This window comes from Dysidea avara, chromosome 8, assembly GCF_963678975.1.
Source record: "Dysidea avara chromosome 8, odDysAvar1.4, whole genome shotgun sequence".
In the NCBI taxonomy this organism is placed as follows: domain Eukaryota; kingdom Metazoa; phylum Porifera; class Demospongiae; order Dictyoceratida; family Dysideidae; genus Dysidea; species Dysidea avara.
The window spans coordinates 538562-597951 of record NC_089279.1 but is presented as its reverse complement, the minus strand read 5'-3'; the positions used below and the strand labels follow the sequence as shown (position 1 = coordinate 597951).

Sequence of the window (59390 nt, the reverse complement as noted above, 5' to 3'; positions counted from 1 at the left end):
ACAGTTAATGAGGTTATTAATACCACTTAGAGACCTGAGGTGAGGGCTCTAAGTTTCATTTAGAGACCTGTTGTCACGTGATACTGTTGTGGTAAATACAACAACACTTCAAAGAGTTTTCTACATCACTGATTTATTATTAAGTGAGATTTGGGTTTTGTGTACCTTCGTCAGCCATACCAGCACTTGACCAAGCTAACCGTCAAACTGAACGAGCCAGCTGCTCGATGCATATTACAGTTACTCCAACAATGTTCCACATTCACAACCAGTGAAACTACTGGTGTTGTCGAGTTTACAGCAAGCATCAAGGGGTAGCCAGCGCCCACGCAAAACCCAACATGGTGTACGAGAGTCCCAATATTTAAGTATTTCAATATATTTGGTAATACAATATAACTCTATTTTCGATTTTTACGGTGACGTTTTTACCTTGAGGTTTTGCAAAGGACACCTGAGAGCAGGGCCGCCCAGAGAAATTAAGGGGCCCTTGACCCAAGTTGTAAGGTGAAGACCAAAAAAAAAAAAAAAAAAAAAAAGTCTTGCTACACTGCTCCTCTGAAGAATACTGTGACTGCTCTATTAGAGTATATCGATCTTTTAAACAGGTATTCAGGGGGGCCTCCTGGGGCCCCTTTCAGGCTGGGGCCCGGGGCAAAATGCCCCAGTTGCCCCCCCCCCCCCCCCCCCTGTGGGCGGCCCTGCCTGAGAGAGTAGCTGGGAACTTCAGATGAGACACAAGTGTACTTTTGCACTGTCAATTTGAAACGTTGTATAGAGCGGCGACCGTAATTGAACTCATGAACGGACGAAAACGAGAATAACCTATTTTGTACGTGAAACGGGATTTCTAAATATTTAATGGATTTCTAATTGGATTTCTCAGATAGTGTACGAGAGTCCCAAGACGTTGGCTACCCCCTGGCAAGCATATTTGCGTTCGTCTGTTTGTCAGCACCGTCGCCATTAGACCATCAACACACTTCAGCTGTGCTACTGCACCTGTTTCAGTGCAACTTTTGTCGCTTCATGGCCAGTTGTAATACAGCTTGTCGCGTTGTAATAAAGCTTGTCGCTTCATGGCCAGTTGTTACAAAGCTTGACATAAAGCTCCAAGCGCAGCTAGATTGCTTCCAAAAAAAATTTTTTTTTTCAAATCCGCAATAACTCATTACAATTACAAACAACTATTACAACTACATAAACTACAGCTAGCTACAGGGGGAAAACTATTACTAGGGGAAAACGGGATTGTCATCACCATCCGAGCCCTGAAGGGCCCAGTACCTCAAGATCATCTCAGCATTGTTCGATCACAGTTGCACAGACAGTTGTTGTAGCAAGTTCTTTCTAGCAACTTTCCGAGGGACACCGCTGCGAGGAGTGGTACGGTCAGCTATATTCTGTAAAGTTTTTAGAGCAAAAGGTGTCCAAACTCCAAATGTTTCCACAACTAATGGAATGAAATTTGACCCCACCTTCTCCACAGCTGCCAAATGCTTCTCATCCTTGGCAACCTCTCCAGCAGCAGCAGCCACCCCAGCACATGAAGCACAGGAGGAGATAAAAGCAGGCTGAGTGGTGCAGCATATGGACAGAGTTAATTATGCTTTAAAAGCAAGAGCACTTCAATTTTTGTGTCATATATGCTACAGACACATTAAGTAGACAGATTCTGTGTACTGTTCTCTATGATTCAGCTTGAGTAACAGATGTAGCAATATTTAGAATTGACCTGAAATAGCCACAGAATTATTATTTTAAGTGTACTTATGTAATGCATGTATGTGATGCATATCTGAGCAAAATTCATGTTACAAAAGCTAAAAACAAGTCATAATTTGTACTATGAAAGTAACTAGTAACTAGAGTACTTAGTTACCTTTTGAAAAGTAACTGTAACTGTAACTAAGTTACATGGAATAACAGTAATGTGTAACTAGTAACTAGTTACTTTTCTGAAGTAACTACCCCAACTCTGCGTATGGAGACATCGAAGTAAGCTGGACGACTATGCTGGAAGTCAGGATGAAAAACATCGCCAGGGCGCAACCCATCATCATAAGAAGCTCTCTGTTCCCTAAGAACCCCAGGGTGATCCTGTGAAAGGGCATTATAAATGATGTTTACCAGAGCATCATGTCGACGTATTCTCATTGGGCCTTGAGAGCAACCTAACAGATGGTCACCATAGTTATCGATGGTAGAAAGACAGGTACACAAAGGAGAGAGCGGAAACAAAGAAACACCCAACCATATACGTAATCCAATAACAAATTCAGGCCCAGGGATAGCCAAACCCAGACTGACTCGAGGAATAGCTTTGAGCCAGCCACTACTTGTGCCATAAGGGTGTGACAAAGATTATCCAAGCGCAGCTTGTAATAAAGCTTGTCGCTTCGTGGCCAGCTTGTATTAGCTAGTAAACAAGCCTTGGAACTAAATAACAGCTGCTAAAACAACACTAACCCGAGGGGTCCTTTACTTCCAGAAATGTCGTTCATGACTGAATTTTAAATACACAAAATCCTAAAATTTTAAAAATGTTTGGCATTGAATATTGATTTCATTAGTGTAAGTTCTACTGCATGCATTTATGTCATACGTGTATATACACGAAGCGAGATGCAAGGAAGAGGGGTCACTGTCAATAGAAGACATTTAGCGCCATTTAGATTATAAGCGCACCAACATGTGTCCGTAATCTGCTCGTAAATTTGTTGTATCCTTTCGATTCTCACAGTGCAAAGGACACAGTGTAAGTCATTTTGGTGTGTCCATGGATTACTGACGAGAGTTTTATTCAAATTCTTGAGAGGCCACATGCACTGGCACCCTCGCCCCAACAGCGATGGAGTCACGATGGCTTACCGGACCGCTAGTGAACCGGGTAGTGAACCGCTCGGCTTGGATTGAACCGATGCTGAAACCACAGCTTATCTAATCAGTAGCCTAAGGCACAAAATATAGTACAACTCAAGCTACAACTTCGTAGCACTCAAAAATTTCTAGGACAGAAATTTGTACATCATTGGTAGAAATTTGGAAATTTGGGTTGGCAAATTTCCATATTTCGAAATATCGTCGATGGATTTTGTGTGAAGGACCTCCCGCACTAACCTGGCCACTAAGCCGGCGGCATACGCAAACACGCTGTACTGAGAATTTTCTGTCCGTTTGAACATTGCGTACTGCGTATCGCGTACAGCCGTATTGCGTACTGCATTATTATCCATGTGAAGTAAGTCAAGCACGCAGTACGCAATGTTCGAACGGAGAGAAAATCCTCAGTAAAGGACCTTACCTAGCGTGACTCCATGCTTCTTTTGTCAGTGCTGGTAACGAGCTGCTTTCTAAATAGGCTAGATATCCACTGTCGTTTTTTAGTAGGTTGAAACCATCGTGCTTGGTTTGGCACCTCAGCGGGCATTAATTAGTGACCTCGGCTGCGCCTCGGTCACTAATTAATGCCACGCCTCGATGACCAAACCGCGCCCTCGGGTTGTCAACCCTACTATAAAACCTCCAGTGGGTATCAATCTAACATACACTTAATCATAATCACCATAATTCGAGCCATAATTATGCACCTATTAATGTCATTCCCCGCCTCCCTGGTAGGGTGGGGGTAGTCTCGCGTGGCCAGACCGTTTTTTCCCCCCGTGTACTAAGTTGGGTGGGTCTGGTGCAACTCCCGTTTACTTCTGAGCCGTCCCCAGACTCTGGGGGCGCTAATTGAATAACATTGGCAGCAAAGGAGGCGTCGATGACGTCAGTAAGTAAACTCGAGATGGCTTCGATCTGTTTATCCTTTAAACGAATCTTAATTTGCTCCGATATCTGTTTTATAGCGTCTTGAAAGTTCATCCTCATAGTGTAACAAGACTCACAACCGGAGCAGGAGTGTACTAATACTTCATTGTTTTACTGACGTCATGGCGCGGCCAATGTTATTCAATTAGCGTCCCCAGAGTCTGGGGACGGCTCAGAAGTAAACAGCTATTGGTAGGCATTCCAGTATCCGAGATTTTTTAATAAAAAAAATTCTCCGTATATTCCCCAATAGAACCCTGGTACAAAATGACAACTCGTGTTTAACTTGGGATTGCTCCGTCGTCCGAGCTCCAATGAGGGTGAAAATTGCTGTGGGGTTTGTCCACACGCTGATCATCATGACAATCTTAGTTTTATCGTGCGCGTTACATATAAGTAAGTTTTGTGTTGTTTTGTAATCTTTTCAAGCCTTGTAATGTAGCTATGTAGAATACTTTAAAACTTTAAAAAACGTACGGTCGGGTGGAAGGTAGTCGCTGGTGCTTACTTTAAAGTGCGTAGCTACTTCGCTCGGGTTAGCGATTTTCAGCTCCAGAGCAATTTTCTGATGGTTGTGTCATCAGCTCAAAAGTATAAACCACTTCAAAGTCGGCATAACAATGCCATAATTGAAACCACAACTCCACCTTAGGTATTGTTGCATCATTGTGGCACCTCCACTTTAGTTGTTTACCTTTATAAGTTGTTAACTTGATGTTTTTACCAACTTGAGATAGCCACTTGCCTATGGGCATACACCATTGTATTGAGAAGTGTGCAGTAGGTGAAACATATTTGCTCACCACAAAGCATACAAAGATCGCTGAGATCCAATAAGACCTGAAGTTAGTCTCATTACATGTACAAACTTGCAGCTAGAAGCAACTGCAGTTTCAAGATAGTCCAGATTGCTAGATGGCTTCCTGATTCAATTATGCCATTTTCCCCTGTAAAATGTATGGGAAGCCCTGGAGAAAAAATGTACCTTTTTTCAGTTTTTAAGCACTGTCATGACAAAGTAGCTAATTCCAACCCAACAAACTATATATATTTCTGAGATTGGCAATCAATACTCTATCTATTGAGCATATAAAAAGCCCGTTTTTCCGAAATTTTAAGATCAGTCTGGAATGCCTACTATTGGAATTCAGGGGCGTAGCTAGAAATTTTTAATAGGTGCGGCAGACCTTGCAATGCTTTATGAATGATGCATACACTCTAGTCGTAACATGTTCCAGCTAGAGGGTCTTGGGGCATTGCGCCCAAGGAAATTTTTGAAGATTAATAAGAGTTACAAGATTGAATCTGGAGGTAATTTTAGTTTGTAATTGCACATTATGGTGTATTTTATGCATGTTGCTCAGACCTTGACTTGAGTATATGTATAAATTATAAGCACTGATAACATGTCAGTCCAAGGGGTCAGGGTTATGTTCCCCTGGAAAAGTTAGACCATCTGAGATTGATTATGAGGGAGATTTAAGTTATTAAATTTATCAAAAGTGTTGTATTAAAATTTACTTGTATGTTGTATTAGGGTGAGTGTTTTATTAGGGTGACTGCTCTATTAGAGTATTACGATCTTGCTTGACCAGTTTCTGAAAAGTTAACCTCAGTAGCTAACCCACCGGGATAGACTCTTACTATATGCAATAAATTGAACTAAACAGCACGTAAACTTTGTGTTAACTTCAATGCATCTAAAAGGTCCAATGTGGCTCTCTTCTGTCACCAATATTTGGTGAGGCAACTGCCTCACCTGCCTGCATTATAGCTACGCCTCTGGAGTTGCACCAGAACCTTTATTTCTCCATCCAATACATGGATAAAAGCGGTCTGGCCATGCAAAACTAGGGTGGGGGAATATAGGGGATTTGACAAAGTGTAGTGTCAAATTCTCCAGTACTGGGACTGAGAAGCTTGTCAAAACCCATATGTGGCTATATTATATTATTATATATTATTATATTGTTTAATTAGCAGAGCCTGCCTGGGGCATAAGTGCTAATGTACATTAAAATTAAAGTGATTGTATATTAATTGTTTGAAGCTGTCAATAGTTTGTTGGTTGATGATGTCTTGTGGTAGTCCATTCCATTCTGGTATTGTTCTTGGAAAAAATGAGTACTTATAGTTGTCTACTGATGTATGATAGTGTAGGAATTTTTGTTCATGATTAGATCTTGTAATGGTGACAGGTGATAATGTTGGTAAGTAGCTGTTAGGTATTTCGGTTAGGTAGTGGATAATCTTGTATAATAGAGTTAATCTTGCACATTTTCTCCTTAATTGGAGTGGTGGCCATTCTAATGATGTTAGTATTTCAGTTATACTATCTCGCATATTCCTTCTCCATGGTTGATTCAGGACAAATCTAGCTGCTCTATGTTGTATCATGTCTATTTTATTTATGTCCTTTAGGTGGTATGGGTCTCAAATTTCAGCAGCATATTCCAGCACAGGTAAGATAAATTGTTTATAGCTTAGTTCTTTAAGTGCACATGAACAGTTTCTTAAGTTACGCTGTAAAAAGCCGATTAGTCTGGTTGCCTTGTTGCATACATGGTTAACTTGTGGTCCCCAAGAAAGATGGTGATCTATTCTTATTCCAAGGTAAGAATGCTGTTCAACAACTTTGAGGGGTTTGTTTGACATGTGATAAAGAAATGTTGTTTTATGGTGGTGTTTGGATAACTGAAGAATGCAACACTTGTCAACATTAAATTTCATTTGCCATGTTTTAGCCCAAGTATTTAGTGTATTTAAGTCTTGTTGTAATAACTGATGATCGTTAGGAGAATTTATTGGTCGATAGATAAGACAGTCATCAGCAAATAAACGAACAGTGCTCTGAATATTTGATATTAGATCATTGATATATAGTAGAAATAGCTATGTACATATTCAAAACCCCACTTGGCCACCTTGATAGAGGAGTTTCTAGGGGATTGATTTACCTATGAGAATAAATTTTGGTCCAGCAAACTGCCACTGAGTTACTGACTGTTCTATTAGAGTATAATTATCGATCTTTCTGTGATAGCTACTTTGATAAGCAAGAATTCATACTATTATACAAATATTCTACCTATTATGCTAGCATTATGCTCAATGCTTTTAGGCACTTATTATGTTCATAATTATGCCAGCATAATCGGCGGGTCCCTAAACATGAATAAACCCCCCCCCCCCCCCCCCCCACACACAAAATTGGAAATTGAACCCATGAACTTCGATTTGTTAACCCAGAGTCTTAGCCATTGTGCTATATACGTGGCTCCCAGCTACCCAACTCCCTTAGTTCAGTTGTATGTCTCCGAGTGGACTAACTTCTATAATTTATTATATTGAAGACAAAGGTGAAGAAGAAACCAAAGCTGAACCCGACCCTAACTGTAATACTAGTACTACCCCTAAAGTTGAATGCTCGCAGAAACCTACTAGATGCATGTCTATTGAAACTTGGGGCATAGCATACAACTAGTGTGCTTCATGGTGAGAGAAATCTAGTGGACTGCCGGAACAATAGCCCTGACAAAATATTTCTTGCTGCCGGAACAATAGCAACTTTGTTTTATTAGCTATTTTATTCTTTTATAGCTATACGTCCAAAGGGTTCAGCCATATTAGATGATGGACCCTATCCATCATAGTAGCTACCGCAATCAGCACGCAATCGACAGAAACAATCAGTGCCGCCCAGAGAAATTAAGGGGCCCAGGGCAAAAGAGTTAAAGTGGGGCCCCAGATAGGCTCCGGCCTATTATGCCCAAAATTTTACCTATTATGCTTTTGAGCATTGCTCAAAAATTAAGCCTATTATGCTCAAAATTATGCTTTCAAAATCAAGATTATGCTCTAGAACTGACTGTTTTATTAGAGTATATCAGCCTTTCCTGACTGCTCTATTAGAGTAAGTGACTGCTCTATTAGAGTATCTCGATCTTATTTCTGCAAAGTGTGAATAACCAACAAAGAAACGATTTAATAAGTTATATTACATGTTTTTAAATATGAAATGCACTAATTATACTATTAGCAGTGAATATTTGCCTTCTTTCAGGCGCACGTATTGCGCATTTAATTAATTTTTCAAACATCGTCCCTATTATGCTGGCGTTATGCTTGATGCCTTTGGTCACCTATTATGCTTTAAGTTATGCTGGCATAATCGGCCGGTGCCTAGCCCCAGAGGCAAGGAGGTTTCCATTTTGAATCACAACTTTACCCAAGCTGTAAGTTGAAGACCAAAAAAAAGAAAAAGGTCATGACCTGCTAACAATGACAATAGCTACCCTTCACCAACCATATCTCCTTATCTATAAGCTTACTACACTGCTTCTCTGAAGAATACTGTGACTGCTCTATTAGAGTATTTAGGTCTGACTGCTCTATTAGAGTATATCAATCTTTTAAACAGGTATTCAAGGGGCCCTTCATGGGACCTCCTGGGGCCCATTTCAGGCTGGGGCCCAGGGCAAAATGCCCCAGTTCCCCCCCTGTGGGCGACCCTGGAAACAATCGAAGATTTTTTTAAAGTTTTCAGTAGGGGACCTGTCATGCTACAACCCACCCCCCCGAAATCAGTCCCCCGGACTACTTACAGTTGCTGTAAATGGTCCCCCTGGACCACTTGCAGTGCCACAACAAGTCCGCCCAGACTACCCATGGTTGTAAGCACTTCATACAGGCTTTGTCTCCAGTGTTCGCCCTCCAGTTCCTAACTGGTAAAGTAGATAAAAACATTAAAAAACAACAAGAAGTTTAGTCAATTAAAACTTCAATGTTCTGCCAATAATTGGATTGCATTCAAGTCACCATGCACTCCATGGGTCAGGGATTTTTCCTGCATTCTTCAACATTTTAGTTACATGTTTCTGACTCCCTGTATTAACAGGCTTCAAGGTCCCTAGTGGGATAGCATTCACAGATTGGCATTGTTAGTTTTAGATGTTTTTAACATAAACTTTAGGCTGTTTTCAATTTTCTAACTCTGCTCAACAAGTCATCTGTCAGACGTGCTTTATAATAGAGTTAATGATGTAATGTAATGATGTGACATGATGTAATTTGTGACCCAGTCTGGGAAAACCGGTCTTATTGCCTATTTAAAAGTATTGAGAAATGCCGGTTTTAAGTATTTAGTGTGTTGTAGCTCACCAATAGGCATGAGGCTATTATGCTCCAAAAATTGAGCATTATGCTTTTGAGCAGTGCTAAAAAAATCACCTATTATGCTTTTGAGAATTGCCCATTATTCCCAAAATTATGCCACCATGATTGGCTAATAATGTCAGTTTTTATTATATTTTTTTATTATTAGCACTTTACAGTGACCAGCACTGAAGGTCTGACAGCAACATGTGCTGCAGCCTTAGGATTACCTAACCTACAAGGACTTAGACCTAGTGACTTGACTTTACTGACTGAATAAGGTGTAACAGAAAAGGGGCCAAAGTATAAAGGAAAAAAATCCCTCCAACCCCAGGATTCGAACTGCAGGTCACCCAATGTCTAGTCGGGACCACACTCAGTCTACCTCCAGGAGGGATGGATTTTCTTCCTTAAACCTAAAGTATTTATTGGGACCATTTTCATTGATGTTGATGTTTAAGCTTCAAGTCAGTAATGTTGATGATGATGTAATGAGGTTGATGTTTATTGCTGTATCACACCATTTTCATTGATGTTTAAGCTTCAAGTAGTCTTGAATTCTTCAGTTGGTTGCTGTATTAGAGTATTTCATTTCAATGTGACTGCTTTATTAGAATAAATAATATTCGATGACTGCTCTATTAAAGTTTCTGACTGCTCTATTAGAGTATCTCGATCTTTTTTAACGGAATTGTGCAATCTGCAGATTTTCCTACTGTTAAAGCTTTATAATCACCTCAAAATGCTAGCATAATTCCTGATTCCCACGCATACCTATTGTGCCCGAAATTATGCCGGCATAATCGCCGCATCCCTACTCACCAATGGTTGAAACTATGTGTACCAAATTTTCACACGTTTTACACCAATTTCTTACCTTCCAGAGCATCCACTGTGCAAGTAGCCAACAACTAAGTTTCCTGCCATTTTGGATAGTTTATAAACCAAGCTTAAGGTTTACTGTGTCAGGTGAGCTCCAAAAGGGGTGGGAGAGCGGCTTGGAAGGTGGGCAAGATGGTGTTCAAAATTTGAAAAGGAAGGTGAAGGTATGAATTAGGCCAAGTTTTAATCCATTCAGGTCTCAAAATTGGCTAAAATGAAAGGAAATTCACTGCAGAGGTACTTATTCAACACTACAGAGCTGTACAGCCACATACAGCCATCCCCAAGGTGACCAGAGTTCCATTAAGGCGCCACACCGCACGTAAAGATCGCCACTGGGCTTGGGAAAAGCAACCAGCAAAACCAGACCACTCAAGTCTAGCTGATTTTGATTGTGGAATTAGATAGTTTATTCATGTAGCTTTGTGTCCTGGGTGAAAAATCGAATCTGCTGACATGGACAATAAGACCGGTTTTCCCAGACTGGGTCAAATTTATGCATACCTGTAATATAAATATTGTGTACTGTAGTTGTAAGAGTTGATTGTTATTATGTGCTTTCAGTATTATTATTATATACAGTGTTCTGTGCTGCCTATACACGGTTTGCCCAAGATCCTACAGTGTTAAAAATAGGGAGCATTCCAAACACCTTTAGGGGTGTTCTAACTGCTGTGTAAATTAAACTCCTTTGAAGGGAGTTGCAGTGCTCCCCAGGGGTGCTCTAGGAACAACTAAAAGGTGTAACAAAGGTGTTTATACAATACTCCCTAATGGTGTTCTAGGACTACCTAAAAGATGTCACAGTACACTTAAAAGTGTTCTAGTGCTCTCCATGGTGGCATTTCATTGAAAAGAAATGTGGGCTTGCTGTAACATTCCAGTAACTGTCATGTCGATTTCAATTTATGCTCAGTGATTACCAACAACAAAGCACATTAGCAGTACACAATAATCAGCACTTTATATTTACCACATAGCTGTTCCCAATTCATTCTTATAGAAGTTAACAACATGTACTTATAACCTAATTTTCATTAGAAGTATCTGATTGTGGGTTTCAATATACCATGGTGTAGACAAACACCCTTACAGTAGCTCATCTATTAATGGAGAGTAAAATAACATTTCTGGTGTTCAATGACACTACAGTACTCCCTTAGGGTGTTGTAAATACCATGGATGTACATGAACACCTTTACGATGGGTGTACCTGTAACACCTCATTTTTACAGTGTATGCCTCCCTACAATTAGAACATACTTAGATGCATGATGCCCACCAGACTGAGAGTATATATATATATATATCCAAGCCTCAGAGAGGATATTACTTGTAAGAATATCTAAGGAGTGGCTGGATCTAGTTACTTAATCTGTAATTAATTTATTTTTATTGTGTAACCACACCCACACAGGCCTTTTAAAGTCATGCGGGTGTCTGAGGACTCCCCAGTTTTGTTATTTATATTTTGTACTTTTTATTATGCTGGCATGTTTGATGCAGGCCTGACCATTGATAGAGTAACCTAATTTTTTGCTGAAGTTGAAGGAAGCTGTCAATCACCACAATATTTCTGTACATTTTTACATCATCACAATGGGACTGTTAATGATTAGGACATGTCACTTACATAAATATTGGACAGAATAGAGCCTAAAACTGAGCCCTGTGGTACTCCACTGACATAATCTGACCATTCTGATTTGGAAATTCTCAACCCCAGTTATACCACAACCTTGGAGTTTAGAAATCAAACGATTGTGTGGGACAGAATCAAAAGCTTTAGCAAAGTCAATAATACAAGATGTCAACAAAGTGGCCAGTGTCTAATGCTTTTGCCCAATTGTTCATGACCAATAGTAGTTAGGTTGAGCAGGATCTTCCTGGAGTGAAACCATGTTGTTGTGGTGGTTATAATCAAAAAAAAACTTTTGGATGTAAATGTCTTGGTGTACTATACTGCTGCTATTCACTTCTTCCTGCTGTAGACATGTACAATAAATGAAAGATGCTTATAATTATTGCTGGCGCAGTGGTGCTATTGTTACAATTGGCTGCTTCTTACTACACAATGGTGGGTCCAGGATGGGGTGTTTGGGGCAAATTCCCTCCAGTGAATATTTAGTATACATACCAAGATTGAGATATATACATAAATAGAGCAGTCACTCTAAAAAAGCAGTCACAGTATTAGGGCAGTGTGTAGCAAGCTATTTAAGGATTTGTATGTACTTCATTGGTGTGATAAATGCATGTTGTTACCACTATAATACAGGCAGTTTAACACTTGCTACTAAAAGCAAAACTCACGTATTATTTGTACCATAAATTGCACCTCAGTATACCCTATATAGTTAACTACTTAACAATTTTCATTTGTGCACAAAACTGTTATTCTAAAAGCTGCAGAATTCATTATTGCTTATCTTTCATACTGTTATATTAGTCAGGCATGAATTAATGGATTGCCATGCATCAATTCAATCATATGCAGTCTGCAGAATGTGAAACTTGTGTCATGCAGAGAAGGACAGAGTACATGCCACTAACTTGAGTTTATATTTTTGAAAATAACATAGATGGTATCGTATGCCCAATAAATACAAAAGGGCTAATTGTATGTACACTGTAGCTGTCCATTTGATTTGAGATAAGTGTGGAGGTTTCCATGGTTCTATGGTAGTATTCTTGAAGGAGTATATGCCTACCATTGCCACATCACGCATATAATAATTGCATAATTTTACCATGTACACAACATTGTTGAACATCCATTGATTACAACCAACAAAACATACACAGTTCAGTATAAGGTGAAGTTGTCATTGTATGTCACTTCTCCTTCTTCATTGGTAAATGTTGTCACATCCAAATATGTTGGATTTTGAAACACTTGTTTGCTGAAGACAACAAATGCAATGCAACTAATCAAATTTATGCATTTACAAATAAATATACAGACCATATTTAAGACACATCAAAGTGCAGCAGACAGCAACAGCAACCTGGGACATAATTTTTGTGCTGCATGTTGTTACTTAATTTATTGGTTTTAAACAGAGATCATTTTTCAATAGGGAACCAAATCAGATTTGACCTTTGGAGGCAATTTAATTTTCAAAAACTGTCAGTTAATCCACCAACTTGGTGTCAAATTGAAGCTCTTGCCCTAAAGAATAAGTTGGTTTTACAGAGTTTATAGCTTAAACTGTTCTAAAGTTACAGCAGTTTTGATGGTAAAATATGCCACTATTTTCTCCTGCCTATGCACAAGCTTGAAATATAAAATTTACTTTTTGAATACTTATATCGTATGACAATTTATCACATTAAATAGGTTTATAGGGAACTACCATAGGGTGCATACTCAGGCCATTATTTTGCATGGTTGGATCCAATTTGTGTGTACTTTGCAACTTGAAACTTAACTCACAAATTTTTACTGTTTTTGCATAGACACATTTCGATCAACTCTTCTGAATTCTTTTTTAAATTGAATCATCATAGTCAAGACCATTGCTTGTGTTTTGCAGTTTGCAATTAGGCTTGTGGGAATTAAGCTCAAAATTTTCATCATCCTACAGTACGATAGTAACTGTATAGTAGGGACCACAAAGGAGTAGGCGTGGCCCACGAAATAATATCACCCAAAAACCACCCTCGATTTTCCATTACGACGATGAGGCAGTATTGGTGAGGTAAAACTAAGCCCAAACAAGCTTTCATATCGACCCGAAACGCTTTCAACAAGTTGCTATGGAATTTAAAATTTTTTTTATTCAACGGAATTTTTTACTGACTGACTGAGTAACTGACTGACTGATTCCTTCAGACAAGCGTACCGCGATAACGGCTAAGGCTACGGGCTTGATTTTTTCACCGTTCGACGTCGCTTCGGCCCGACAGGTGCCTTTTGGCATACCGAAGTACGTGTAATGCATTATTCATGGTCTTACCAGTGTCCTCCTTTGTGTCCCATTCATCTTTGCTGACAGGGAAAGGTGTCGATTTGGCGCGAGCACGTGATGGCTTCCCTTTGAAACGGAAATCGTCCGTATTTTCATCGTGGCTATTTCGATTGCAGAGATGCTTTTCAAACAGTTCTTGATTCGTACTGTTGTGTAACGGGGTTGAACATAGCCTACAGCGAAGCGTAACGGATACTTCATTTTTCAGACGATAATTAATATGATTGGGGCGCGCGGCACGATTTCTTTTGGTATGCGTGGATTGTAGAGGTGCTTTTCGAACAGTTCGTGATTCGAAATGCCGTGTAACGGGTTGAACATAGTTGACAACGAGGCGTAATGGATACTTAACTTTTGAGACGATAATTGATATAGCCGGGGCGCGCGGTGCCTTTTCAGATGCGGTATGCGTGGGTTCACCAATTATAATAAAATTATTTACAAAAAAGTTAACAAACAAGTACACGAAAAAATTATGAATTTTCAACTAGAGTAGGGACCATAGCACATCGATAAAAAGTACTGAAACAAGTTGGAGTAGTCCATGATATTAAATCACTGTAAAACAATAAGAAGTGTTATATCCCTACTGTGCTCAAGATACCATAACGGAAATGCACAGTAGGGATATAACACTTCTTATTGTTTTACAGTGATTTAATATCATGGACTACTCCAACTTGTTTCAGTACTTTTTATCGATGTGCTATGGCCCCTACTCTAGTTGAAAATTCATAATTTTTTCGTGTACTTGTTATTCTATTCCAAATTTCTTCAAAAACATTATTCCCAAAATGTAATCAATATTATTCCCAAGTTTTACAACTTTTTCTTCACATTTGTAATCAAGACACACTACTGTGGCCCAAGAAGCCGGCGCGCCACACCGTGAGCATATTTACAGGAAGAAAGAAAACGTCATTTTCACACCTTTGTATCTCGGTGAACCCTTATCCGATTGGAACCAAAGTTGCTACAGAGTTGCCCGCCAGCCAGGGGAGTCTACATTCCAAATTTGATGGAAATCGCTCCAGCTATTTCCGAGATACGAGCTGCCAACGTTTAGATTTTTTTCTTCATTTTTTTTTCTTCTTTCTTCTTTGTGTTTTCGCACACTTGCAAAAATTGCTATAAAACGCAAACGTGTGCTCTGATCGCCTTGAAATTTGGCACACAGAAAGGGAGTCCAAAGGCGAATTCTAGTATCAAATTTGGTGCAAATCCGATGAATGGTGCAGGAGTTATGACTCAAACCAGTGTGCAATCCCTTTTGTTATCTCAAACCAACACTTTCTCAAGTGATATTCGTGGTGAACAACTTTTAATAAAAAACGAAATATATCGCATGAAATTTTCCATGACATCTTCTAACAAAGCATCTTTACTAGAAGGGGCTACAACTAGTCTAAAGAGATCAATTGAACTAGCTTCTGAAAAGGGAGCTTCAAATTGGTTATCTGTTCTGCCTTTGCAGGAGTACAAATTTTCTCTTCACAAAACTGCCTTCCACGACGCTGTTACGCTTAGATATGGATGGGACCCTGCCAGGCTTCCTCAACATTGCACCTGTGGAACTAAGTTCACTGTTGAACTTCCTTTACTTGTCCCAAGGGTGGTTTCCCTTCTATCCGTCACAACGAGATCCGTGACTTAACAGCAAGCTTACATGTACTTACTGAGGTCTGCCATGAGGTGGATGTTGAACCACATTTACAACCTATTACTGGTGAGCAGTTCACCTTAGCCTCTTCAAACATCGAAGATGGTGCTCGACTAGATATTTCAGCCAATGGTTTTTGGGGTGGCCGTTGTGAGAAAACTAACATTGATGTTAAAGTCTTTAACCCACACGCTCCTAGTAATCGTACCACCAGTGCCAGTGCCATTTACAGAAAACATGAATTGTGTAAGAAGCGTTCATATGAAGCTCGCATACGTGAAGTTGAACAGAGTTCCTTTACTCCTTTAATCTTTTCAGCCACAGGAGGAATGGCTAACAAAGCAACCATGTTTTACAAATGCCTTGCTTCCTTGCTATCAGATAAATGGGATTCAAATTATGCTGCTGTAATGGGGTGGATCCGGTGCTGCTTGTCCTTTTCACTTCTGAGGTCAGCAATTAGATGTCTGAGGGGTTCTAGATCCTCAAAGGGCTCCTTTGGCCACTCTTTAGGATCAGCACCAATTGACCTCATTCAAGTAGAGTCAAGACTCCCATTAATTAAGCAGTAACTCTTATTGTATTTTTTTCCCTCCTTTCTTTATGTTTAATTTGTTGTTTCTATTGGGTTACGTTTAAAAAAGAAAAAAAAAAGGAGTTATGACCGATTATTCGCGTAAAACAAGATCGATTTGTTGTCACGCCTACAGGGTAAACCGCTTCATAGAATGAGTTGAAAATTTCTATATAGATGGAGTAACCATCGTAGGAGTGCCTTTTGGTGGTTTGAAAGGAATCGAGATAAAGACCACGGAGATATGACACAAAACCCAACCTGTGCTGACTCAAAACCTAAGCTGACTCATGTTTGCATCAGCTTAAGTGGCCTACCCTCCACTCTAGGAGATCCTTCAGTTCTATTAGCCTAGCTCATGATATTTTACACAATCGAATTTCAATCCCATTTAACAAGTATTTCCAATTTTCTTTTACAAACACAAGATCTCACCCTCAATCACTTTCCATTCCCTCATCGACCATCAACCCTTATCGTCACTCTTTCTTTGTCAACACTCCTTTTCTGTGGAATTCAATACCTCACAGTATTCTTCAACTGTCGAATCGTGTTGCTTTTCACTCTGCTCTTCGTCGATTTCTTTTTGTGTAGCATCAACTATATGTCTTCAGTTTTGTATAAGCTTTTAATACATCTGTTTAGTGTTTTTTTGTTTGTTTGTTTGTTTGTTTGTTTTTTATTCAGTGTACTTGTGTGTGTGTTGTTTTGTATGTGCTTTTTGCGAAGGGGAGCACGTTTACAGGCTTAGCCTTTTGTGTACCCTTGTCTTTTGACAAAAATGGATAATCTAATCTAATCTGTGTCACAATTACGCGATCGATTTTTATGAATAATAAAGTATTAGTTTTTACGCCTACTAGGCAAACCGCTTAGAGCAATGAGCTGAAAATCGGTGTATAGCTGGAATAATCTTCATAGAAAGTCCTTGCAGTAGTATAGAAGAATTGGATTACAAACCACTGAGTTATGATTCGAAAGCCAACTCCGTGTGGCAAATGCGAGATCGAGATACTCTAATAGAACAGTCACTCTAATAGAGCATTCAGCTAATTTATTTATTATTATTTTTATTTATTTACTTCATTATAGAATTCTATTACATTGCAAGTTATTCTGTAGGGAGTTCAGCTGCAAACAGTTAATCTTATAGACAGTTCAGCAAGAAGCAAGTCACCCTGTGGAGAGTTAAGCTACAAATATATCACTGTAGAGATTCAGAACATTACAAGTCACACTGAAGAGAGTTCAAGTCATGCACCCTGTAGAGAGTTCACCTACAATTAAGTCACTCTCTAGAGAATTCAGCTACACACAAGTCACTGTGGAGAGAGTTCAGCTACAAACAAATTACCCTGTAGAGAGATCAGCTACAAACATAACACTTTGCAGAGTTCAGCTACAAACAAATCAACCTTTAGAGCAATCAGCAACAAACAAATCATCTTGTAGAGAGATCAGCTACAAACAAATCAACCTGCAGAGAGATCAGTTACAAACAAATCAGCTTGTAGAGAGATCAGTTACACACAAATCAACATGTAGAGAGATAAGCTAGAAACAAATCATCCTGTAGAGAGTTCAGCTACAAAAAATCACCCTGTAGAGACATCAGCTAGAAACTAGACACAATGTAAGGAGTTCAGCTAAAACAAATCAACCTGCAGAGAGATCAGCTATAAACAAATCACCTTATAGAGAGTTCAGCTGCAAACAAATCACCCTGTAGAGAGATCAGCTAGAAACTAGACACAATGTAAGGAGTTCAGCTACAAGTAAATCACCCTGTAGAGAGTTCAGCTAAAACAAATCAACCTGCAGAGAGATCAGCTACAAACAAATCACCTTATAGAGAGTTCAGCTGCAAACAAATCACCCAGTAGAGAGATCAGCTAGAAACTAGACACAATGTAAGGAGTTCAGCTACAAGTAAATCACCCTGTAGAGAGTTCAGCTAAAACAAATCTACCTGCAGAGAGATCAGCTACAAACAAATCACCTTATAGACAGTTCAGCTACAAACAAATTACCTTGTAGAGAGATCGGCTACAAACAAATCAACCTGCAGAGAGATCAGCTACACACAAATCAACTTGTAGAGAGATCAGCTACAAACAAATCACCCTGTAGAGAGATCAGCTAGAAACAAATCAACCTGCAGAGAGATCAGCTACAAACAAATCAGCTTGTAGAGAGATCAGTTACACACAAATCAACCTGTAGAGAGATAAGCTAGAAACAAATCACCTTGTAGAGAGATAAGCTACAAACAAATCACCCTGTAGAGAGATCAACTAGAAACTAGACACAATGTAAGGAGTTCAGCTACAAGCAAATCACCCTGTAGAGAGTTCAGCTAAAACAAATCAACCTGCAGAGAGATCAGCTACAAACAAATCACCTTATAGACAGTTCAGCTACAAACAAATTACCCTGTAGAGAGATCGGCTACAAACAAATCACCCTGTAGAGAGTTCAGCTACAACATATCAACCTGTAGAGAGATCAGCTACAAACAGATCACCTTATAGAGAGTTCAGCTACAAAAAATCACCCTGTTGAGACATCAGCTAGAAACTAGACACAATGTAAGGAGTTCAGCTAAAACAAATCAACCTGCAGAGAGATCAGCTACAAACAAATCACCTTATAGAGAGTTCAGCTACAAACAAATTACCCTGTAGAGAGATCGGCTACAAACACATCAACCTGCAGAGAGATCATCTACACACAAATCAACTTGTAGAGAGATCAGCTACAAACAAATCATCCTGTAGAGAGATCAGCTAGAAACTAGACACAATGTAAGGAGTTCAGCTACAAGCAAATCACCCTGTAGAGAGTTCAGCTAAAACAAATCAACCTGCAGAGAGATCAGCTACAAACAAATCACCTTATAGACAGTTCAGCTACAAACAAATTACCCTGTAGAGAGATCGGCTACAAACACATCAACCTGCAGAGAGATCAGCTACATACAAATCAACTTGTAGAGAGATCAGCTACAAACAAATCACCCTGTAGAGAGATCAGCTACAAACAAATCACCTTGTAGAGAGATCAGCTACAAACAAATCGCCCTGTAGAAAGATCAGCTACAAACAAATCACCTTGTAGAGAGTTTAGCTACAAACAAATCGCCCTGTAGAAAGATCAGCTAGAAGAAGTTACCTTGTAGAGAGTTCAGCTACAAAGAAATCATTCTGTAAAGAGCTCAGCTGCAAACAAATCACCTGTACAGAATTCAACTACAAACAAATCACCCTGTAGAGAGATCAGCTAGAAGAAGAGTTACCTTGCAGATAATTCTGCTGCAAACAATTCACCCTGTAGAGAGATCAGCTAGAAGAAGTCACCTTGTAGAGTGTTACGTTACAAAGAAACCACCATGCAGAGAGTTCTGTAATAAATATATGTATTATATATATATATATATATATATATATATATAATTTGTACATTTACTGATAAAGTCAGAAATATTTAAAGTATTTAACATCTGCTTCATCTTTTCTTCTTCCTGTGGTAAAGAAAAAGGATAGGTTAAAAAAGCCCCAAAGCTGGCCATAGGCCAGTTTTGAGGTATACAAATACAAAAAGAAGTGAAATCTAATCCAAAACAGCCAAGCTGTAAAAAAAGTGTGCGGCCCTCAAAAAGGCTATGGTGAAAAAAGATGTGAAATCCAAGGTGGCAGCCAAGAAATGGCTGTGATGGTAGGTTAATGGTAAAAATTTCAATAACAACAATTCAGGTGAATTTTGTGCCAAGACCAAGCGGCACCAAATTCACCTGAATTGTCGTTATTAAAATTTTTACCATTAACCTACCATCACAGCCATTTCTTGGCCGCCACCTTGGATTTCACATCTTTTTTCACTATAGCCTTTTTGAGGGCCGCACACTTTTTTACAGCTTGGCTGTTTTGGATTAGATTGAATTATACAGAAAAACTTTGAAACAGCTAAATCTAACTATATCAGTTTGTCAGAAAAGCTGCTTTTACTAGCAAAGTGCTTAGTGACTAGCACAATCTGTTCCATGCTGATCATTCTGTTGGAGTAAGTGACTGCTTTATTAGAGTATCTCAATCATTATGCTCTAACATTACATAGGAAAATGCTCAACTCTTTTACCCCATCATTATTCCTGAAATTATCTAGACATAATTTCTGCTTCCCTGTTTGCAACTGCAGTCTGTTTTGTTTGATGAACATTACACATAAAACCTGCAGGAAGGCAGCTTGAGTGGACCCACCTGAGAAATGTATTTACACTGCAAGGCATGACCAAATTTGCAAGCAATATTTATTTATGAATCTACCTTTGCTACACAGGGGCGTAGCCAGCCAATATTTGATGGTTGGGCATGACATCAACTTAACTACACACACAAGAAACACGCTCACTTAAATTATCAAAGAAAAATATGAAAAGTGTAATCACACAAGGCCTACAGCTACCTGTGCTATAGTGTAAACAAATGCTGCTTGCATGCATGCAAACACTTACTAGCTATATGTTATTCTATTAAACTTCTGGGTAGGAATCCACCAACGATCGTTGAAGCCGAACATCACGTGACATCAAACTGCTGAACCTATACAAGAACCAACAATATAAAGAGTTCATCACATGCATACTTAGCATAATCAACTGGCAGTATAGCTTACAGACCAACCATCATAGCGATTTGCAATGCTTTTTCAAGCAAACATCACATGGCCCTAAATGAAGGCCAGGGTGCTAATTTATGAACTATAACGGGTCTTATCACAAACATCAGCATGTAAGAAAGTTTCGTCCCAGAGTTATAGCAGTCAAAGTACATCTTGCATGAATCTGGTAAACTCTTGGGTAAACCACAACTCGGTTAATCTGTACAAATTGAGCATGTAACACTTCATATTTACTTGACCTTTTCTCCATTCCGAGCTCCAGCAACCTTCATTTGCATATGCCATTATTGTTATCTAGAAGAGCACATTTTCCTGTTTCTTTTTATCAGCAGTAGACTATATGGCACTTTCCTTATCAAAAAATGCACTTGATAAGTCCACTGAAATGAAATCTTTTGCTGCCAACACCATCCACGCTGAGTCCTATCACTAGCACTGTGACTTATAGATACAGTACTACTTTTTGACTCCATTTTAAATTTCGAATTTAAACCGTGCCGAGCAGAGTGGCACGTACGACTACATGAAGTGTAATATAGGGCTTTCCAAGGGATTTTCTGCCTAATGGATCACGTGATACACCCTCTACCAATCCCTGCTTGAAGTGATGGTTCAACAAATGAGGTACACATTTGCACTTGACACTATGCATACTAAATTATTCGAAAGAAATATAATCAATTAGGCTTGCGTGGCACTGAGTCTCAATGGTGGCTCATTCTCGCGAATCCCATACAAAAGTATGGGCAGCGAATGCGGTTCAGACAATAACTCACTACTAGAGCTATGGGTGCAGCTTCTCAATTGCAACATATTACTTTCAAGTTAGAGAAATTTGTTGTTGTCAAAGAATTATCCATAGCTGGTCCACTGTAGACGCAATGAAGCAATTTGCACTTTTCCCAATAGACCACAATACATTCAGTCACCATTGTGACATGTTAAAGAATCATATATTTATTAGAATATTTTACGGTATGCATATTGTTTTTGTGTGCTGCTGTTGTGAATCCTTGCAGGAATCTTAAGCTACTTGTGATGGTCAGACAAAAGTTTGTGATGGTTGAGCAAATGCCCGCCCATGCCCACCCTTGGCTATGCCTATGTTGCTACAGGCAACATGCTGAGAGTAAGAATGCAGACTATTTGGTTGACTTATGTGTACTTGCAAATATGGATTCAGACAATATTGCAGATGTATTAATGTTTAGTGTTTGTGAAAAATCATATTAAGCATTGTCCTTATAATTACTATACCAGTAAAAGTTCTCTAAATCCAATGTTTCTAGCTCTAATACAGAATACCCCTGTAATCTGACACTGTTTGCTGCACCAATAAGACTTGATACTGCAATCTAGCATCAGATTGTACTCTGCATAAGCAAGTCACCTGTGCATGTCTACAATTTTTTATGGATCACAGTATTGATTTCTTTACTCAAAGTCATTAAAGTAAACTGCATATTTACAGTTATTGTAATATAATCTCTTAATATATGGGAGTGTCATATGTAATAGTTGTACCTTGGGCACAAGTGATTTGTCTGAAATATATGCATGGCCGCCAGGCCCGAGTGTACGTGTCAAGAATCACAAGTGTCAGACCAGTAATATATTCCACTTAGGTGACTCACCTGCAAGTGAGGGAAACTGCAGGCATGCTTTCCAAGTGTTTTTATAAGGGCCATGTGAATTTCATAAGAACAATGTGAATTTCATAAGAATAATTACAAGGTGTTGCTGAGACCAAACATAAGCATATCAACATGAGGCATGAGCATGGAAATGTTTCGATTGTGAGTATGCAATTGGGCACAGAAAGCATTTACTAGCTATGAGCAAACTAAAATAACGGATAAACGCTGCTGGTTAAATTGTTTAAGTGCTATTCCCAGTGCTATATATGGCATCAAGCCAGGTGTCTATTATCAATAAAATCAGTAATATCAAGAGTTCACAATTAGGGTTTCACTGACACAGAAAATAGTACTGATCCGATACTGATACCTAACAGTAAATTTTCACTGATACAGATACCTATATCGATAATTGCCATACAATTTACACACTTCTCAAGTTAGCTATGTGTGACTGTTCTATTAGAATATTCATGTAAACATAGTAAGTAGCAGTTGCTCAATGTTTAACAAAGCAATTCCTGCACCTTTCTAGCTAGAATAATGCTCAAAACTATTTACAGCCTGTTATATCTTAAGTTTTGCTAGCATAGCATTTATAATGATAGTTATGATGATGATTGGCGCCAGTGGCTATTAATCGCTATCGGAATACCTTAATAACCGATAGTGATCAATACCAAAATGCTTAGTATCAGTTCTGATTCGCTACCGATCCGATTATTGTATTCACAATATAAAAATGAACTCTTTGTAATATACAGAGGAAACACCACAAGTTCATAAAGTGCACTAAAGTACTTGCTTTACTAGCCATACATAAGTATACAACACTAATAGTGTGAGGTGTCAAGTGTCAACCAAAACAGCAATATAAACTAACATGTGGCCTTCCATATCACAAAGTTTTGGGACATTATTAGCAATACATTACTAGTGAAAGTACACACACCCTAAATTGCATAAAATGGTGCTGATTTTCATGTACTTTTGAAACAATAGCAACATTACATAATGGTACCCACAAAATATGGTCTTTTAATAACTCATATACCTCTAAGGATACTCCACCTTGTTTTCATGGCTCTAGCTGTAGAGCATATAACCATCATTTCACGATTACTGAAACTGGTTCATTTTTTTCTCACAATGAGTATTGTATTGTGGGATTCAGCTGTTACCAAGACTATTAGAATTCACCCTAAACTAATCAGTTTAATTAGAATTCACCCCAAAAACACCTTCACTGTAAAAAAGGCATGTCCAAGAAACTACAAGTACTTGAAACCCGATGTAAAAAAATAAAGAAAACAGTTCAGTTGAAGAGAAAAGTAACTAGTAACTTGAAGAGCTGATATCTGGAGAGGCCAAGAATATAACTAACTACAACTACAATTACTAAAGTTTTAATTCATGCAAGAACATCTTGACTGTAAAACAGGTGTATACATGAAAGTAAAAGTAACTGGTAACTGAAACAGCTGATATCCAAGAATGAATGCTCATATACAACTAATTCAAAAATTTAACATTGAACTTTTATAATTGAATAATAGTTCAGCTGTGTCTATATTCACTCTTGCTCGCATCCTAAAGTAATTTCTTTTAACTCTAATTGGCTGATAATTTGGCCACCTTTTTTTCGCTCTCTATATACTGACTATTAAATGGGCGGCCAAATTACCAGCCAATCAGAGTTAAAAGAAACTACTTTACAATGCAGCAAGAGTGAATATAGAACATATCTGAATCATAGACGTTCAATGTTAAATTAGTTGTATATGAATATTCATTCTTGGCCGCTTCAGATATCAGCTGTTTCAGTCACCAGTTACTTTCATGTATACACCTGTTTTACTACCAGGGTGTTCTTGCATGGATTATAACTTTAGTAATTGTAGTTGTAGTTAGTTGTATTCTTGGCCGCTCCAGATATCAGCTCTTTAAGTTACCAGTTACCTTTCTCTTCAGCTAAACTGTTTTTTTTTTTTGTTTTTTTTTACATTGAGTTCCAGGTACTTGTAGTTTCTTGGATGCACCTTTTTTACAAAGAAGGAATATCACTCATTTTTGTCAGTGATAGATTCTACGAATTGGTTAAAAAGGTAATTTTTAGATGATATTTGGAAATGAGCAATTTAGATTAATGCAGAATATTTTTTTGGAGAGTCAAAGATGCACTTGTCATCTTGTCTGACAGTGTAATAAAAATCCATACATACTAATAACTATTTCATAATACCGTAAATTTGTAAGTATAAATTACAGTGTAGTATGACTGTTCTATAGAGTAAATCTATCTTTACTGCATGTGATGAATATATCTCATATCTGTGCATGTTAAATGCTTTAGGCACCTTATGTTTAAAATTAAACTTGCAAGTGCCTAATTAGTTCACATATGCTACACAGCTGTAAATACATTATGTTGTCACTATAATTAAGAGTCCGCATACATTATTGACTCTTAATTGTTATCATAATATCAACCAATTTTTAATATTGTGGTCACAGCTTCAGAATTGGAGCAGCAGAGAAAGGAATAGAGGACTCAATCATCAAGACTCGGGGAGATGGAACAGTATTGCCATGGACAATGCTGGTACTAACACCTCAAGGGTGTCACAGTGCAGTATAGATGCAACCAGTGTATAAGACCAGAGCCTCGATCATCACTTTTTGACTGAAAGTAAGCAAATTTAAGTTGCAGTACTCATACTTTCCTGAGGGAGCATGCCCCCAAACTATTTTTCCTGTTTAGCAGAATAATAGGATCGAGCCTTACTAACACATTCACCTCTTTTTATTTTTTTGGAACCATCAAAGTAGATGAAGTGTTAAATAATATGTACAATTCCTTGGTCACATGTGACCACAAAGACCAAAGTCAAAGTAGGCATGGCAAGGATGGATACAAAACAAAAACTAACAAACAAAACCAATTAAAATAAATTAATTAGTCCAAGTCGGGTTGCTGCTGGCAAAGAATATTCGCTGGGATGCTGTAATAGCAATTGCTGCTGCTCTATCAAGTGCTGTTTTGGATGGGAGAAACTTTGTTCATTTACTCTGGTGCCCCTGATGTATCAGCAACATCTACACTAGCAGTAGATAATGCTAGTTAATGCTCCTAGGAAGAGCTTTAGGGGTGGGCATTTTCCCCTACCATCACAGTAGTTCTTCTTGCAGTTCTTTGTCTGGTCATCATCAACTGCTGTTAAACATCACACAAAAATAGTTTAGCAGTGCACAAACAATTCTTGACAGTTTATACTATATTAAAGTACACGTACCACATTGTTGAACCATGTGTACCACCAGAGTCCAGATTGATAATTATCATGTAATCTATTTAGGGGAATCTCTTGGAAAGTCCTAATCACTTCAAGCGGATACACGTGATGTGTGGTTTTAATTGAATTTTTAAATAAATGGCAACCGGTCCAAGTTCTTGACAAAGAAGTAAAGCCATGGTACGGATAAAAAGCATTATTCGTATTCAGTGTACGAGGTATTATAACTGGATGGTGAGGCATACTTCAATGAGGAACTACACCACTTAAGCATCACTTGAAGAAGTAAGAGATATATCCCAGCTAATGAAATGAGGAGTGAAGTGTGTAAAGTGCCACATTGCCACACACGTGTTTATGTGATAGGGTTTTTTTTTACTTGTGCAGAGCTTCTAATGCTACTAGTAGCAGCAAATGCCGGTATTACCTCATGGCGGGATTGTTGACAAGGTGTACAGACCAACTATCACTTGCCACTTACATCATCAGAAATCCAGGAACTTTGGCTGCAGGTTGAAGAAGTAACTAGCAAATGTAACGTGTGTAATGCTTGTATGTACCTCATTCACACTGCATACTGGTCTAAACAACTGAATTGATGTACAGTGAAACCTGTCTGATCAGGTCTCTGTGTGTACTGTAATGTAGTGATGTGCAATATCAGGATTTTTATTTCGATACGATAATAGAGTAAATATTGAAATTTTGATTCGATTTTCGATAATTTTTAATTGTGTGGGTGGAGTAATTGCAAGGGCGGCTGATATTTATAAATATGCTTCGAATACAATTTACACTCAAACTATTGCATAAAACTAATAATAAGCCCAGAAAACTGGTAGACAAGCTTTTAAAGTGGCTAGATTGTACACAACCAACCTTCGTTTCTAGCATGATTGCACAATCACACATTAAATGCCGATTTATCGAAATATTCTTCGATATTTCGATAAATATCGAAATCTGCTAAAGCAGTATAGAAATTGATATGATAACGACAAATTATCACGATATCAATATTTTTCGATATATCGCACACCACTACCTAAATGTGTCGTTCATGTAAAAAGTGACAGATTTTAGGTGTAATAATTATCTAATCCAAAACAGCCAAGCTGTAAAAAAAGTGTGCGGCCCTCAGAAAGGCTATGGTGAAAAAAGATGCGAAATCCAAGGTGGCGGCCAAGAAATGGCTGTGATGGTAGGTTAATGGTAAAAATTTTAACAACGACAATTCAGGTGAATTTTGTGCCAAGACCAAGCGGCACCAAATTCACCTGAATTGTTGTTATTAAAATTTTTACCATTAACCTACCATCACAGCCATTTCTTGGCCACCACCTTGGACTTCACATCTTTTTTCATTATAGCCTTTTCAAGGGCCGCACTCCTTTTTTTACAGCTTGGCTGTTTTTGATTAGATTTCATTTCTTTTTGTATTTGTATACCCCAAAGCTGGCCTATGGCCAGCTTTGGGACTTTTTTAACCTATGTTTTTTTTCTTTACTACAGGAAGAAGAAAAGATGAAGTAGATGTACTTTAAATATTTTATCAGTAAATGTACAAATTATATATATAATAAATATGTGACCGGATTTGCGAAAAGGGGTCTTCCACACACATCCAATTTGCCAACTTTGACAATTGATAACTTCAGATTGGAAAGAGCTATTGCCTTGAAATTTGGGCAGTGGTGATTTCTTTGCAGCTGAACTCTCTACATGATGGTTTCTTTGTAGCTGAACTCTCTACAAGGTAATTTCTTCTAGCTGATCTCTCTACAGGGAGATTTGTTTGTAGCTGAATTCTTTACAGGTGATTTGTTTGCAGCTGAGCTCTTTACAGAATGGTTTCTTTGTAGCTGAACTCTCTACAAGGTAATTTCTTCTAGTCGATCTCTCTACAGAGAGATTTGTTTGTAGCTGAACTATCTACAAGGTAACTTCTTCTAGCTGATCTCTCTACAGGATGATTTGTTCGTAGCTGAATTCTGTACAGGTGATTTGTTTGCAGCTGAGCTCTTTACAGAATGGTTTCTTTGTAGCTGAACTCTCTACAAGGTAACTTTTCTAGCTGATGTCTCTACAAGGTGGCTAGTTTGTAGCTGAACTCTCTACATGGTGGTTTCTTTGTAACTGAACTTTCTACAAGGTGACTTCTTCTAGCTGATCTTTCAATAGGGTGATTTGTTTGTAGCTTCACTCTCTACAAGGTAACTTCTTCTAGCTGATCTCTCTACAGGGAGATTTGTTTGTAGCTGAACTTTCTAAATGATGGTTTCTTTGTAGCTGAACTCTCTACAAGTTAACTTCTTCTAGCTGATCTCTCTGCAGGGTGATTTGTTTGTAGCTGAATTCTGTACAGGTGATTTGTTTGCAGCTGAGCTCTATACAGAATGGTTTCTTTGTAGCTGAACTCTCTACAAGGTAACTTCTTCTAACTGATCTTTCTACGGGGCAATTTGTTTCTGGCAGAATTTCCTACAGGGTGATTTCTTTGCAGCTGAACTCTCTACATGGTGGTTTCTTTGTAGCTGAACTCTCTACAAGGTAATTTCTTCTAGCTGATCTCTCTACAGGGTGATTTGTTTGTAGCTGAACTATCTACAAGGTAACTTCTTCTAGCTGATCTCTCTACAGGGTGATTTGTTTGTAGCTGAACTATCTATGAGGTAACTTCTTCTAGCTGATCTCTCTACAGGGAGATTTGTTTGTAGCTGAACTATCTACAAGGTAACTTCTTCTAGCTGATCTCTCTACAGGATGATTTGTTCGTAGCTGAATTCTGTACAGGTGATTTGTTTGCAGCTGAGCTCTATACAGAATGGTTTCTTTGTAGCTGAACTCTCTACAAGGTAACTTCTTCTAACTGATCTTTCTACGGGGCAATTTGTTTCTGGCAGAATTTCCTACAGGGTGATTTCTTTGCAGCTGAACTCTCTACATGGTGGTTTCTTTGTAGCTGAACTCTCTACAAGGTAATTTCTTCTAGCTGATCTCTCTACAGGGTGATTTGTTTGTAGCTGAACTATCTACAAGGTAACTTCTTCTAGCTGATCTCTCTACAGGGTGATTTGTTTGTAGCTGAACTATCTATGAGGTAACTTCTTCTAGCTGATCTCTCTACAGGGAGATTTGTTTGTAGCTGAACTATCTACAAGGTAACTTCTTCTAGCTGATCTCTCTACAGGATGATTTGTTCGTAGCTGAATTCTGTACAGGTGATTTGTTTGCAGCCGAGCTCTTTACAGAATGGTTTCTTTGTAGCTGAACTCTCTACAAGGTAACTTTTCTAGCTGATGTCTCTACAAGGTGGCTAGTTTGTAGTTGAACTCTCTACATGGTGGTTTCTTTGTAACTGAACTTTCTACAAGGTGACTTCTTCTAGCTGATCTTTCAATAGGGTGATTTGTTTGTAGCTTCACTCTCTACAAGGTAACTTCTTCTAGCTGATCTCTCTACAGGGAGATTTGTTTGTAGCTGAACTTTCTAAATGATGGTTTCTTTGTAGCTGAACTCTCTACAAGTTAACTTCTTCTAGCTGATCTCTCTGCAGGGTGATTTGTTTGTAGCTGAATTCTGTACAGGTGATTTGTTTGCAGCTGAGCTCTTTACAAAATGGTTTCTTTGTAGCTGAACTCTCTACAAGGTAACTTCTTCTAACTGATCTTTCTACAGGGCAATTTGTTCGTGGCAGAATTTTATACAGGGTGATTTCTTTGCAGCTGAACTCTCTACATGGTGGTTTCTTTGTAGCTGAACTCTCTACAAGGTAACTTCTTCTAGCTGATCTCTCTACAGGGTGATTTGTTTGTAGCTGAACGATCTACAAGGTAACTTCTTCTAGCTGATCTCTCTACAGGGAGGTTTGTTTGTAGCTGAACTCTCTACAGGTGATTTGTTTGAAGCTGAACTCTCTAAATGATGGTTTCTTTGTAGCTGAACTCTCTACAAGTTAACTTCTTCTAGCTGATCTCTCTACATGGTGATTTGTTTGTAGCTGAATTCTGTATAGGTGATTTGTTTGCAGCTGAGCTCTTTAAATAATGGTTTCTTTGTAGCTGAACTCTCTCAAGGTAACTTCTTCTAGCTGATGTCTTTACAGGGTCACTAGTTTGCAGCTGAATTCTCTACATGGTGGTTTCTTTGTAACTGAACTCTCTACAAGGTAACTTTTTCTAGCTCATCTTTCTACAGGGTCATTTATTTGTAGCTGAATTCTGTACAGGTGGTTTGTTTGCAGCTGAGCTCTTTAAAGAATGGTTTCTTTGTAGCTGAACTCTCTACAAGGTAACTTCTTCTAGCTGATGTCTCTACAAGGTCACTAGTTTGTAGCTGAGCTCTCTACATGGTGGTTTTTTTGTAACTGCATGAACTATCTATAAGGTGACCTCTTCTAGCTGATCTTTCTATAGGGTGATTTGTTTGAAGCTGAACTCTCTACAAGGTAACTTCTTCTAGCTGATCTCTCTACAGGGAGATTTGTTTGTAGCTGAACTCTCTACATGATGGTTTCTTTGTAGCTGAACTCTCTACAAGGTAACTTCTTCTAGCTAATCTCTCTACAGGGAGATTTGTTTGTAGCTGAACTCTCTACATGATGGTTTCTTTGTAGCTGAACTCTCTGCAAGGTAACTTCTTCTATTGATCTCTCTACAGGGTGATTTGCTTGTAGCTGAACTATCTACAAGATAACTTCTTCTAGCTGATCTCTCTACATGGTGATTTGTTTGTAGCTGAATTCTGTATAGGTGATTTGTTTGCAGCTGAGCTCTTTAAATAATGGTTTCTTTGTAGCTGAACTCTCTCAAGGTAACTTCTTCTAGCTGATGTCTTTACAGGGCCACTAGGTTGTAGCTGAATTCTCTACATGGTGGTTTCTTTGTAACTGAACTCTCTACAAGGTAACGTTTTCTAGCTCATCTTTCTACAGGGTGATTTATTTGTAGCTGAATTCTGTACAGGTGATTTGTTTGCAGCTGAGCTCTTTAAAGAATGGTTTCTTTGTAGCTGAACTCTCTACAAGGTAACTTCTTCTAGCTGATGTCTCTACAAGGTCACTAGTTTGTAGCTGAGCTCTCTACATGGTGGTTTCTTTGTAACTGAACTCTCTACAAGGTGACCTCTTCTAGCTGATCTTTCTACAGGGTGATTTGTTTGAAGCTGAACTCTCTACAAGGTAACTTCTTCTAGCTGATCTCTCTACAGGGAGATTTGTTTGTAGCTGAACTCTCTACATGATGGTTTCTTTGTAGCTGAACTCTCTACAAGGTAACTTCTTCTAGCTAATCTCTCTACAGGGAGATTTGTTTGTAGCTGAACTCTCTACATGATGGTTTCTTTGTAGCTGAACTCTCTGCAAGGTAACTTCTTCTATTGATCTCTCCACAGGGCGATTTGTTTGTAGCTGAACTCTCTACATGGTGGTTTCTTTGTAGCTGAACTCTACAAGGTGATTTTTTCTAGCTGAACTATCTTTTTCCATAGTTGCATGAACTCCCTACAAGGTAACTTCTTCTAGCTGATCTCTCTACAGGGAGATTTGTTTGTAGCTGAACTCTCTACATGATGGTTTCTTTGTAGCTGAACTCTCTACAAGGTAACTTCTTCTAGCTAATCTCTCTACAGGGAGATTTGTTTGTAGCTGAACTCTCTACATGATGGTTTCTTTGTAGCTGAACTCTCTGCAAGGTAACTTCTTCTATTGATCTCTCCACAGGGCGATTTGTTTGTAGCTGAACTCTCTACATGGTGGTTTCTTTGTAGCTGAACTCTACAAGGTGATTTTTTCTAGCTGAACTATCTCTTTCCATAGTTGCATGAACTCCCTACAAGGTAACTTCTTCTAGCTGATCTCTCTACAGGGTGACTTGTGTGTAGCTGATCTCTATACAGGTTTCTTATTTCTAGCTGATCTCTTAAATTCTCTTCAGGGTGACTGCTCTATTAGGATGACTGCTCTATTAGAGTATCTCGATCTCGCACTTGCTGCACCAAGTTGGATTTCGTGTTATAACTCCGTGGTTTTAAGTCTGATTCTTCTACACCATTGAAGAGCTTTTCTAAGATGATTACTCCATCTGTACAACGATTTTCAAAGCATTACCCCAAGCGCTTTATCTGGTAGGCGTGGCAAGCAGTCGTTTTTTTATTAGCTGATCTCAACTGCATAATTGTTACACACTGTTGGTTTTTTCGTTGTATCTTCCTGGTTTTTAGCTCGATTTCTTTCAAACCACAAAAGGTTTGAGGTTCCATAGTTAACCTATTCACCCACCGATTTTCAGCTTCTTCCCATACGCGGTTTACCCTGTAGGCGTGACAACATATTGGTGTTATTTTTCGTGAATAATCGCTCATAACTCTTTGCCTGTTTATCGTATTCCAGCCACAGTTGGTACCCAGATGCGCCTTTATATCCCCCTTCTGTGTGCCAAATTTCAAGGCAATCGGATATGGCGTTCGAGATTTATAGCAGTTTATGTAAGTGTGCGACAAGAAAAATAAGAAAAAAACGAAGAAACTGAGCCAATTTTTGAAGTCGCATATCTCGGGTACACGAGAAGCGATTTCGCTCAAATTTGGAATGTGGAGTGCTGCAGTTGGAGGGCATGTCCACAGCAAAAATCGTCTTGTTTCATCAAGGAAGCACAGAGCTACAGAGGTGCGAAAATTGCGTTTTCTTTCTTCCTGTAAATATACTCACGGGTGTTACGCGCCGGCTTCTTGGGCCGCACGACACACTACCGTGTGTCTTGATATGTATTTAATGTCTACCTTTCAATTTTTACAGTAATCTGTTCATAGCATGCATTCACCCACTAGCAGTAGTAGTTGGTTGTGGTCACAGTACATTATATAACTTGGGACCAGGCAGAAACTGAGTGTGATGAATTTCAGGTCAGTTTACATAATTTTATAGAGGAAATGTACTATCTTGTGTGTTCTTATATAAGTTTCCAAGTTACTTTTGTGTTTGTGATGTCATAACTTTTTGGTGGGTTGGTCAATATTATTGAAATTTGGACAGGTGGAGCATGTACCCGTTGTGGCCACACAAACAAATGTCGAAGCCATACCAATGTGAAATATTAATGCAATGCTGTAATAACTACTTAGATGCAGTAATTTACATTCTTCACTTTTTCTCCATGTTGGTGCAAGTTACACAGCTGAATCTTCATGGGAAAGGCAGAGTAACATGATAGTTTTAAATTTTTACAAGAATGGATTTTTGATATCATCCTTTATTTCAATTTTAATGTGCATTGAAGGATAACACAAATTTCACTTTTTCTCAGCCAAACTTACAGCAATGGCTATGAGTTTCGGTACATAGACATAATGAAACATGTACAAAAAATGTACAAGAACAGGTTAAAAAAACAACTAATTTAGTCAAGAGCAATAGTTTCAAAATATAGAGGAACCAGCACTTACCTCTTAAAACCACAAAAAAGTTTTGAGGAATGCATGTTTTTACCAAATGGACTAAAATATATGGCCAGGTTACTTGGCCTGCCAAACTCTATGAGCGATATCCGCAATGACGTTTCTTGATGTTGCGCATATTATCTGTGATGTTACAAAACAAAATAACTGCCATAGTGTGGGGACTTTGTACATGGAGGTATTGGGCAAGATAGTGTTTCTCTGTGATAACGTTATAAATTTGAATAAGGGTGAAGGTAAGGTTTATAGTATATAATGCAATACAAACAAACCTATTTTGGTGTGAATTAAAAATTTTTGGTCTGCTTTTCTTGTTGGAGCACATTTTGCACTATCACAGTGCGTGTACTACTTCTTATCTTTATTATCTCGTGGTTCCATGTGTATAAAACTACAGACAACATTTGTTTCGAATACTGTGTGCTAAATTCTCTAAAGCCCCCACGTTAACACGGCCATTTTGCCAATTATGACATCAAATTTTTAAATTGCAACTACGTCAAAAAATGTCATTGCTGATATCGCTCATTAGCTTAAGACCTGATATCAAAAGAAAGCTTGTTCATTGGGCTATCAGGGGAAGGCCAATAACCACTGTAACAACAGAAGCTTACTTGTTATAAGGCAATGAAGAACAGCAACTGGTTTTATCGTAATGCCACATTCCACGTTTCGTCTGCCATGTTAATTAGCATTTATAATGAGCTATACTGTATATATGGCAATGGATCTGATTTTGTTTCAGTTATTTCTGGTGTCCCACAAGGTACTGTATTAGGGCCCCTTATGTCCTTATTATATATTAACGATATTGACAGTAACATCTTGTCATCTTTCAACTTTTTGCGGATGATTGTGTTGTCTAATGAACAATTAGTAATGAAGATGATGTGGTTGTTGCAAAAAAATATTGACGAAATTTCTAGATGGGCACAGAGGTGGCAAATGAAGTATAGTATCAACAAGTGTGTCTTACTGAGATTTACGAGACGTCATCTACCTCTCATAAATAACCATACTTTAAACAATCATACCATCAAATCCAGCAACACATACATGTATTTAGGAATACTTCTAGACAATTCACTCTCATGGGCACCTCACATTAATAACATTACAAACAAAGCCACCAGGATGTTGAATGTTATAAAAAGAAATCTAAGTAAATGTAACAGCAAGGTAAAATCAGACGCTTACACAACACTTGTGTGACCAATTCTTGAATATGCCACTCAAGTCTGGGATCCACATCAACAGAACTTAATTTACAAACTTGAAATGGTTCAGAGGCAAGCAGTGAGATGGGTGTAGTCTGATTAGTTTTCAGGGTAGAGTAACAACAATGCTAGACAATCTTAATAGGACCACACTGAAACAGAGGCGTAAAGCATCTAGGTTATCCTTATTTCACACAATTACTCACCAGCAGGAGCCAGCATTACAAATACCCAATTACTTTCTGCCACAATCCACCAGCACAAGACAATACCACCCACTCAGACTCATACTGCCAGCAGCCAACACAACCAAATACCAAATGAATTATTTTTACAGAACTGTTAAAGAATGGAACAATCTACGCTCCTTATGCTATGACAAAGACTTTGTAATAAATGCACACACACACACTAGCTAGTTACTTGTAAATATCCCCCAACCATTTTTATATCTATCTTTTTATTTTTTTCATTGGATATAATCAGCAGTTTGCTGCCTTCCAATTATCATCATATATGGCCTTACTTGCCATAAGCCATTTAATGGCGAATCAGCCAGCGGTTGTTTGGAGTGAATAGGATCAACTGGGAACGAGTTATGGGTCATTTTCTAAAAGTATGTGATGAATTTATGTGCTTACAAACTAAACTTTGTTTTCACGGTGTGTTTTGGTTCTCATGTTTTCGTTGTAGGGTAAATTCCTAGGTGTCACGTTACATCACAAGTAAAATGATGTTGATTGTGTAGCCGTAGGAACACTTTGAAACTTACAGTGCTTTGTTTATAACCATGTGTAGCGGTCCATCAAATTATAGCATGTTCTTTTGGAAAGTTATGATGTCTGGCACTATACATGGACTGTAGTGACATATCAAGGGTGTTGTGAAATTCCAGGTCATGCAGTTTACATACAGGAATCTCAGATGTGTTTTCTGAATTTCCAGGATCAGGTGTATGAACTGCTATGATGGAACCTGTCACACTGCAGGTGGTCCCCCACCGCAAGTGGTCCGCCGGACCAACTACCGCACCTCAAGTAGTCCGGCCAGACCATGTAAAGTTGCTGTAGATGATCCGCCCTGCTGCAACTGGTTCCCCTAACTCTTTCACTATCAATTCCCAGTCTATACTAGCTCAACATCTTCATCAAAATGCATGAAATATGAGTCCTGAAGTGCAATTTGAGTAACTAATGCATGACTTATATTAAACATACTATAATTCTGAATATTACATTGTTTTGCTCTTGGTTCCTCGTGCAACAAGTTGTGGGCACATGTCCCTTTTGATCCCCCTTTCAAAAATAAAACATACTTTCATAGAGCAGTCAGTCAAATCCTTTAATAGAACAGTCTTCACTATGACATGTCTTAGTGTCATTTAGTCATCTACATATAGTTGCCAGCAATATATGACAGGATAACACTACAAGATGCATCTCCGCAAGAGGCTAGAAATAAAGCTTCTGCATGGGAATTTCCATCACTTCAGTGTAACTTGTAATGCTCAATTTACCACCTCCACTTACCAGAGGCCATGACTAGAGATACCAGATATAATTTTCAAGGATAAATGTTCATAAATATTTTCTGGCCACCACTAGATTATGGAACAGCCTGCATGCCTGATAAAAGTGTTGAATTTGAGAGTATATAAGATTTCATTACTTTTAATGAGATCAATAACTAACTAACTTACTTAATATGCTTACACTTAATCAATACTATTATTTTATATTGCAAGTATACTCTTTTAGAGTCTTTATATTATATATACTCTTTTAGAGTCCTGCAACTTTGAGTGGCTGGTACAATCTTAACGATGAATCATTTCAGTGCTTTTGTGAAGCGTCATTGTGAACATGGTGAAACCTTTTATAACCATGTGAGATCCATGACCCTATGCAAAACGGTGAAACCTTATATAGTAGAGCTTTTGGATTTGGCAATTATTTAACTTGATTGGTAATCATCCTAACCTACTGTAACACTAGCCAACAGTGAGGATGGTCTGGTAATAACACTGCATGATGCTTTCACACATTTATGGACAAAACAGAGGTTATTATAGAGAATCCACTTAATGCAAATTTTGCCAATACTGGTATGAATCTCAACTCACCAACTGAACAGTTGAACTAGTTTTCTCAGTTCTATAATAAAACATGGTTTAATCTCTATACTCTGATTTAGGCTGGAGTATGGGTTAGACAGCTGTTCTACTAATGGTGAAAACAATTAATTCACTTCGGATATATATATATAGGCTTGGACAGTGCATGATTGGGAACCAGTTACTAAATGTCTTTCTGGCAATAAGTAGGAACCAGCCTATTATGCTTTTAATTTTGCCTATTATGCTATGCTGCAGTGCTCAATAATTTTGCCTATTATGCTCATAATTATGCTCAATTTTTTCTGCAGTTCCCATGTTTTGTTACGTTCTAATAGATAATGATAAACTTTTGCTTATGAACAACCAGTTAAATTTAAAAGTTAACGCCCATTGTGTATTACGAATTTGGCTGGATTGTAAACTATAATAATAGTAGTGTCAAATAAGTATACTCCACTGCGGCATCAACTGTTCTGCCCATCGTTTTCAGTGGCATGCATTTTTGCTTACAGTATGACATGATTAATCTGCCTATTATGCTAGCATTATGCTTGATGCTTTCAGGCACCTATTATGTTCAAAATTATGCCAGCATAATAGGCTGGTGCCTAGCAATAAGCAATAAGCCTAAGCCATTATACTTTTCATCATTTAGATAGCACTGTGGCTGTAATACATGGACATGGGTACATTATTATGCTCAGTCATCACAAGTGATAAACCTCCAATAGCCTCTTACTCTGCCAGTGGATTGTGCCAATCAGCTTCACACTGTGGACACTGATAGTTAGCTACTAATAATAGTATCAGCTAAAGTTTTGTTATTATGTCATTTATATGTAATTTATCTTGTTGGCATAAAGCTACATTCCAAGTTTAATTGTATGTACTAGCTATAGCTATAGTGTTTTTACTCATAATGTTTACAGCAGCTGATCCAGGGTTTGGCAAAGAGGATGCACCAGTATATGGAATAGGGATCAATGCCCCCCAGAAGCTAAAGGTTTTTGCAGGACTAAAATTTTTGATGTAGAGTGGCTTAAATCATACTGCTTCATATGTGGACTTCATATGTGGACTAAGTGTCAATCATGAGTAGTTTAGCTATAATTATTGTTATAGACCTAAAGAATGGCACAGAGAGAGAACCATCATTATTAAATGAGGAAACATGTAAATACATTACAATGTGATGAGACCTTGGTCTTGTGCGACCACAACCACACTCTTTAAAGAGATCTGTGTGGGCACAGCAAGGTTGAACAAGCAAACAAAAAAACCTAAACCTACATACAAAAATAGAAAATTTGTTACACTATTACACATAAACTATGCTGTCCACTCACTGCAATTCCTGGCCAAGATAATTTTCTGTGAGCAGGATATGCACGCCTAATTAGCAACATTATCAAAAGTCTGTTGAATAGAAGACTTGGTGGTGGCTGAAGGCTGGATGAAATCAACAAAATTCTTGAAATTCTGAATACAGTAGGGCTGATAGTGTCCTAGCACACTAATTTCAACTGTTTTGTAATAGTTATCAATCCTTAAACAATCAAATTCTGCAAGTAGCTGTAAGTACTTTGTCTTATTTTGCTTCCTAGATCTAGCTGCTTCAATGTGATGTTCAGAGTCCAAGAGACTAGTCAGTTCCAGTAAAGCTATAGAAGATCCTTCAGAATTGTAAACAATAATATCTGGTCTGTAAGAAGTGATCAACAGGTTTGATGGTATAGCTGCTTGAGGACCTTCACTAGCTCACAATTCTGGTAGGTCAGCATACACGAATAACTAACAGACATGTCCACAAGTCTACAGGCAAGAAGATGAAGAACCTGGTCATGTCAATATGCATAGCGCTGTTGAGTTAATGCCACAGGGCAACCACCTAAGATGTGGGCAGTGGTAGGCCTGGAAGAGTCACATAAAGTACATTGCACATCAGACTGAATGCACCATTGTCTTAAATTAACTTCAGTTGGTAAAGTGTCAGAAGCAGCTCACAGGAGAAATGAGAGCTGTCCTCCTGCCATCAGTCTGTTCCAGGTCTTACATGAATTCTTAATTTAGCAGAGTCACTGAACTTGGATTGGACTGTTAGTGTCTTTAAATGAGCTTCACAGTTAGACTACTGATGAAGAATGCATCAATTGCATGCTTCACAATATTGCATGCATTCATTCAAGATATCCTAAACTGCTGGCAGACTAAATGTACTAATGCAACTGCAGATGTTAGGTGACTGCTCTATTAGAGTATTTACCGACTGCTCAATTAGAGTATCTCGATCTTGTAACGCATACTAGTAAGGCCACAGTGGAAGGTCATAAAAGAAGCCAGTTCGGCACAGTGGGGCACTTTGTGTCTAGCCCTAGGCCTTTTCAAAGACCTATGATCGAGTCTATGATAAGGCCACTCCAAATAAATTCTCTGTTTCCCGTCCACTGCCCGCATCTAGTTACTCTCAACTCTAAATATTCCATTATTCCATATTTTTTCGGTTATTGTTGTATACTGACAGGCTCACTTGAAACCATGTCAGCGCACGTATTAGCAGTGCTATCAAGTCACCACAAACTTCACGTTTGTGCTATTCTTGCAACTTAAAAAGGAAGGAACAAGCTTAAGCATGCTTTTATGCAGTTTTTTTTTATTTGTACCAGGAAAATATTGGCTTGAAAAGCTGCCAATCTTATAATGAAATAATGAAAATGGACAGCCCGCCCGCATACAAATATGCTTGAGTCCAGGATGGGAAATGGAGAATTTATTTGGAGTGGCCTAAAGCTAGTGGGGGACCACTTATGGCAGAGGGGGACCACTGTGGCGGCATAACTTGTCCAGGGGGGACAAGTTGCAGTGCTGCAAGTAGTCCAGAGGATCAAGTATGGTTGCTGCAACTGGTCCAGGGGGACTGACTTTGGCGGGACCGGTTGTAGCATGACAGACCAAACTCTAATATCCCAGTCAGTTTGCATGTGATGCTTATACCTATAGTGATATTTTCCAGTGCTCAGATTTTGGCATATTGTATTTAAAGCCCACTTGTTAGTTTTTTTAGGCCATCTGGTTGTAGCAGTTTACCCAGTAACAGTTGGATATGGTCTTGCATTACTTGGAACCATACAGGAACTCAGATCAAAAATAGTGTCGTAAATTCAGGTCAGTTAACATACAGAGGAATTGTATTGTTGCAATTCTCTCTCATATGGACGCCTCTATTATCCTAACACCTCTATTATCCTAACACCTCTATTATCCGGACACCTCTATTATCTATGCACCTCCATTGTCTGCATAGCCCAAATTAGTCATGTGGCTTGTAGTTTATTGACCATAATGAAGTTTGCTTTAGATGAAAGCACAAGGAGTGTCTAAAAGTTACTGTTCACCTGTTTGGTGGCTTGTTTATTCTACTGATGATAACTACCGCTTGGTTACTAGGTGATATTGCACTTTTACAGCCAGGGGAGTGACCATGAATGCTCTGTAGTGACTTCCCCTTCTGCACACTAAACTGCACTGCACCAACTGATAGCAATAACACTACTTGTAAGTTAGTCACTTTAGTACACCTTAGGACATTTCTGAGATACGGACAGTAGTGTGTACCAGACTTCCCAGATAAGAGAAGTACTCAAATTTTAGGTGTTTTATACTTAATGCCCGCTTGTCACTCCATAGTTAAGCCATGAGGATCCACCAGTGTGGAATTTTAATTTTTTATACATTCTCTTTTTAATACAGTGCCTGCTTGTTAGGGGACTGGTCTCTTGTGTTGTCAGATATCAAGCAAGTTCCTTTGATGCTGGAGTTTAACGAAAGTGATTAGATCAAGGATTAGATCAACATTGACACACACTGATTAACTGTGTTTATGCAATAGGTATTTTGCCAGATATCGGTGTTTGTATAAAAAGTACCCATTCACACATACTGGTCTAAATTACTGAATTTATTTACAGTGAAACCTGTCTATTTAGGTCTCTGTGTAACAATGTCAATTGTTTAAATGAATAAAATTCTCAAATGTGTCATTTGTGTAAAAAAGTGACATAAGTTTTTTAAGTGTATTGCATTTAATGCCCACGTATCTGTTTTTTACAGGCAATCTAGTCATAGTGATTCACCAACTAACAGTGGATGTGGTTGTGATACTTAACTCAGGACCTGGTAGGACTTCATTAGTGTTGTGAATTTCATATCAGTTTACATACAGAGGAATTGTATTGTGTGTTTTCTCTGTAGCACTCAATTGTGACTTCAAAGGGTTCAAAGGGTGTCATGAAATTCTACATATCAATTAATTAATATTGTAGTATTATATCATATGATGGTAACAAACTAATACCCAGGTCAGTTTACGTGTTGTGCTTATCAAACGGTATGGTCGTACTGTTTAAGTAGGAATCCACCTGAAATTTTCGCGCACCGCCCAAAATTCTGCCATTTTACGCTACAACAACAAACTCACCAGTGGGATGTGCCTTTTGGAGTTCCGACGAGTGTGTGCCTGCTGCGCCTTGTCTTTTCTTTATGTTCAATCAGGCTGCTTGTCTTCTTCTTCTTCATCCAACGAAACCATATCGAGGCGTTAATTTTCCGTATCAACACTTTCTTTAAGTAGCATAGCTATTAGACGCCACAAGATTATTTAGGGCACTTAGACTACACTACTGTACGGAGGAATAGATTATATATTCCTTACCTAATCTATGAGGCTACTGTACGGAGGTACCGGTACTATAGATAGCTTTCATGATAGATCACAAGATCACACCCATTCTTCATTCTACGCATTATCGATCTATCAATTGAAACCATGATGACACACCCCTTTTGCACTAGCTGTATTTCAGTGACCACACACCTTCCATTTGGAAGGATGACTTGAGATACTCTATATTCGACCAAAACCACGCCCCTTTTTGGGCAAGCGCACATCTTTGCAGGCTGACTCGAGATACTCTAACACAGCAGTCATCCTAATAGAACAGTCACATGTTTATAGCTAACTGTATGCCTTAACAAAAAAACTAAACAAACTAGTAGCTATGTTAAAAATTATAAATTTAAATAAAGTAGGAATCCAAGCGATAAAAAGTAGTGAAACAAGATATGAACAATGGTAGTTATTACAGCATAATTTGGTGGGAAATTCCTACTTTGGCATTGAACACAAAATAATGGCTATATCATGCCAAAGTAGGGATTTCCCACCAAGCTATGCTGTAATAGCTACCATTGTTCATATCTTGTTTCACTACTTTTTATCGCTTGGATTCCTACTTTATTTTTAAATTTATAATTTTTAACATACTAGTAGTATTAATGTTCTCCTAGTACCCAGATTTTTTGGTGTATTGTATGTATTAATGACCCTGTTGGTTTTGCAAGCCATTTGGTCATAGCAGTTCACCAACTAGTAGTTGGATGTAGTCATGGTAAGTCAATTGGGACCAGCCGACTTGTTTTACAGGACTGGTCTCTTGTGTCGTCAGATATCCAAGCAAGTTGTGTTTTGTGGTGACTACAAATCCAACCCTATGTAAACAGTGATAATTGGAACCCTATATAGCCCAGTTGTCTCATTAACAGCTTTGACTTAAGGTATGTGCACAAGCTCACAGCATTAGCTGCACTTTTATGTACAAGTGTAACTTACGATCAGGTATTGGTTTTAAAATGGGGTAGACAATATATATTAGGTATTGGCTTAGCTTAAAAAGTGGGAATTGGTACAACTCTAATCCTGATTTTCCTGTTGTATAGCTAAGAAATATATTTACCATGTCATACGTTCTGTTTGGTAGCCACTTGTTGTTTGACAGATCTCCTTGTGTTCACGTTTATACACTCAGGCACCAAATGTATAGCTAGGAAACATTTACCATGTTGTACATTCTGTGCGGTAGCCACTTGTTGTTTGACAGGTCTCCTCATGTTCATGTTTACGTATTTAGGTACCAAACATTTATGTTACCTCTGGTACACCTTAGTCTTGAATATAATCTTTGTTTAATTCAGCACCTGCTTGTTTTTTTACAGGGCTCACTTGATCTTGTGTCATCATGCAGACATCCAAGAATCATCACTTTTGGTGGTAAAATAGTTGATATGATGTTTATTAAATTTGTGCTATGTGTTGTAATAGATTTTCATGGATTTCAGCCATCTTGTCAGCAATTAGAATCGCCTCATTTGTTTTGTTTGTAGCTGTCACTACAGTTTCACACTTCCACAAAGCACTGCAACTTGTGTTGTGGTTTTCAGTATGTACATACTGTAGTGAAACAAAGTTTTGTTTGGAACATGGTTCGCGATTTGTGACTTTGTATACATGAGTTTTGGTCATTCCATACAACTTATGATTTCTGCTTAAAACACTTTCCCTGGGTAACTTATGGCTATACACGCTTGCACAACTTGTTTGTCAGACATTAGGGCTGGTGTCCACATTGTGCCTTTATAAGTTGTTGTACGGATTAGAGGTATGATCGAAGAAAATACGTGTAGGGGCAAACCAGAATTAGATAATGTCAGTGCTAGATGGCCGGTACAAACACAGGTATTATTGACTGGTATAACATCTTGGTAAGTGTAACACAAGGTAGAGAAATAAAGTGAAATATGTCTAAATATGGCTATATTATTTATTTTAGCGAGGTGGCAAGAAAATGGCAAGTTAAATTTTTTAATTACATAACGTAATACAAATCCATTGAGAGATGTTGCATAATCTAAGGTTAATTTTGTAAAACCGTCCCTACACGTGAACGACTCGCAGTAGTGACTGCGTGTCTTTTACTTGGGTGCACGCTTCGTAGTTTCTTGGCCACACACCTCACTACCGTGAGTCTTGATATATAGTCTAGAATACCATATATATGATTTATTGCCAGGTCAGTATCCTCCTTTTTATGAAATATACGTAGCGTCACTCCAAGAAAGCATCCGAGTGAGTGATTTTGTTTGTAATGGTTGTGTTCTTGATTATATAAACAAAAACCGTGTTTCCCAGTGCTTAGCTTAGTGGGATTTGAGCATACCATGTCAGCTGAAATGCGGAATTCCACTAAAATTTGTAAATTTATTTTATTTTGTTAGATTCTGCATCCAATGGACTATATTTGATATGCTTCAGTAAATAAAATACTTCTACCAAGTTCAAAGGTTGACCTTTACAAAACTAAAACCCACAAGTGATCCTGTGAAGTGTCACTATATTAAAGCAGAGGAGATACACAAAAACCAGCCAAGCTGTATAAAAACTGCGGCCTGCTTTATTATGGTTGGCTTGGGTGTATATATATCTAATCCAAAACAGCCAAGCTGTAAAAAAAGTGTGCGGCCCTCAGAAAGGCTATGGTGAAAAAAGATGTGAAACCCAAGGTGGCGGCCAAGAAATGGCTGTGATGGTAGGTTAATGGTAAAAATTTTAATAATGACAATTCAGGTAAATTTTTGTGCCGCTTCACAAACATTCACCTGAATTGTCATTATTAAAATTTTTACCATTAACCTACCATCACAGCCATTTCTTGGCCGCCACCTTGGATGTCACATCTTTTTTTCACCATAGCCTTTCTGAGGGCCGCACACTTTTTTTACAGCTTGGCTGTTTTGAATTAGATTTCATTTCTTTTTGTATTTGTATATATACCCCAAAGCCGGCCCATAGGCAAGCTTTGGGACTTTTTTAACCTATGTTTTTTTTCTTTACTACAGGAAGAAGAAAAGATGAAGTAGATGTACTTTAAATATTTTATCAGTAAATGTACAAATTATATATATAATACAAATGTGACCGGATTTGCAAAAAGGGGCCTTCCACACACATCCAATTTGCCAACTTTGACAATTGATAACTTCAGATTGGAAAGAGCTATTGCCTTGAAATTTGGGCAGTGGTGATTTCTTTGCAGCTGAACTCTCTACATGATGGTTTCTTTGTAGCTGAATTCTCTACAAGGTAATTTCTTCTAGTTGATCTCTCTACAGGGAGATTTGTTTGTAGCTGAACTATCTACAAGGTAACTTCTTCTAGCTGATCTCTCTACAGGGTGATTTGTTCGTAGCTGAATTCTGTACAGGTGATTTGTTTGCAGCTGAGCTCTTTACAAAATGGTTTCTTTGTAGCTGAACTCTCTACAAAGTAACTTCTTCTAACTGATCATTCTACAGGGTGATTTGTTTGTAGCTGAACTATCTACAAGGTAATTTCTTCTAGCTGATCTCTCTACAGGGTGATTTGTTTGTAGCTGAATTCTGTACAGGTGATTTGTTTGCAGCCGAGCTCTTTACAGAATGGTTTCTTTGTAGCTGAACTCTCTAAAAGATAACTTTTCTAGCTGATGTCTCTACAAGGTGACTAGTTTGTAGCTGAACTCTCTACATGGTGGTTTCTTTGTAACTGAACTTTCTACAAGGTGACTTCTTCTAGCTGATCTTTCAATAGGGTGATTTGTTTGTAGTTTCACTCTCTACAAGGTAACTTCTTCTAACTGATCTGTCTTCAGGGAGATTTGTTTGTAGCTGAACTCTCTACAGGTGATTTGTTTGAAGCTGAACTCTCTAAAAGATGGTTTCTTTGTAGCTGAACTCTCTACAAGTTAACTTCTTCTAGCTGATCTCTCTACAGGGTGATTTGCTTGTAGCTGAACTATCTACAAGATAATTTCTTCTAGCTGATATCTCTGCATGGTGATTTGTTTGTAGCTGAATTCTGTATAGGTGATTTGTTTGCAGCTGAACTCTTTAAATAATGGTTTCTTTGTAGCTGAACTCTCTCAAGGTAACTTCTACTAGCTGATGTCTTTACAGGGTCACTAGTTTGTAGCTGAATTCTCTACATGGTGGTTTCTTAGTAACTGAACTCTCTACAAGGTAACTTTTTCTAGCTCATCTTTCTACAGGGTGATTTATTTGTAGCTGAATTCTGTACAGGTGATTTGTTTGAAGCTGAACTCTCTAAATGATGGTTTCTTTGTAGCTGAACTCTCTACAAGTTAACTTCTTCTAGCTGGTCTCTCTACAGGGTGATTTGCTTGTAGCTGAACTATCTACAAGATAACTTCTTCTAGCTGATCTCTCTACATGGTGATTTGTTTGTAGCTGAATTCTGTATAGGTGATTTGTTTGCAGCTGAGCTCTTTAAATAATGGTTTCTTTGTAGCTGAACTCTCTCAAGGTAACTTCTTCTAGCTGATGTCTTTACAGGGCCACTAGGTTGTAGCTGAATTCTCTACATGGTGGTTTCTTTGTAACTGAACTCTCTACAAGGTAACTTTTTCTAGCTCATCTTTCTACAGGGTGATTTATTTGTAGCTGAATTCTGTACAGGTGATTTGTTTGCAGCTGAGCTCTTTAAAGAATGGTTTCTTTGTAGCTGAACTCTCTACAAGGTAACTTCTTCTAGCTGATGTCTCTACAAGGTCACTAGTTTGTAGCTGAGCTCTCTACATGGTGGTTTCTTTGTAACTGAACTCTCTACAAGGTGACCTCTTCTAGCTGATCTTTCTACAGGGTGATTTGTTTGAAGCTGAACTCTCTACAAGGTAACTTCTTCTAGCTGATCTCTCTACAGGGAGATTTGTTTGTAGCTGAACTCTCTACAAGGTAACTTCTTCTAGCTAATCTCTCTACAGGGAGATTTGTTTGTAGCTGAACTCTCTACATGATGGTTTCTTTGTAGCTGAACTCTCTGCAAGGTAACTTCTTCTATTGATCTCTCCACAGGGCGATTTGTTTGTAGCTGAACTCTCTACATGGTGGTTTCTTTGTAGCTGAACTCTACAAGGTGATTTTTTCTAGTTGAACTATCTCTTTCCATAGTTCAGACGCTTTCCAATATAGGTTATTCTCGTTTTCGTCCGTTCATGAGTTCAATTACGGTTGCCGCTCTATACAATGTTTCAAATTGACAGTGCTAAGTACAACTGTGTCTCTTCTGAAGTTCCCAGCTACTCTCCCAGGTGTTCCTGTACAATTACTAGTAAAAGCTCGAGGTAAAAACATTACGATAACAATTGAAATTAGGTATTTACAAATATATTTTAAATACAGAAATACTTAAATACTGGGACTCTCGTACACCATGTTGGGCTTTTGTGTGGGTGCTGACTACCCCCCCCCCCCCCCCCCCCCCACGTGTTTGTTCACTTGTTGCTCCAGTCGAGCTGTGCATTTAGAATTAACCTCAGACTTGTCAGGCCCATCAGTTCTTTTGCGTTTTTGGAGATTTGCCAGTCAACCTGGCTTACCAGCGACACTGATTAGTAACAATGCAAAAAATCTTTAAGGCTTCCTCAAAGGAAATTGTGAAAATTGCTCGGTCAGCTCAAGTGATAAAGTTCTTACTTAAACAGTCTTGGAAGTTTATTGTGGAGAAAGGGGCGGCGCTTCTGAGAAAGGCTTGTCAGAAGTGTTAAACGTAGTTTTATAAAGACTATGGGGAAGAGCAAATTAAGCTATGAGCATTTTAACTGAAGTTGAAACTGTAATCAATTCATACCCACTTACATATGTGTCTGATGATCAAGATGGTATCAGCAGTGTTCTCACCCCATCTCATCTTATCAACAGTAGGCGAATCACCACCATGCCAAATGATCAGCATTTTGAGAGTGTGAGCACTTATGAATGCCTGACCAAGAAAGCCAAGCATCATTGGCATTTGTTAACTCAGTTCATTAAACAATGGAGGCATGACTACCTACTTAACCTACATGAGAATCACACTTTGACGACGAGGCAAAGTAAACGACCAGTCACGGAGACAGGAGATGTGGTGATCATGAAAGATAATGCCATAAAGAGACACTTTTGGAAACTATCAGTTGTGACAGATGTGATTATGGTTGGTGATAGTAAAGCAAGAGCTGCAGTCGTCAAAATATCAGACTCACAGGGAAAAACTAGTCTATTGAGAAACACCAAACATCTCTACCCACTTGAAGTTCAGTCAACTTCATGTTACTGAATGTTTCATTTTAACATTGTTTTAGGTTTTATTTTAGTTATCATTAATTTTAGGCTTCGTTGTTGTAATAGTAGAAATTGGGTCACCCCTAAGGTGACCAACTGTGGGGAGTGTTAGATATATTGTATTGTGTGCCAATAATAATTATTAGTGAATCACGTGCGCAAGATTGTGTTGACAACATGGAGTCTGTAAGTGAGTTTGTAATCCGTCTGGTAATCTACCATCATAGCTATGATACTTGAGAGAAGCTAGCAGAGTCGACATCAGTTGGTTCCTCAATCTTTATGACAACTTTACTTAAGGACTGTTTGTGCTTAAACTGTTCACGTGTGGTTTTCTTGTGGGTCTCTCCACATCTCTGTGAGTTAATGGCATCCACTGTGGGTGATTTTTAATCACTTCTAACCACATTTTGCTGCTTCTTTATGACTTCAGTCTGTCTGGCAGCCATTTTTGTCTTTTCCAGCGTTAATTCTGAATCCATTTGTAATTTTGTAGAGAGATTGACATCTACTAAACCAACAACGATTCTGTCCTGGATCATCTCGCTTCAAAGGGTACCATAGTCGCAATGCTCTGCAAGGCAATATAATACAGTAATAAAAGAATTGACACTTTCGCCCCTCTCTTGCCATCTTTGATTGAACTTGGTATGTTTAAAAATTGGGTTTCTGCTTTTAAGGAAGTGTCTTCCAACTTTCCTTGACAGTCTCGTAGGATCTCTTTTTGTCCGCAGTTAGGTTGAGCAAACATGAAGTGTTGTCCACTTCGTCACCCATACAGTACAGGAGAGTGTTTACTTGGCTACTTTGAGCCTTTCTGTCCAGTCCTGATGCTTCTCAAAACCTTTTAAATCATCGGACCCACTTAAGCCATTCGTCAGGCTGTGTGAAATTAAACTGTTTTCATAGAGCAATTTGAAAAGCAGCCATCTTCAGATTAGTAGGTTGGTTTCACTTATCTCAGTAAGTTTCTATCCAAAACTTGTCACCACGTATTGTTATAAATGATTAATCAGTATAACAATGTCCACAAATCAAATACAATCACGTGAGCTTCCTGCATGGGTTCTGTGATGCTTCCACTGCTGCTTATGCAGCTGTTGTTTGCCTTTGTGTCAACTCAGACTGAGCTTGTTTTGTGGCATCAAAACACCATGAGTTTTACCACTCAGCCACCAAACCATCTCTGGGCTTGAGTTGTCTCCTACTTGCTAGGCTCATTTCTCCTGCATTTGTAGCTCTTAAAACAATGATTAATGTTCATTTGTCGTCTGCTGAATAAAAGTAACATAGTGCCTTGGAATCTGAATAGCATTTACTTAATAACTCACTTGGTAATTGATCATACCAATGAAGTTTGTCAACATTATGATCACTGGGGACAGAAAACCTAATCCCATCCAAAACAGCTTATAGCTGTAAAAAAAGTGCATGTCCAAGTAAAAGCAGAGTTAACTGTGACAAAAAGTGATGATATCATAGTGTGGCCATGTGTGAGGTATGCAAGTTGTAAATATTAATCAGATAATACAATATTATTGTTAAACTATTAATGAGAACTATGTGATGCTGCCAGTCTTTAAGTGTGTGAGCATCTTCATAAATCAAATTTGATTCTCAAGAAAGCAAAGTGTATAGATTCTCTGATAGCAATAAATAGTTTGCGTTTGGCCACCTTCATAGCATTTCCGTATACAGGAAAGGCGGCTAAACTCAAACTATTTATTGCTATCAGAGAATCTATACACTTTGCTTTCTTGAGAATCACATTTGAGTGGCACATATGAAGATGCTCACACACTTAAAGACTGGCAGCATCACATAGTTCTTATTAATACTGTAACAATAATATTGTATTATCTGATTAATATTTGCAACTTGAATACCTCACACATGTGATATCATCACTTTTGTCACAGGTAACTGTGCTTTACTTGGATGCACTTTTTTTACAGCTTTAAGTGGGTTTCAAACCTTTTTTAGACTCTCACTGTTGAAAACAGTAGGTGGGTTTCCATGGTTTTGACAGAAACCCCTTTTAATTTAGATTACAGAGACAGAATACTAAAATACAACTGTAATTTTAGTGGCATGCAACTGCAGCCAACCAACACCCATTTAAACTAGTAAACCCTTAGTAACATTTTACCTTCATCTCGCACTGCATTAAAGTGATAAGATACTCTAATAGAGCAGTCACGGAACACCTCTAATACAGCAATCAAAGTTACAGCATAGTCATTGTGTAGTTAAATTGCTAGCTACTTACAGACTTTACAATACAGCACTTGTAGAAACGTGACTGTTCTATTAGAGTGATTGACTGCTTTATTAGAATATCTTGATCTACTTTAAGTGTCGACTAATTCAAGTGGAGAAGCTACGCCCCTGCCCATATCAGTGTGAGCTCTTCTGAAATGATGGTAGAGAAATGGCGAGTATGTCCAGAGACAATATAGGGGCGTGCGAGGGGGGATGCATAATTATGTCCTATTGTAAATAAATGCCTTAAAATTTATATTACTAATAAATAAGCGCACCAGAATAGGCTATGATCTTTGCGAGAATATTAAGGCTGTTGTCTCGAGGTTGTCTTTTTGTGTTGAAGAGATTTAGTGCCACTGAGGTACAATTGGTGAGTTTAACCGTACATGTATTTGTGTTGTAAAAAGTCAATTGTAAAACTTTTAGCGCATACCATAATATGTATTTTGTACAGTGGAGTCTCTATCATGTCAGTATACGGTTATTAGATATTGGACCAGGGTTAAAATTTTATTGTTATATTTGGAGGTTGTACAGAGATAACTTTGTAGCATATGTATATAGTGATCCTGCACTAATAGTCAGTACAGTGAAACTGGTCATTATTGGTCATGAAGTACACCTTAGCTATGTTTGGGACCTACTTGACATGGTCACTATAATGAGGTGGTCATATTAATGAGGTCATGAAGTACACCTTAGCTATGTTTGAGACCTACTTGAGATGCATGGTCACTATAATGAGGTGGTCTTATTAGTAACACTTCTCTAATAGTACAGTGAAAACTGGTCATTATTGTAGGGACAAAAGTTCTGACCTAGCTTATTAGGAGGTGGCTGCATTTTGTAATTGGTAAGAGCATCTGCAATGCGGCTGTTCTAACTGGTTATAGAGATGGATTTAGTGTATGACAGCGTGTGAGACAGTGAGTGCTGGCAGCAAGGGGGCAACCAATCTTTCAGAGCGCCAAAGGCACTGCTCCTGACGTAGGTTATAGGATCACAGATGGGACATTTCCAAGTTGGCTGTCAGCCCAAAGTGTAAGAATTATCATTTTTGGTTCTTATAAGCTCCTGATGAAGCAAGTGATGAATTCATTATCCATAGGATATATTTTTCAGAATATCCATTTCAGTTCTACTATATAGTAGCCAACCATAAGACAAAAATAACACCATTCACTTCCAACATTCCAGTGGTTTAGCGGTGACCACAACACTGCCTGAGTAAACTGTGGTGAAATTTCAGACTACCAGAAGCCCTTGAATGCCTTCAACACATGAAATGCCAAATATCTAATGCCTGGCTTTCATCCACAGTGGACCTGCCTTGGTGGCTACTTGTACAGAAGGCTGCCTCTCTAAGAAGGGCCAACTTTTAAATTCTCCTGTGAGACATCTATAAGGTTAAATCAATGCCTTGTTAAAGCAGCTATCTGCTTATTCAGTCAAGAAATTAGTATAGGTAATCACACACATTTGAGTGCAATTTTGGCTGTTACGAGTACAATTATTGCATAATTGCACGAAAATGCGTGTGATTGCCTACTAATCACATAGTGACCACCCTTCATGGTTTGTAGTACACATCTATTCAGTTCTATGTGACCATTAACTTTTACCAGGTGATTGCATCATCCTTCTTTGTATTACACCATTTGTTGTACTTAAAAGGCTTCACGTGTCAGCAAGTCTGATTGGCTACTCAAAATGTCTACATATGTTGCACTTAAAAGGCTTCTATTTGTCAACTTATTTGATTGGCTATTCATTATATCACTTTCTTGTTGCACTTAAAAGGCTTCTGTTATTCTGCTATTTTATTGGCTACTTTACAGTGCAATTACAGAAACAAGGCCGTGCGATTTGGGATTAATTATACTCCTACTATTGGGATTAATGTATGGCAAATTAAACCACTATGTGATTAGGCCCATAAGTAACCATCTTACTGCACCTACTTATCTGATGTATATGGTCGCCATATCAGTATACTGCCTAGCAGTGACACATCATGAGGATTTATGTCACAATGCGTTACTATATCATCTATCTAATACTATACCTGAATGTGTCATTTTGTGTACAGAGCAATCTGCCACAAAATTGGCCATAATTTCAGTGTATATTGTTAACCAATAATATTGTTCACCATTGTTAACCGTACGTACTTATATGCATTTTTACTTTTTGTAACTTTACCTCTTCAGGTTTACTGATGGGAATTATGCAGCATTGTTGACTGGTCCGTGTATAATGTGGTGATTTGGAATGCTAAAGCGGTATGTAGCATTTCTCGTATGCACATGTTGTAATGTGTTGTAATGTGTCCACACATCTTGGAAACAAATATAATTATATTCTCCTCTATAAATACTCAGTTCCATTGTGCCACTGGGTCGTAAGTGGGTTGAGTCTGGATCATCCAGGACATTTGGGTCACATTTTGTCCTGGCCAAGTGGATCTCATCCACTGACAGAATGTACAGGATCAGATCATGTGAATAAATTATAGTGGAACTTGTCTATTGCCACCTCCACTCAATATAGTAGGGTAGCTTAGCATCAATTTTTGAGATAATGTTTACGAAGCGGATAAAAGCACCAATTTTTTGTGAGGCTTCCTTGTAACATATTAACTAATTTCAGAAGGGGTGCCCAGACCAAAACTTTATTTTGTGGTTTTTACAGTTGCCGTTAAGTACTTAATCAGATGTTATAAAAAATTCCATGCAATACAGGGTGTACTACTCATCAACTACTGTTTAATAAATTTTTTGAGGAGTAACTACCTGCATATGCTGTTATACCTGTTCCTATGCTAATGTAACTAGCCACACCCACTAATATTAGCCACACCCTCCATTTATTAAAACTTTATAACCCAGTAAGACCATTGTTTTCGATTATAATAATAAGCTTCTTCAGTTTTCACTTTCAATGTTGCACAAACAATCAATAATTATTCATTAATTAGTTTGGGTGGCATTAAAAAGACCATGCATGACCATGTGGTCAATTGTGTAAACAGTTTTGATAAGGTTTCATGAATGAATACTACTGGACCAGAAGGTTTGTAAATCAGTTTTTGTGAGATTATTAAGCTAGTATATTTCAGACAGCTGCTTTTAGAGCATGGATATTAATTGGAATAAATACATTATTTGTCTGCAGGACAAATCTGAGCCTTTAAAATGCCCATTAGACAGTCTTGGAGGTGGCAGTGAAGAATGTTACTCATCTTTTTTAACAAATGTGAAAGAGTTTCGCAGCATTAATGTACTTCCAACCAATATTTGTTTTGGGAATGACTTGGATGTTGAAGATTTAATCAGCCACCATACTTTTTGGCACAAATCCAAAGTACAGTGGCTCTAGGCTAACAAGAACAAAGAAAAGGAAAACTGATCACATCGAAGAGTCTGGAAGAATGCCTACAAAGCGCCAAGCATTGAACATCAATAATTGTATGTTTTGTGAAATGGAATCCGAGGAGGGAGATCCACTTCACCAGGTTATAAAATTTGATGCAGATGCAAATATTAGAGATATGGTGACTGAGCTACAAGACACAAAGCTTTTAACTCAAATAGGTACAGAAGATATAATTGCAAAGGAGGCAATATATCACTTGAAGTGCCTTGTTAAATTAGAAACAGGTACAGAAGCTACCAGAGAAAGAACCAAGAGCAACAATAAGCAACTATAAATGAAAAAATGGATGAATGTAGAATGCGTGTGGAGTAGACCACATATATAGAGAAGGCCATAGAATCAGGAACTCTTGTTTTTAGATTAGTAGATCTTCACTCTCTTTACGTGAATCGACTAAGTGACCTTGGTATAAAGAAAACTGTTAACAGGACTCAGTTGAAGGGTGATTTGTTGCAACACTTTTCTGAGGCACAAGAGCAATGTGATGGCAAAATGCTATTATTGTTTTTAAGAAAGGAATGCAAAACATGTTGAAAGACGCACTGAAGAAGAGAGACTTCTCTAAAGATGCCACTGTTCTTGCTAAGGCAGTTATGATTATCCAAAATGACACATTCAACCATCAGTGTTTTAAATTTGATGGATGTTTTCCCTCAAAATACCAAGAGAATTCACTCCCCTCAAGTCTCAAATATCTTATCTCTTTATGGCTCAAACCTTAAAGATCAAGACAGACAGGAGTCTCAGGCTTGTCTCTCTGCTGGACAGGTGATGGTGTTTAACATGAAAAAGTCTGGTACAAATGAAAGGCACCATTTAGATCGGGAACCACTATTGCCAATTTATATTGGCCTTAATATACACCAGCAGACCAGATGCAGAAAACTGATAACACAGTTCTATCACATGGGTATCAGCATTTCTTATGATAGGGTGCTAGGTCTTGAGGACAGAATTGCAACATCACTGTGTGAACAATATGAAGAGGATGGGGTTGTATCACCTGTCTGCCTCAAGAAAGGATTATTCACTGTTGGAGCCATTGATAATTTGGATTACAATCCTTACTCAACCACTTCTTGATCTTCATTTCATGGAACTGGCATCAGTCTTTTCCCATTTCCAACTAAAGATAACCCTGGCACTAACAGACCACATAAACCATTACCAGATTCTACAGGTAGGAAATACAACCTCCCAGATTGCTATGAAATCGTTCCTGCTGTTGCTTTGAAAACTAATGACATCGCTGTTCCAAGGCAAAGTTATGTAGTAGAAAAAGGACAAAATCATCTTGATGAAGCAACCACAAAACAAAAGTCATGGGTTGATCATGCTTTAGGTCTTTTGGCAAAGGAAGACCTTATAAATGGTGACAAAATGGTTTGGGGTGCCTACCATGCTTTACACCAACTGCCTGTAGAAGATCCTCCAAGTGTCTGTGCACTTCTTCCACTTTTCTATGAGAAAGCAGCTACTCCCTCGATGATTAAGCATGGAATGGGCATTCAGAGACAAGCAATTGCATATTTAAATCCAAGCCAAATTCCTGTCACCACTTTTAACCAGCCTCTCTTTGCTATTGCTAAGCATGTACAATGGAAATGGCCAACTAGTCTGGGGCAGATCTAGGATATTCTTACATGGGCATTATTGGAAGTCACTCAACAAGTGTGGCATGTTCTAACTAGGATGTCTGGGGGCATGCCCCCCACAAGAAAATTTTGAAAAATTAGCCTTGTGAGATTGAATTTGATAACATTTTTTGAGTGAATAAACACTACATGAATTACTGCATAGTGTTATTTATTATCCAACTCTAGCAGTGACAATTCTAAAAGCTGATGTTCAGAGAGATGTGTTCCACCATAGATATACTAATGCTTACCGGGATTGGAAATGGAAGTTGCAGTTACAGGTATCCATGTTTCACCTGACGTAACATTTCACCTCATTGTAATGTGCATGGCATTTGGTAGGGTCCAGAATCATTGCTGTAAGTAGGAAATACAGTGCTGTGTTCTCGTGTCAATATTTGGAATGCATAGCGGAAGGAAATACGAGTCACCATACTGAATTTCAAAATGATTTGGTGCTTTGTCTGGGCAATGCATGTACCAAAAGGAAACCGAAACACAAAGTGAGTTTTGTCTTAAAACCTACCGAAAAGTGGCAGTCTGCTAAATACAACTGCACTAACACATAAAACCTGGCAGTATTCAATTCAACTGTTGGTACATCTTGAACAACTTTCATGTGCCCAAAAGTTTACGTAGAGGGATGCAAGGTTTGTGCATGCATATGGTGCATGCAAGCTGTTATGTGTTAGCTGTTGCTCTATAATAGGCACATTCATACAGATTGGCTAGACACAGAGCGCAACAGAAATAGACTGGTAATGTACATTAAAATGATTACTGACTGTGAATTTGATTTAGCCATTTTTGACATCTTGACTTTACAATTCTCAATATGTTTTGATATGATACTCGAAAGACATCACTACTGAACACATGTATAAAATAATTAAAATCTTATCAGGCTCGCCCCAATGATGCTACAAGCATTTGTCTAGTAATGCAATACTTATACATACTTCCGCTGTACATACTGTATGAAGCAGTCTGCCACACTGGACAGAGAAGGCAAAACATGGATAACTTCAAAGGGATTTACTGCTCATTGTATAGTTTCAATATAAAATTATCATATGCACAAATTCCATTTCCAATCCCGGTATATCTATGGTTCCACAGGAAAATTTGACATTTTAGCCTTATTTGGTAACAATTAATTTGGCTGAGATTATTGTAAGTGATGACATGTTGAAATAAAGTTCATTATTTATTAACAATCCAAATATGCACAAGGCACAACATAAAATTATGCAGCTATAGTAGTAGTTCATGTACCTTCCACTCTGTAAAGACTGAGTTTATAGGCATAGGTTCTGCTAGGCCTACCAATAAAAATAAGTTTTGGAGAATTTTTCAGATTATAGTTATCAGGGGCTGCTCCAGATTTTAAGAACGATGGTTCCACTCGGGAACATGGCAATTGTAGTTTCAGTCTAGTAGTAATATTTCATAACAAAATCACTCTCCACCAATGTTTCATTGTTAAATCTTACCATTAAGCTTTTAGAAAATGCACAGTGAAGCCTTTTTAAGTAGTAGTAATCAGTCGTAATGTCTTGGAAACATTTAAACAATAACTATTTTTAAAGGCACTTACTGCGTATGAAGAGGATACCTTCCACTGATAAGGGCAGTGCCAGAAAGGGGCACAAAGATTAACTAGGTCGCTAGCTATACATATAGCAAACGTAATTTACGCACTTGGCTGCTAGTTTACAAATTACATAGCAGTTTCATCTGCATGCCTGCGCCTGCTCTGTTAACTGATTTCGGGTGTGTGCCATATTGTCAGAGGGGGTTTCAGCGGAAACCATTACAACCCAACTGTATCCGCTTCTGCATTCTTTAGCTAATTCAGAAGAGCTATGCCCTCTCCACTGATTATTTCTGTCAACTCATAATTATTCTAACATTATGCTTGTAAACATCCTATAATTCTGGAATTATGCTTACAAAATTGGAGACCTATAATTAACAAATAGTAAAAGAAACTCTGCACAATGCTATTGTAACTCCTGTCTTCAATAATCATCAGTAGTCAGATAAGAAAGTAGCAAGGTATAAACTAGATATTCTGTTAAGCGATGTGGTATAGTTTGTGCCCACATGCAGGGCTTTGTTACAAATAGTTGTAGCAAAGAAATGGCATCAGTGATGATAACGTCTATGTTGATAACATTTCTTGGCTGCAAACATACACTGGATATGTTATTCATCATACACCAGCAATGTAAAGCACCTCAGTTGTTCCAGTTTAGATTGTGTAATGAAAGGCCAACTTACCCTGCTCTATACATGGAGACATCATTAACATGAGTAGTCTTCATTAGTTTCTGTTTCTTAGGCCACACTCTGTGACACACTAAGTACACACACACTATTAGGATCAGTAGTAAGATGACACCAGTTGATCCACAAACGATACCAACCAATAGTCCTATATGTAACATGTTAAGTGTGATAAGATGACAGGTATATAATACCTCTTGTAAACTCTTCATCGCATTTTGCAGAAAATGTAGCTACATGCAAATAACAATGTAATTATCAACACAGTACAATATTGAAATAAGTATATTACTCACTTCTGATCTCACAATTCCTCCCACTATACCCAGACAGACAGCTACAAGTATAGTTACCATTAACCACATCATCACTACAACTACCATTATTCTGACATGGGTTAGTGTTACAACTAGTAATGATGCTACTGCAGTTGCTGCCAGAAAATCCTTCAAGACATGTGCAAGTGTAATTATTAACTTCATCAGTACAAGTTCCATTATTGTAACAAGGATCAGGATCACAATCATCAATATTTTCATCACAACGGTCTCCAGTATATCCTTCACTACAATTACACATGAAGCCATTAACCAGATCAGTACAGTTCCCATTAACACAAGGATTACCAGTGCAATCATTGATATTTTCATCACAAAGATCTCCAGTATATCCTGCACTACATTCACACATGAAGCCATTAACCAGATCAGTACAGTTCCCATTAACACAAGGATTAGAATTACAATTATTGATTCCCTCATCACAAATGTCTCCAGTAAATCCAACATGACAATCACACACAAACCCATATAAGAGTTCAATACAATTTCCATTAACACAGGGATTAGAGAGGCAGTCAATGAGATTTATATTACAAGTGTCTCCAATAAACCCTGGATCACATATACATGTAAAGCCATTATCCAGGTCTCTGCAGGTTCCATTTACACAAGGACCAGACATACACTCATTAATATCTTGATCACAAATTTGTCCAGTAAACCCTGGATCACAGTCACAAATAAAGTCGTTAACTTGGTCTCTGCAAGTTCCATTTACACAAGGATCAGGACTACAGTTGTTAATTTCACTTTCACAAATACGTCCAGTAAATCCATCACTACACACACATGAGTAATTACCCATCAATGGCATGTTTATACAAGTTCCATTATTCATACACAACACTCCATCACAATAGTCTATTAGTTGTGAACAATTTCTAGAAGTGTAACCAGTTGGACAAGTACATGTGTAGTTATTAGGAACTATAGTAGTACATGTTCCATTATTCATACAAGGATTATCAGGATCACACTGGTCTATTATTGTCTCACAATCTTCACCAGTAATACCTTCAGGACATTCACATCTGTAACTGGCAAATCCATCTATACAAGTTGCACCATTCTGACATGGATCAGAATCACAGCTATCAACTCTTTCAGTACAGTTCTTTCCAGTAAAGTCTTGTCGACAAGTACAATTATAGTCAAGGAATAAATCAATGCATTCTATTGAATTCACACCACAAGGATTAGGGTCACATTCATTAGTTTCATCAACACACAGTCTACCCTCATAACCTGGACTACATTGACAGGTAAAGTTGTTAACTTGATCAACACATGATCCATTATTAAGACATGTCACATTCATACAGTGATCAATTCTGTTCTCACAAAATCTACCCTCAAAGTCTTCATCACACTGACACATAAAGTCATTTACCAGATCAACACAATTTCCATTAATACAGTCAACACCAGTACAATTGTCAATACCATCAACATCACAAACATCTCCAGTCCAAGGACTAGTACAGTTACAGGTAAAGGTGTTATTACCATCTATACAACTTCCACCATTCATACAAGCTTGAGGAGGACAGTCATTAATATTAGTTGTACAGTTAGTACCAGTATAACCATCATAACATGAACAGTTATAGAAATTAATGAAGTCATTACAAATACCATTCACACAAGGTCCTGGTGGTGGTATACACTCATCAATTGGGTCAACTTCACACAACCTTCCTGTTAGTGGAGGAGGACATGAACATGTAAAGTTGTCAATACCCTGTATACAATCTGCACCATTCATACAAGGACTAGGATCAGTACATCCAACAAATATGTCACAGTTGGGTCCAGAGTAACCAAGTTCACACACACAGTCTACACCACAATCAAGAGGTGTGTGTGGTTGACATGTAGAGTGTATTGGACAATTATCACATGGATCTGAATGGAAAAAATTATGACGGTAGTTATTGCTTTTAGCTTACAGTACACAGTTGGTGTGTGTGTGTGTGTCTGTGTGTGTCTGT

At 38.2% G+C, this 59390-nt stretch overlaps 1 long non-coding RNA gene across 1 annotated transcript; it reads right to left on the bottom strand.

The window, feature by feature from the left end:
• Positions 1–12637: 12637 nt before the first annotated feature.
• Positions 12638–57268, bottom strand: LOC136264101 (uncharacterized). Its single transcript, XR_010704958.1, has 3 exons — positions 57253–57268; positions 57053–57206; positions 12638–12752 (listed from the first exon to the last, which is right to left on the bottom strand). It is a non-coding gene; the product is annotated as an uncharacterized lncRNA (long non-coding RNA).
• Between the last annotated feature and the right edge of the window lie 2122 nt (positions 57269–59390).